At 45.3% G+C, this 72,089-nt stretch overlaps 3 non-coding genes across 3 annotated transcripts; 1 reads left to right on the forward strand and 2 right to left on the reverse strand.

The window, feature by feature from the left end:
* Positions 1–13,586: 13,586 nt before the first annotated feature.
* Positions 13,587–13,678, forward strand: TRNAY-GUA (transfer RNA tyrosine (anticodon GUA)). The gene is given in 2 exon segments: positions 13,587–13,623; positions 13,643–13,678. It is a non-coding gene; the product is annotated as a tRNA-Tyr (tRNA).
* An 8,150-nt stretch (positions 13,679–21,828) lies between these two features.
* TRNAA-AGC (transfer RNA alanine (anticodon AGC)) lies at positions 21,829–21,901 on the reverse strand. Its single transcript has one exon. It is a non-coding gene; the product is annotated as a tRNA-Ala (tRNA).
* A 4,250-nt stretch (positions 21,902–26,151) lies between these two features.
* TRNAY-GUA (transfer RNA tyrosine (anticodon GUA)) lies at positions 26,152–26,243 on the reverse strand. Its single transcript is given in 2 exon segments — positions 26,152–26,187; positions 26,207–26,243. It is a non-coding gene; the product is annotated as a tRNA-Tyr (tRNA).
* Between the last annotated feature and the right edge of the window lie 45,846 nt (positions 26,244–72,089).

Here is a 72,089-nt window from a genome sequence, read left to right on the forward strand (position 1 = left end):
CGTTCGACGCACAATTCAAATAACACAGTCCATACATTTGCTATGTTCAAAGTACCCATGTCCTGTGCGCATTCAAGCGGATGCTATGACGCACATAAACACATCAGGCTATCCACCACCTTCCCCTCTTCCCCCAGATCTGTTCCTGTCCCACGTTTCCGATTCGCAAGTTCTGCGCCAGCGAACACGCGCTCTCATTCCTCCGTGTTCGCACCCTCTCCCCCGTAGTATTACTCGGCAGGAGGCGATAACAGTGCGCCGGATCCGGGCAGGGATGGCTCTGACCCCATCTGTTCGACATCGATGGCGGGAAAGAGATCTACCAGTGACTGACAGGTGCCCTCACTGTGACACTCCACCTGACGTCTGCGATGTGCGTCACTTGTTGTGGACGTGTCCATCAAAAACTCACATTAGGACATGGATAATCATGAAGGTGGGCCTGCGGTGGAATTGCGATTCTAATTATCAGAAATGGACAATGGACAATCGCTACACTGCCAACCTTCTCGAATACATAAGCGCAACTGGACTTCACTCCTTCTTTTAACTTTCTATCTCCTGCCTCCCATTCCCCCTTTCTCAACTTATGCCTTGTGGCAAACTTTTCGAAAAAAAAAATTACGCAGAATGCCTGTGCAGATGGAAAAAAAGGTACACGTAATGTTTCTTACCCCAAATATTGCAACAGGGGTTTCTGAAGGTGCTGTTCGACTCTGTAAGTGCCATTTACTGCATAAAGTGAATATTTAGTACTTGGAGCAAATAACCTTGTTTCATTACTTAAAAAATAAAAATTTACTGCGCTCTCCTAAGCGGCTGCCACCAATATGCCACCGGTTTCGATCGCCTGTTTCGAATGGTTTATTTTTAACCCTTGGCTCAAACTATCGGGCACGGACTGGGTGATGCAGCTTGAATAAAACCCGCATGAGAATATAGTGCCCGCCGACGCTATAAGGCCGAGGCGCTGAGATCAGCGTTACCATGCAGCCCGTATCATAGGAAAACAAAAATGTACAGCACGTGCTCGGAGCGCAAGCACGGCACGGGTTGTTTAGAATGAGAAGCCAGCCACGCTGGTCATCTTGCCCTGGTGCTCCGCTGCGACCCTGCAAATTCGCAACAGTGGTGACTCCGACCTAAGAAATGACAGACCCCAGCAACCTACCGCCCTCAGGCGACCTTCCGCCTGACGCTACCTTGCGCCAACGGGATGTTGCAGCTCTCCAGCTTCGCCTACCAACATTCTGGCCCAAGTGTCCGCAGATCTGGTTGGCCCAAGTGGAAGCCATCTTCCATCGGCGCCACATCACCTCGGAAGCTTCTCGGTTTCGTCATTTACTTTCCAACCTGTCTCCTGAAGCGGCTCAAAGGGTGGCAGACATTATCGCTGGACCCTTGGGCCATGCCCCGTACCAGCGACTAAAGCAGCGCCTTCTGGACCGCACCACGGCGTCCGAAAGTGCGCGACTCCAGCAGTTGCTCACCTGGGAAGAGCTTGGAGACCGCCTCCCCTCCCAGCTACTCACAAGTATGCGGCAGCTCCTGGGCGAAAGAAACGCCGACTCGAATGGCGCCCTATTGAGGCAGCTCTTCCTTCAACGTTTGCCGCAGTCCACCCGCCTCATCTTGGCTGCTGCGGTGGATTTGACCCTTGTCCGCCTCGCACAGCTCTTTGATGGATGACGGGTGCATAATAAATATATCCAAAGTTTTCAAAAATACAGACGCCAATAAACCAGTGAAGGCAAATGAAGATTAAATTGAGTAGCATGGCTTCAACGTCCACTGAGAACGAGAAGACACTGTTGCGATCACCTTTGGAGAATAATTACTACCTTAGAATTGATTACAGGGAAATGATCAGAAGACAGAATGTATGCTTTATTGCACATCTATTATTAGATGCACACATGACCGCCAGCACCCAATCAATAGAGATGTCTTCTCTTTTTTATATTCCAGCTGGTTTTCGGACTGCATTACAAAAAGCTTTGAAATGTTGCGCATAAGTTTGCTTTTTTTTTGTTTTCGACAAACAATGCCGTTTATAGACTAACAAAATATTCATTAAGTCGTGCATAGCACCTATCGTTTGGAACGTGCTTATTCCGGAATTTATCATCTTATATTTATATCGTACCCTAGCAATCTTATATTTATTCCGCAAGATCTCATGAATATACACCATGCTTTTGTGGAGATGATTCACAGAGACACTCGTTGTAAGATCTCCGCAAATATATTTTACAATCCGCTGAGCCAGGCGGGAACGGGACAGCGAACCGCCGGAGTTTAGTCCTGCAGCCATGAAGAACAATCTACGCGCGCCTAGCCGGCATGCTGAGGTTGTCATCTTTTTCTGCATCTGGACCACGACGGTATTGTCACGTGGTGGTGACCAGAGTCGATGACACAAACGAAGACGCAGGCTTGATGGCAAGGAAATTAACTCTTTATTGGGCTGACTTGCGCCCGCAAAAGAACTAGGAAACTCGGCGGCGGCGATAGCAGCAAACGTGTTGTCGATCGTCGAACGAAGAATGCCCGTCACACTCGTCAACGCTCAATTTAAAGGCTGCACAGAACAATCTAGATAACGTCGCAAACAGCTACCAGCACGGGCTGGAACATTGTGGAAAGACACACGAGTGGCCGGAATCTTCGAGACAGATCTCGGTGCATCTTGCGCTACAACGAAACTGATAAAGGTGTGATTCGCGACATCGAGCATTAACAGACAAAGATTACGGAACTGATACGCGATCCAGAATCAGAGTGATAAGCCTGTATGCCGGCGGCTGTTGAAAAACAACAAATACAGTTTTGAAGGTTTCGCGGCATTACTCCCCCCTTAAAAAAAACATCGCCTCGATGCTCCAAAACAAAGCAACTCAGACATAAACACTGCAAAGTTTAAACACCACACATTCTTTAACGCGAGTGATATGGCTTCAGTCGTACAACATGTACAATTTCTGGGCGTGCGCGTTGTCGTTGTGATGCTGACATTCCGTCAGGAATGACTTCATAGTCCAGTGGTCCGACGCGGCGAATGATTTTGTACGGCCCAAAGTATCGACGCAACAACTTTTCACTTAATCCGCGACGGCGAACTGGTGTCCAAACCCACACTTGGTCATCTGGATTGTACTCTGCGTGGCGCCGCCGTAAATTGTATCGTCGGCTGCCGGTGCGCTGTTGGTCTTTAATACGCAGCCGTGCGAGTCGTCGGGCTTCCTCTGCACGCTGCAGGTAGGCGGTGGCGTCAAGGTTGTCCTCGTTGGTTACGTGCGGCAGCATTGCGTCGAGCGTTGTCGTGGGCTTCCTGCCGTACACAAGCTTAAACGGGGTCGCTCTGGTCGTCTCCTGGACAGCCGTGTTATACGCGAAGATCACGTACGGCAAGATGGCGTCCCAGGTCTTGTGTTAAGCGTCGACGTACACGGGGATTATGTCCGCGATCGTTTTATTCAGGCGCTCCGTAAGACCATTGGTCTGGGGATGGTACGCAGTTGTTTGTCGATGGCTTGTATGACTGTATTCCAAGATGGCTTGCGTCAACTCTGCCGTAAACGCCGTTCCCCTGTCCGTGATGAGCACTTCTGGGGCGCCATGTCGCAGGAGAATTTGTTCGACAAAAAATTTGGCGACTTATGCCGCGGTACTATTTGGTATGCTTTTGCTTCGGCGTAGCGGGTAAGGTAGTCAGTGGCCACGATGATCCACTTGTTACCCATAGACGAAGCTGGAAGGGGCCGAGGGGATCCATTCCAATTTGTTGAAAGGGCAGGTCTGGGGCGGAATCTGGTTTAGTAGTCCTGCTGGTCTGATAGGCGGCGTCTTGCGTCGTTGGCACTCACGACATGTCTTCACGTAGTGGGCAACTTCGGCAGGCAGTTGCGGCCAGTAATACTTCTCCTGGATTCGACGCAACGTGCGCGAAAATCCGAGATGGCCTGCTGTGGGCTCATCGCGCAACTCATGCAGAATTTCTACCGGAGGTTTTTAGGCACTACAAGAAGCTGCGCGGTATTGTTGGCTGCGAAGTTCTTCTTCACAAGGAGGCCATTGCTTAACGCGAACGATGATGAATGTCTCCTGAACACACCAGGAGGGGAAGTAGTCTTTCCTTCTAAGCAATCGGCTAGCGCTTTCAGCTAAGGGTCTGATCGCTGTTGTTCTGCGAAACTGCTGGTGCTTACCGGTCCTAAAAAGGCATCGTCGTCATCGCCTTTCGGTGGAGCGTCGACGGGAGCGCGTGATAAGCAGTCTGCGCCGGAATGCTTCTGGCCTGACTTATAGACTACAGTCAAGTCAAATTCTTGAAGTCGTAGGCTCCATCTGGCAAGGCGGCCGGAGGGATCTTTCAAATTAGCCAGCCAGCAGAGTACATGATGGTCGCTTACCACCTTGAATGGTCGGCCGTATAGGTATGGACGAAACTTAGAAGTGGCCCAGATGATCGCGAGGCACTCCTTCTCGGTCGTCGAGTAATTGACTTCGGCTTTTGTGAGGAACCTGCTCGCGTAGGCGATTACTTTCTCCTGTCCGGCATTCTTCTGGACGAGAACGGCTCTTAAGCCCCAACTGCTCGCGTCGGTGTGAATTTCGGTCTCGGCGCTTTCATCTAAGTGGCCAAGTACAGGAGGGCATTGCAGGTGCTCCCCATTTAAAAGGTACGTCAGTCCTTGTAAGCTGCGTCAATGGTTCGCCGATCCGCGAAAAGTTTCTGACAAACCGTCGATAATAAGCGCACAGCCCAAGGAATCGGCGCACAGCTTTCTTGTCGGCAGGCGGTGGGAATTGTGCGATTGCAGCTGTTTTCTCCGGGTCTGGGCGAATACCGTCCTTGCTAACGATGTGACCTAGGAACCGGAGTTCTTCGTAGGCGAAGTGACACTTCTCTGCTTTTAGCGTTAGTGCCGATGACTTGATAGCTTCCAGTACTGTCTGTAGTCGTTTTAGGTGGTCTTCAAAGTTTGAAGAGAAGACAACAACGTCGTCCAAATATACCAAACAAATTTGCCACTTCAAGCCTGCCAGAACTGTGTCCATTACTCGTTGAAATGTGGCCGGTGCGGAGCAGAGGCCAAATGGCATCACCTTGAACTCAAAAAGAGTGTCCGGTGTGATGAATGCTGTCTTCTAGCGATATCTCTCGTCGACCTCAATTTGCCAATATCCGCTCTTCAGGTCCATCGATTTGAAGTACCTTGCATTGCAGAGCCGGTCGAGAGTGTCGTCGATGCGGGAAAGCGGGTAGACATCCTTCTTAGTAATGCTATTCAAGCGGCGGTAATCAACGCAGAAGCGAAGTGTGCCGTCTTTCTTCTTCACCAAAACGACTGGTGCCGCCCAGGGGGTCTTCGATGGCTGGATTACGTCATCACGCAGCATTTCCTGAACTTGATCGCGTATGGCCTGGCGTTCTCGCGGCGATACACGATATGGGCTTTGGCGCAGAGGGCGGGCGTGTTCGTTCGTTATAATGCGGTGCTTGGCCAGTAGTGTTTGTCGTACCTTCGATGATGACGAGAAGCACTCCGCGTAGCTTCGAAGAAGACTGAGAATCTGGTCTTTCCTGCTGTGGGTCAATGCCGGGTTGATGTCAAATGTGGGCTGACGGAATAGGTCCGGTGCGTCTTCCAGCGTTTGGTCGTGGAGGGCGAACACGTCTTTGAGGTCCGCTAATTCGTCGAGAAATGCGATCGTCGTGCCCCTGTTGAGATGCCGGTATTCTTCGGAGAAGTTTGTTACCAGCACCTGAGCTTGACCTCTCCGAAATTTCGCGATGCCTCTTGCGATGCCGACACCTCGTTCTAAGAGCAATTGGATATTTCCTTCGATGATGCCTTCAGCGGTTTCGATGTTTGCGCTACCTACGCAGACTGCGATGCTTGATCGGGGCGGGACGGTCAATTCTTCATCGAGGACGTTTAGAGCGATGTGTGGCGTCGAAGTCGTCGTAGCAGGAATGGCTTTGTCTGCAGAGAGGTTGATGAGCTAGGATCGCAGGTCGATGATAGCCCTATGTTCATTTAGGAAATCCATGCCTAAAATCACGTCGCGGGAGCACTGCTGCAAGACCACAAAGCTGGTGGGGTAAGTACGCCCATTTACGGTTATTCTTGCAATGCATCGTCCCGATGGAGTAATCAGGTTGCCACCTGCGGTGCGAATCAGCGGGCCATCCCAAGCGGTGGTAACGTTTCTGAGCTGAGAGGCTTACGGTCCACTAATGACTGAATAGTCAGCTCCGGTGTCTACTAGGGCAATGACTCTGCGACCGACGATATCAACTTCAAGGTCACTTGTTCGCGTCCTCGCATTGCACGTGGGCCTTAGTATCCGATCTCGGCTCCGTCGTTTCTTCAGGTCATGGCCGGGGCATACTATTGTTACTTCGCTGGGCGGCGGTGTCTGCTTGCACTCAGGTCGTGTTGTCGTCGATGTCGTCGTGTGGAGCGGCGGTGAAATGGCTGCGCCGTCGTTAGTGGTCGTCGGCGGCGGAGGATGTTCGTCTTTTCGCCGTTGAATTCTGCCACACGTTCGAAAAGGTCCATCCAGTCTCCCGCATCTTCATCCGGTCGTCCATAGAAGCAGGGGGGCTCACTGGGCTGGACAAAAACAACCGGTGCTGTAGGCTGGGCCATTGTCAGCGTCGATGCCTTCCGAGATCGAATGGGGTCAGGCAGCAGACCGTGTTCGGGTTGTAGACCTTGGAGTCGACGGCTGGCTCGGTGACCTGTAGGTTGGTCTTCCAGGGCGACCGGAATAAGGCTGAGGTCTTCACTTGAAGGATCAAGGGCAGCACCTCCACCAGATGTCACGTGGTGGTGACCAGGGTCGATGACACGAATGAAGACGCAGGCTTGATGGCACGGAAATTAACTCTTTATTGGGCTGACTTGCGCCCGCAAAAGAACTAAGAAACTCGGCGGTGGCGATAGCAGCAAACGTGTTGGTCGATCGTCGAACGCAGAATGCCCGTCACACTCGTCAACGCTCAATTCAAAGGCTACACAGAACCTAGATAACGTCGCAAACAGCTACCAGCACGGGCAGGAACATTGTGGAAAGACACACGAGTGGCCGAAATCTTCGAGATAGATCTCGGTGCATCTTGCGCTACAACGAAACTGATAAAGGTGTGACTCGCGACATCGAGCATTAACAAACAAAGATTACGGAACTGATACGCGATCCAGAATCAGAGTGAGAAGCCTGTATGTCGGCGGCTGTTGAAAAACAACAAATACAGTTTTGAAGGTTTCGCGGCAGTATGTTACAGGGCCTCCTCCAGCGATGAAGCCATGAGCGAAGGGCAATGGCGAAAGGTTGATCCTGTGGGTGCGAATTGTACGCGGAGAGGACTGGCATGATTGGGAGGGGTTGCAGTGGCACAGTTGGCGATGACTTCTGAGTCAAGGTGGGCTGGATTAAGGCGATCAAATGATATCGGGTTATCCATGCCGTTCATGCGCAATAGAAAGTGCTTAGGAGTACGCCGGAGCACCTGGAACGGACCATCGTATGGTGGCCATAAGACTGGACGTGCGGCGTCACGGCGAACAAAGACGTGAGTGCAAAGCTGAAGGTCGGGGGGGGGGGGGGGGTACGTGCTGCGGCTAGAATATTGGCGCGGCCGTAGCGTAACGACAGTGCTCATAGCGCTAGGCAGACGTCAGGCGGAATCTGTGACTTCAGCATGTCTGGGTGGTGAGGCTCAAAGACCTTGCCACGGACCGGGAGAGTAGTGCCAAATTTTAACTCTGCTACACATGCAGAAGAGTAACTGCAAAGTGCGGTGCGGAGACCAAGCAGGACGAAGGGTAGGAGCTCTATTCATTGAAGGGAAAGCGGACGCTATAGGTGAAGCTCTCGAATGCCAGTGAAAACGCTCAATGATACCGTTGGAAATCGGGTGGTAAGAGGTCGCCTTAATGTGATTGCCACCGAGTAGCCGAGATAGGTTGGCAAATTATGTTGAGTCAAATTGACGACAACGATGAGTCGTAATGGTGGAAGCGATACGCTAGCGGCTTATCCAGAGTGTGATGAGTGCTCTTGCGATCAACTCCACTGTTATGTCCTGACGGTGCATGCTTCAGGCTATTTCGTGAACCTGTCAATGCAGGTTAACAGGTAGCAGTGGCTCCCGCAGGTTGGAAGAGACCGAAAATGTTGACGTGCAGATGGCTGAAGCGGGCGTCCGGCGACGGGAAGGGGTAGTCGCAGTGTGCGGGTGTATTTTACTCTTCTGACAGCTGAGGCACGTACGCCACCAGAGGCGAAGCCAGACGCAACGAGTCGTGACTAGGCTATGAGTTGCGCGGATGCCAGGATGGGTCAAAGAATGGAGGGTATCAAAGATGATCGAGGCACTTAGGGGCGAGGGCAAAGATCGAATAAGCGAAGTCCGGAGTCGCCAAATTTTATGGAGATGATTTACAAACACACTCGTTGACGGGTCTCCACACGTATATTTGACAGAATCCGCTGGGCCAGGCGAGAACGGGACAGCGGAAATTGTTTTTCAAAAACGACGTTTATTTAAGTATAATGCGGATTACATGGGAATTTGAGGTTTCTTCCTGTGTAATCCACTCTAATGCTATAACCCTGTTAACCGGGTTATATCATCAACCCTGTGCATGCCGTCGTAAGAGCATTCGGAATTGTGTGGTAGTCCGGGCCGCAGCGAATACTTTGGGATCTATATTTCAGTTCGGACTTTAAGTGTAACTAAGACGTACAGCAACAAGACTAAAACCTGGCCTGAGTTTTCCTGTTACTCAGCAAAACCTAAACATATGGCGCACTTTTATCTCCGTCATGTGCTAAATAGACTATCCCATTTTGTTGTTTTAGGATAGTTAACGATCGTATTTTTAACCGCTTCTTAACAGCTTCCACTTTCTTAAGATGGCTGATTTTGTACCAAATTAAAAATTTTGATTTTGATCTAAATGAAGAGAAGTCGGCAGACTTGTGCCGGTGAAGTCTAAAGGATTGCTGGAATTCTTCACAAATCTCCAGTAGTTTTTAGTTACGCATCATATCTTGTGGAGAAGACCCGATTACACCAGCTCAGTTTTGTAGCTCCTCAAGTAGCACGAAAAGATCTGCACGCAAGCTTTTATTTACCAATGTATCTCATTGATGTTGTCGTCATTAAGTTGCGTAATTTAAGGAAGGGTGTACAAATGTTTACGGTGACAAAGGTCATAAAATTTGTGCTTATCGTTTATTCGGCCTTACTTGATACAATTAGAACGTATTTGAAAGCCTGGGGTAGCCGCGCACCTCTTCTGAAATGTCAACATTTAATATATAAATCAGCATCTCTTCCCGCTTGCCTCGTATTCTTCCTTGAATTAGTCGCAAACGGGTAACGAAATAATGGCAATATACATGTACCTCTGAGCGCCGACCAGCCTGTTTTGCCTTGCGAGAGTCACTGCTTACCGAAAACTTTTTTACAGGAGCCTGGTTTGTTCGTTGCCGGCTTGAAGCGCAGCGAAAGCCTGAAAATACAGTGGAACGAGACTGTAAAAGTCGAATGTTGAACGCCTAATTCAGTTTGGGATTAGAACGCATAATAGCGTTTTTGAAATGTTACATATCTGCATTATGAGACACGCAGTTCACTGCGCAATAAGGAGAGAGTACAAATTGCTACAAGAGTTGACTGTACATGGTCTGCCTCAACGTTGTTCTTCACTTGCCTTGAAAATATTGCGCAAGAAATTTTTTTCAGTGCTAAATAACACTAAGCCGATGTTGGAACAAACATTGCAGTGAACAAACATATTGCATTCCACTGCGCACCGACAGTCATAGATCCATGTCTTTATCCAAAAATATGTGAAAGGAGATATTACTACGTGAGGCCACCGCATGTACGTCTTCCTCGCTATACACGTGATTAGCTCTCTTGAGAAATCATTAATTGCTCCGTAGCAGGGAATGAACATATAAGATTTAGTTGTCGAAACCACTTCCCTCAGACTAGAAAAGGTGACATCACCGAAATCTAAAAAGATTGACGCGTTAGATACCTTTAGCTACTTGTACTTTTTCTTGAGTAAGCACAATAAATTTTTTGTTGCCGTCATGCTATTTTCGTTTCGCAGGCAATATATGGCCGTGCTTGTATTTACCAAGTTCCATTTCCAAGGTATGCGAGTCAATTGCGCGTATTTAACAACTTCTTTCGCCTACTTGTCGAATACCAAGTAATGAACAAAAGGATAATGATCAGTTTTGATAACAATAAATATCAAAATGAAACAGAAAGTAATTCTGCCATTGACAACAGCGCTGCTGCATTTTGACCACAAAATATATTTGAAGAATCGGTATCATGAGGGTCAGAACTGCGTTTCTGGTTCGCCTAATAGAAATGTGTTTTTAACGTCGTGGTCGAAAAAAGCTTTATTATTAAACTGTGAGGAGTTGAAGGAATGCGGAGAGTAAAATGAATTTGTGACTGAAATTCATCGTCAGGACCGCTGCTGGCATTTATTTATTTCTTTAATTATTAAACCCTCACGGCCGGAGGCATTAGAAAGCGGAGTGGTTACCAGCGATAATAATAAAAATACAGAAACAAGAACGGTGAATGTTACAAAACTAATTCTGCTATTCATACAATTTTAGCTAATGCGTTGCGGAAATGTTAGTGATGTCGATGACTTAAGCAGGAAGGTGGTTCCATTCTAGTGAAGTACGAGGCACGAAATACTGAAATGCTGATAAAGTGTTAAATGTTTCAATTCCAATCTTGTGACGATGATCGGTGCGGTGCGATGCGTAGTGGTAAGGAGGAATGAGCGCGTTCCGTAGAGTGGAATAATAGTACTGTTTATGAAAAAGACTGAGACGAATAATTTTACAGCGGCACGCTAAGGGTTGTAATGAGAGGAAAGATTTCATGCTGGTTACGGCTTCCGCCATTCAAAAAGTTAGACAAAATAAAACGAGCGGCACTATTTTGGACCAATTCAAGCGAAGTAATCAATTTATCGTGATAGTTGTAGAGGGTAGCGTAGTCCCTAATCTGCCAGCAACCTCTAAATTGTTTATTCCCTTGGACTCATTTCAATGCAGCGATGTACTCCACGAAAAAAACCGGTCTTATCTTGCATCCCCATTGTCCTCTTACACCTAGCAGTTCAGAGTGGTGTACAGGGATGCTATTTTAATGAACGCCTTCAATGCCCGTCATCGTCGGGGGTGCAGCTCAGATGGTGGAGCGCTCGCTTAGCATGCGAGAGGTACAGGGATCAATACCCAGCACCTCCATTCAGCTTTTTAGTTTCAACTCGTTTAGGGAGCAACGCTTTACTCATCCTGAATAACTGCTAGGTAACTGATTTCGCCGGGCAAGGAAATTGCGCTGTTTTTGAACGATTGCGCGGCGTTATATCCGGCATCGAACCCTAATACAGTCCATCGTATGGATATTCAACTCACTCTAAATGGCAAACACGCACGCACGCACGCACGCACGCACGCACACACACACACACACACACACACACACACACACACACACACACACACACACACACACACACACACACACACACACACACACACACACACACACACACACACACACACACACACACACACACACACACACACACACACACACACACACACACACACACACACACACACACACGCGCACACACACACACACACACGCACACGCACACGCACACGCACACGCACACGCACACACGCACACACACACACGCACACACATTTTTCCCTTGACTCTTTCCATTCAATAAACCAATAAGTTGTGAGCAGCACCCATGTTTCGATCTGTGTTTCCTCCTTGGTGTGTGTTTTTGTTAAAATATATTATCGCAATCATTCAAGCAGTGCGCACAAGTTCCTAGATATGAAACTTTGAATTTCCCAACGCTGAGTATGAAAACAATCGTAGGTATGGCCTTTATCGATGACACCTGAAGACAGTACGCAGGATTTCATGATAAAACAATGTTTCTTCCTGGAAGGCCGACAACGTTTATCAGTGCACGGAAATAAAGTCACTCGAGTATTTGTAATACCGAAAAAAATATAACTAAAGGACGAACGTTCGTGAAGGAGCCAAAGTAGGCTTTCCAACGTTTCGAGAAGAGGTCTGAAGAACGCAGATACAAAAGGTTACCGATCGTGTCAGGTGGGCTGCCTGATATAAAATGAAATTAAGTTGATTACGAGAAAAAGAATTGATGGCGCTACAGTTTTAATGAGTAGTGAGAGAGAAAAGGAAATTTGTGACTTCACTAATTAAAACTTAGCACTAATGAAAGTGCGAGCCAAATAATATATTTGGAAACGTATTATGTATTATTTTTTGAAGCAGCGATATTAATCTGTTATCTAGGTCGTTATTAATTGCTCATGAAACTTCTTTTCCTGCAATATTTTTGTTTCCGTATTTGGCTTCTGGAAGCGCGGTGCGTATTTAAAATATTGGATTGGCCAGCATGTTTTAGCGCTGGAAGAAAAATTTTATATGCGATTGATGGAAAAATGTGGGCCTACAGTTGGAACATGCGGCAATGTAATATTAGTAAATGAGAAAAGATCCATAAGATAAAATAAAAGCACAATATTTTTCAGCTGGCAGCAAGAGATTATTTGGAAAGGTTTATGAATGGTACTTATGCGCAGTTATTGTGCAGTGTGAATGACTACAAAACGTCCTTAACGGCAATTCTTGGCGCTCGCACAGAACTAAAGTAGAAGTTGAAGGGACTAAATTTTGAAATGCAATAGCCACCATTAAAATCAATGCACTCCTCTACTTAAACGTACACTTCGCGACAAGTTTTGAAAACGCGCACTATATTCCAAGGGCTGAATGCAAGGTGATAGGCTGCCACAATATGCGTATGCTGTCTCTGAAAGTCTTGTGATGACAGCTTTGCTAAGCGTGAATCAACAATGCGGTGGGGTTTTTGTCTTATTTATGCAGATTTCTCACAAAATATTTGTTGTCAACGAGACAACGTTTCGCGTAGCACTGAGCACCATGTCCCATATATGCATGTACATTGTCATTCGTGCGTTCATAGAAAGAGTACGCTGCGAAACATAGCGTTTTGGAGTGCATTTGCTATTAAGGTAATTTGTTTTATGTTGAACAGCAAATTTTTGCGGCAAATCACTGAAGTCTTGAAAACATTCGGGGTTGAAACAGAAGACCTCAGGAACATAAATGAAGCACTTCTATCAAGATTCTCGTTAAGTACATAAAATATGTCCGGATATGAAAACTTCAGCAGAAAGTCGAGATAATTTTTTTTATGCTTAAGCAGCGTGTTCAAAAATGTCTGATGCTGACCTTATAAACCATTAATGACGTTCTCAGTGATTGTCGTGATCGGCGAGACAAGTTACTGCCCAAAGACTCGATTGCGTCATTGATGAATGAGGTTGGCCGAAAACTTGTTTTTGAAGGGGAGGCAGTTGACTCGCCCTGAATGCACCGATATAGGTCATAGCGCGTGTATCCAGGCTCCAGTCGACGCACTCTGCACTCAACGTTCGTTCCGTCGATAGCTCAGTTGGTAGAGCGGTGGACTGTAGAGGTGTCTCACATACGGTAATCCATAGGTCGCTGGTTCGAATCCGGCTCGACGGATTATTTTTTTCTTTCGCATATATTTGACAAAGCAGTAAGGAAAATATTGCTGGATGCAGTTGTTCAACTCTCGTTAGTTGATGAGGTGCTAATTATTTGTTCGCGGGCTTTTTGTTCCTCTTCATAAAAATTTTGGTTACAATTGGATGAGATCGTAGTCTCAAATCCCAACTCCCACTGTTTCGTAACAGATTATAGCCTGGGTTTTGTAGGACTAATAATTTGAAGTTTTGGTCATTTACTGGAACATGGGGGATAATTCCTGTTCTTTTGAGGGAGTGAGTTGCCGGAGCTAACAAAGAGGGTTCTACTCAAGCTGAGGACAATGCAGAGGGCTAGGAAAAGAAAAAGGTAAGGGTAACATTAAGAGATAGGAAACGTGTAGAGTACGTCAGAGAATTAAGTCAAGTCACTGACATTATAGTGGAAATTAAGAAAAAGAAATGGGCATGGGCAGTACATGTAGTGCGAAGAGAGGATAACCGGTGGTCGCTTAGGGTAACAAACTGGATTCCAAGGGAAAGAAAGCGTAGAAGATGGTAGCAGGAAAGTAAGTGGGTGGATGAAGTTAACCAGTTCGAAGGGGTCAAGTGGATGCAACTAGCACAGGACCGGGCTAATTGGAGGAATATGGCAGAGGCCTTCGCCCTGCAGTGGGTACATTCAGGGTAATCATGATGATGACGATACCTTTGGTAGTAGCGCCTTGGTAAGATAGCTCACTTATTATGACGATATAGATAAAATACAAGAGCATCCATATTGAATTACAACGGTGGCAGTTTCCACCATGCTTTTTATTTTTTACTCGATACTCCATTGGTCCCGTGCCTTAGAACAGCGAGCGTCGGCGTTGTAGTTGTATCGCGCAAATACGCATATAATGTCTTATCAAAACTGTGGCGCAACCTTTCACTATGCAGCGTTCATAACAGTGTTATATGATTTCATTACCATTTAGCGTTCATTTACAGGTCACAATAGAGACTAGCTTGCGAAAGGGATTCGACGAGAGGACATATGTACCCCTGATTGGATGCCTGTAACTGTGGTTGTAGTTGTCTGTCAAAACGTAAGAGACACATTCGCCTTGCTTTGTGCAAAAAGTGACAAATACAAAGCATAAAATTCAACGACTTAAAAGGCACTTTCAATGGCACTATCGCCTCTACCTTCGCGGGAATCTGCAAGGTCCCCTAATGTTTCCTTATATTTTCTTAATACAGCTTCTTAATGTTACTCTCAACGGGGACGTTCTGTCTTTTGAACACATTTTCAGGCGCAACAAAGATGAACCATAGAAGCATGCAGTTCGCTAGGTTAACTGTTTTCCTTGATCATTTTTCATGATAACAGCTTACTTTCAGCCTTCTTTATATTCATCAAATGAAGACTTCAAAATTCCGCTATGTACTAATCTCGGGAAAATGACGTCATTTCAAACGACACAAGCGAAACGTTTGTAGGTAGAATAATGTATGTGCAATACGCCCCGTAGTTCGTTTATATTGTAAGATGTTTTACAGACACTGCCATTATTCTAAGTTCAATTTACTTATCCTCTTCCCAGGTTTCGCTCTCGTGAACGTTGAAGAATTTGTGTCCTGCGTATCTATCTTCCATAGAAAATTTGGAAACAATACGAGTGTCAGTATATGTTATTTGGCGTGTCGTTGCTTCCGGCTCCCATTGGTTTTGAAGGAATGTATTCATATAGTTTGAAATGACCTAAAACAATTGGCGATTTTATATATGATTTCTTTCACCGAGACACTGGCTCGGTCTTTCCTGGAACCACCAGGAACAGTAGAGCGGTCTTGCAGAATATGGAAGTACAGAATATCAAACGATGCTAATATGCAGTGTTGCTCCTTATGTAACAGAAATCCTGGAAAGATGTTTGAACTGTTTCCAATTTTTAGCACGAATTTCTCTCTTTCCAATTATGTCTCATCGCATACACTTTGCTGTTGCGCTATTTTCTTTAATTTCAGGTTACCTCATGAAAAATTCTAAATTGGCACTGAAAACATTTTTCATTCGAACTATAAAGTAAACAATGGAATATTTATCTCTGAAAAATAAATTCGTGTTGGCCGAAATTCAAGTTTATATTTTCTCGCGTACATTTTGCGATTGGCGTAGCTTGTTTCGGATTAGGCGTTTTGAATTCCAAAGCAAAATCGGTTATGAGAGACGCAATAGTGGACGGTTTGTGCGCCCCTACCTCATCTTATGCATATTTCTGGATCCTGGAAGACTTTTATGAAATATATATATATATATATATATAGTTTTCCGGAGTAAGAAAAGAGATTCATACAACCGCGTTGGCACTGCGGTACTATTTACTTGGAGGATCAGTGAGCCCAATGTTTCTTGTATTCTGGGGTTCTTTGTTTACAAAACTTTAATATCCCAGCAGTCATTGCGGCGTCGATGGAGTCTCGATGTCGAGCTGTGGTGTTGCGCTCTCAGGCACAAGCCCTTGCTCGCCGGCTAAGAGCGTAACCTGTCTAACGTAAGACTCCGGTCTCGCTCTCTTTCCTAGGGAGATAAGTGCGGCACGTGCCGTTTCAAATTTGGCGTCTTGGAGCCAAACGAAGGTATTGGCTTATCTCATCCAAACAATATTCGTCCGAGCCGGCAACAGCCATCTCGGTTAAATAAACGTTTCTTGAATGAAGGTTTTTCATGTTTTGTATATGTCCATTTCTATCGTTCCCTGCGATGTAAATACTAATTTTAACAGTTTAATGTTGAGCATAGTGAAGAGGTTTAAGAAATGCGCACTAGTGGGACAATTAATTCTCCTAGACGTAAAGCAGGACGTGAGTAAAATTCACGAGAAAAACGTAGACATGCACGACATTTCACAGCATCATCATCATCATCATCAGCCTGACTATACTCACTGCAGAGCGAAGGCCTCTCCCATATTTCTCCAATTAACCCGGTCCTGTGCTAGCTGCGTCCACTTGAACCCTGTGAACTTCTTAACCTCATCCCCCACCAAACTTTCTCCCGCCCACTGCTACTCTTTTCTTCCCTTGGAATCCAGTTTGTTACCCTAAGCGACCATCGGTTATCCTCTCTTCGCACTACATGTCCTGCCCATGCCCATTTCTTCTTCTAAATTTCCACTAGAATGTCGGTAACTTGAGTTATTCTTCTGACCCACTCTGCACGTTTCTACCTTTTAACGTTATCCCTACCATTTTTCTTTCAATATAGCCCTCTGCGTTGTCCTGAACTTAAGTAGAATCCTCTTTGTTAGCCTCCACGTTTCAGTACCATAGGTAAGTACAGGTAAGATGCAATTGTTGTATACTTTCCTCTTTAGCGATACTGGTAAGCTGCTAGTCATAATCTGGGAGTGCTTGCGAAATGCGCTCTATCCCAGTCTTATTCTCTTTGTTATTTCTCTTTCATGGTCCAGATCTGCGGTTACTACCTCTCCTAAGTAGACATATTCGCCTACTACTTCCAGTGCTTCGCTACCTAACGTAAACTGCTGTTTAATCCCTAGGCTATTGAACATTACCTTAGTCTTCTTCACATTGGCTTTCAGCCTACCTTTCTACTTTTTCCTGTCAAGGTCATCAATCGTTCCTTGAAATTTATCCTCTGAGTTACTTAGCAAAGCAATGTCATCAGCAAATCGCAGATTACTGAGGTATTCTCCATCTACTCTTATCCCTAACTGCTCCCATTCCGAATCTCTGAATCCTTCTTCTAAGCAAGCTGTGAATAGTACTGGGAAGATCGTGTCTCCTTGCCCAACACCTTTTTTATAAGAATTTTGTTCCTTCCTTTACGCAGATCTATGTTTGCTCTGCACCCTCTATATATATCTTCCAGCACTTTCACGCATGGCTCGTCTACACCCTAATTTCGCAATGCCTCCATGACCGCCGAGGTTTCTACTGTGTCAAATGCTTTTTCGTAATCAATTATTGCTATTGACATGGGCTGGTTATATCCGAGCATTGTTCTATCACTTGGTTGATGGTATGAATATGATCGATAGTAGAGTATCCTTTCCGAAAACCTGCTTGATAGTTTGCTTGGTGGAAGCCTAAAGTTGTCCTGATTCTATTAGCGATTACTTTGGTAAATACCTTATGTAACAGACAGTAAACTGATTCCTTTGTAATTTTTCAAGTACTTAGATCCCCTTTCTTATGAGTTAAGATAATGTTTGCGTTCTTCCATGGTTCCGGTACCGTCGATGACACCAGGCACTGCGTATACAGGTTGGCCAGTTTTTCTAGCACGATATCCCCTCCCGTCCTGTAACAAATCTCTAGTTACCTGATCTTCTCTAGCTGCTTTCTCCCTTTTAATAGTTTCTAATGCTTTTTTAACTTCGTCCTTCGTCACTGACGGAACGTCTGACTGCATTACCCTAGGGCCAGTCTCATTATTGTCGTGACTTCTTGGCTACTGTAGAGATGAGTATAGAACTCCTCGGCTATTTTGACTATTTTGTCCATATTCATGATGAGATTGCCCGCCTTGTGCTTTAACGCAATCATCTGATTTTTGACAAAGCCGAATTTGTTCTTCATTGCTTAATGGCTTGCCCCGTTCTTTATAGCATGCTCAATTTTCTCTATGCTATACTTTCTTATATCGGCCATTTTGCCCTTATTGATTAGCTTTTATATCTCTGCCAATTCTATCCGGTCTGTTGGATTGGAAACTTTTCTACTTTGGCGTTTCTTAATCAACGGTTCACAGCGCTGCGCTCTTCTTAAGAAAATTTCTTTAAGCAGCTGTCACTGATGCACACATTCACTTTTGAGACAGAAAGTCTAGAGGATAAAACTTGTAGGGTTGTAGAAAACCTTGATACATAATAAAATTACTGCGACCAATAGCTTGAAGCACCGCATGTGTTGCCACGGCTATTCAGAGGAGTAGAGCTGCTGGGTCCTGCTTCCTGTAATTCTAGCATGCTAAGAGAGTGCTCTACTATCTGAGCGGCGATTCCAACAAGAGAAAGTCTGCAATTCGTCTCTAAAAAAAAACCGTTCATTCGGCCGTGAACGACGAATTGCGAGGAGAGAGATGAAAATCTGGGATGGAATAGCAACGAAGTATACGGCGGCATCTTATCAAGAATAAACAGGTCACGGCAAATGTCCGTTACGTTTCGCCTTTTGGTCGTTTGCGGAATGGGGCTTTTCCGAATACAGCCTGAGTTCCGCCATACTTTCTCAGGACGCTCTGCCACAATATGTGATGGCTCGTAAATTCATTTGCCCCTCTAAGAAATATATTTCACTCAAATTTTGAACACTACTTCAAATGAATAAAGAGGTTACAAAAACGGTGGAATATTCTCAACCAAGCCCGGTTATGCACATTGAACAGCGTAAATGGATAAATTGCGAGTATGTAAACAAAGAAACATTTATTTTCCGCAGTTCGAAGGACAACATATCACTTGGCTAGATTCTTTTGAGCAGTCTTCTAGGAGAGCGCTCAATAACAAGGCCGTCAGAGCAAAGCAAAACATTATTTATTAAGGTATTCGCTTATATATATTTTGTTTTACCAATCCTCACCTTTTGCAGTTCAAGGTGCACAGAAGGGGGATAGTCCTCAGCTTGAAGCCATGCGCAGAGAGCGAAGCTGCGCTCACCCTGCTTCTATATAGAGAACCATATTGTCATAAATGATATATAATGCATCAGAGACATTGACGCCAAACATGCATAGTAATATAAATACTCAGATTCTACATTACAGAACAAAAGCCGCACTTTCCAGTTCACGAGTGTGACTTCCAACGGAATGTTTGAAAAGTATTTATTTAAAGAATGGAAGTAACGCATTAACACTTTTTTTTTGCAGCCGAGAACCTAAGGGCGGTGCTTCGTCCATGATACTAGCAGCAATGAATATAAAAAAAAATATTAACTCTACACCGTAAATATTATATGTATAATAATATCAAAAATTCATAATAATGATTAAAGGTGGCAGATAGGCCTTACGCTTATGAAATCAAGTTCCCCATATGCAGCGTTACAGAATATATTCTTTGATATGCGACTGAAGTATTTTTAGAGTTGGAGAGAGGAAACTTTGACATTGCAGGGTTTTTTTAGCAGTATCCTTTTCTATTATTTTAAGGCTCTATAAATTCCTTACGGTTTTCTGCTTTCCCTGAGTGTTACCAAGGACTGCGTAAAGTATTGAGCGCTGTAATTTTATTCCCATGTAACGCAGCGCGTTTTTCGGAAGGTTGTAAAACATTTGCCTTAACATTGCGAGCTTCGCTAAAAACAATATATATATATATATACATATATATATATATATATATATATATATATATATATATATATATATATATATATATATATATATAACTTACATGCATTTATTAGAGAAATCACGGTGTGGAAGAAATAAACAAATTAAAGGCGCATGATTGCCAGGTTCTTAAATATTGACGTTGAAATAAACAACAACCGGGGACGCATACTGGGCCTGCAATGTGTAAGCATAATTTAAGACGGCACTATTTTGAGCGGTTAATACTACCAGACACTTAAAATTATTAAATACATATTCAGGTGAAAGCTTTTATTGCCTCATTGTTGTCGTCAGCAGAAGTGTCACGTTTTTGCGGCGCCTTTTATTGGTCGAGAAGGGATGACGTCATGCAGGTCTCGACCAATCACAGAGCACCACCGCAGCATGCGCGAATGCGTGCCTCATATGACCATATGCCAATCAATAATGAATTGCTATTGATTGACAAATGAAATAAAGAAATTTTTAAGATTTCAACAAACACTAATTATTGACCAATAATTTATTAATTACTATTTAGCGAAGGCTGCGTAATTAATTATTGAACTACTAATTCTGTTGAAATAAATATTAACTGAATAATGACTGGCTAAATATTAATTACTATTTAGTGACAGTTGCGTGGTTCATTAATTAAATACTAAATAATGCCACGCACCCGGTAAAATCAACCACAAAACAGTAAATGTAGAACAACTGCGTAGATACAAGAAGCGCGATCTCGTCAATAATGAGCTGATGTCATCTCCCCGAAATGCTTGCGCCTGAGGAGAGGCGAAAATTTGACGCAGCACTCAGGCTTCCGCCTTTCGTCACTTTAGTCGCCAAAGCGTATTTGAATTTTTTTTCCCTTAAAGACAATGTGAAAGTCTTTAGTGCAGTAGATTGACTGCACTATCACGAGCAGGAGCAAAACACCCATGCTCTGCGTGCCGAACGATGCAGAATTGTATGTGGGCTCCTTATGCTGATGCCGCCAAGGCGGCGAGATATATGCAGTGGTTTAGTCAAAAATGCTTTTAAGGGGCTGACACGTTAATCTTCGAGCAAGAAGTGCTTTGTCAGATGGTGTCCGCCTGCTGCTAGGCATGGGTCGACACTCGGTATAAGAATCTTTCAAATTATTAATTTCTCACAAAGAATATATCAGATGTTCTAGTGCTCTTCGTTAGAAAAAAAGTAAATGGTGAAATCAGTTTATTGACAAGCAATACAGACACAGAAAAATTAAGTTGGCGGGGGTCACCCTCCAGGGATCTTCTTTTGTCATGAATGTTTTCGAGGATGATGAAAGGCTCACTAAGATGAATTAAATCCAAAGGTGGGGGTAGGGGGGGACTTAAACACAAGAAAGCCCGATGCTCAATTCCTCCTGACAAAAGGGGCTTGTGACAAGCCTTGGCTGTATATTTTAATGAAACGAAGAAGTGAGTGCAAGTAACAGACGAAGGGCAAAAGGGAGGACAGATAGGATCCTCACGAGCATACGCCTCGCATTCTGTATGAACCTGGTTTGATTCTTGGTGCCGCTAGGGACCCACCGGGTTGCAATGTGCACAAGATTTCCCTCGGGCTGGAGCTCGGCTCTTCTGAGGTGAAATGCTTGGGAAAAGGGCCACAGACCAAGACGTAGCGTTAGTGAATGACCTATGTGTCGTCCCTTTGGACATCGTTCTTTTTTGCGCGGAGTTCTTCATATCAAGCAACACACGGCAGAATTCATAACCCGAACTATATATTATAAATAAGAGCGGCAATCAACACACCCAAATCCATGCACTTTAATCCTGAAATAGCGCTAACAAAAATAAAAGACATATTGGAGGTGCTGGGTATCGATCCCAGTACCTCTCGCATGCTAAGCGAGCGCTCTACCATCTGAGCTACACCCCCACAAAGACAGCGTTTAAAAGCGACCATCTAGAGAGCAGCCCCGATAGCACTAGGAACTGCTAAGCATAAGAGGATTGTGGTGATGCAAGATAGGACCGCTCGCTACAGGAGTACGCTGCCGCATTACAATGAGCCCGAGGAATCGAACAACTGAGAGGTACCTGGAACATTAAGTACTCAGAGCTAGCCTCTTTATCAATGCCAACTGCGTTTCCCGCTTTGTCACGTCATTTGCTTCTTCTGTCCGCTTTTAAGATAAAGCTTGCCAGGCAAACTTTATTGATTATGACTTTAAAAATATATTTGTTTAGACGAATCATAAAAAGAGCTTTAAAACCGATTATAATGCTTCGTCAAATGACTTTTATTCTCTGCGAGATTAAGCGGCTATGGTCGGCATGTATACAGTAACACACTCATTTTCTATTTTGTTCCGATCATATAGCTTATCATTATCTTTGAGTTCAATAGTTGGCATCAGTAACTGGGAAAAAGTAAGTTCACAGATAGAAATATTTGAAACGCACGGTTGAAAATAAACTAGATCAATGCAAACACGGCCATATTTTGTCCACGATATGAAACGAGCACGGCGACAAGTAGTTTCTTATGGCTACTTGAAGAAAAATGCAGAAATGGAGGAATCTATGCAACACATACCTCTTGTTAGGTTTCGAAGACTTCAGCCCTGCTACCCTGTGGGAAGTGGCTTAGAGCACTACATATTATGTGCACATTTTCTGCTACCGAGCAATAAATACTTTCTCAAGTGAGCTACTTACATTGAGAGCGAGAAAGACGTATGTATTTTGGAAATTGTAGATGTTAAGAAATTTTCAATCATAGTTATGTCACTGAAAGTATCTAAGACGGATCATATAACTGTTAGCAGCACAAAATTGTCAAGCACTAAAAAGTAATTTATTGTTTTCACTTAGTTTAGATTTCAAAGTCAAACAACAACATCGCCGCTGGATAGCACGTCAAAGCACTTTGTTCATTTATTGTTCATTTATTCTTGTGACGGGATTTCAAGCAAGCCGGCGATGGAGCTCTATTGAAGATCAAAGACTTTGTTGCATCTTTGGGCGCCTATGTAAGGGTCAACTTGTCTCAACTGAAAAGGGCGACTGAAATTTAACAGGAAGGTGACAGCCCACAGCTCCTTAAAGCCAGTAGCGAGATACATCAACTTTGAGTAGTGCGAACTGTAAGTAGGGCAAACTGTGTGAACATGCCAATATTTTGATTGTCTGTTCCTCTTATGCACTGTGTCCTAAACGAGGTTCGGAGAGCAAAAGAAAATGTAGTGTATCTTGCCGGATTTCAAACAGCCACCGACGGATTTTCATTTCCTCAATACTCCTACTAAGGCCTACCGCTCGACTAAATGAACTGTCGACGAAGCAACGGAGCGCAGCACCCACGCTTGTCTGGACTGTGGAAGCATGCGTTGTGTCTTGAATCATTACATTGCTGGCATGTCCGGTGCCCCTTCTTAGAAAACTGCTTCTTCTAAAGCGTAACGTTATTCCATCGCTTACACAAGTGAATTTGTGCTCGGTAGTTTCTCTTTATCATGGCGATCGTAGCCAGAAATTCTACTTCTAGTGTAGACATCCTCTTCGGCAGAAGTTCGAGGCCACCTTTAAAGACCAAATGATCTCAAAATTTTGAACCTTTCTCCGAATATGTTTTTCCACGCACGGGGCACAAGTTTCGAGGAATGCCAATAAAATACTTAAAGCATCTGTTTGAAAGTTCGTAATTACCGCTGAAACATTTATTTCTCTTTTGTAAAAAAATTCTTAAAACTTTCGAATAAAATTTGTGCTGAGAAACTCAACTGAGCCTGACGCGGCTATTTTCTCCTTTCTCGAAAATTATTTGGATAACGAGGGACACGGGTTTATGACAGGCTGTTTGCCGTTGTCCTCAAGTGCATACAATTCGAAATTTGTCGCTAGGCAGTTGCCAACAGGAAACATATCCCGTCTGCCTTGTGGGTAGGATTTGTACCCTTGGGGTAGGTTTGCAGAGATCGAGTATATAAATAACATGACAAGCGCTGAATGCTGAATCCTAGACATGTAAAACGTTCCTATACGTGCCAGTCGTGCCTTGCCGGACGCGATCACATTCGAATACTAAAGCGCCAAGCCTAAACAAACCCTATGTAAAGCGCGCTTTTTCAAACACAAAAAGAGAGCAATCGACGTTTCGTTGTGTCTAGTTTTAAAAATTATGAGAAAGATATTGCATACTGCCGAGCATTCAGCGTCTCTTAGACCCCCGGAAAGAAAGGAAAGAGTGATAATAGATGTTGTCCATGGATCCAATTAAAAGGGGAATCAAAGAAAATGCGTCTCGCATCGCAATAATGCAAACTTTCCTGTCTGTTTTGCGATATCAGCAAACGGCTTACGTTGTTTGTGGAGCTGAAGCTAAGTGAGGCGCATGCAGTGGAAGGCTAACACTACACAAATGAAAAATGCACGGGCACCTTGCAATTCGCTTGCTTCAATAGGGCTTCTCTGCCCGACTTCGGACCCTGGCTTCCCGGCTCTCTTTGTCAGCGCTATGAGCACTGAGCCAATGCGGCGTTTGTCCTCAAACGCTTAAAGTGCGCATCTGCTTTAAATTATTGCACTGCCCTATACTATAGCTGCCTCAATATCCAATGAGGCATCATAAGATGGTATATGTCCCAATACGGTTTATTTTATTCTTACGAAAAGTATTAGGCAGTGCCAAACTGCTGCGTGTATAAAACTGTAATTGCAGTGCTGCCGACGTTAGGAATGGCACCACGCCAAATCAAATGCTTCAACAGACTCCGACATTACGGGATACACCAAACAAACTGAACAAGAGTGGAGGGGAAACTTCCGTTCTCTAGTCAAGGCCTTGACAGAAGTTCGAGCGCAAGATGATTTCTCCTACTCTTGAAGCTGAAACATCAGCTTTAGTCAAAAACACAACATAAAAGAAAGCAGCTTCTGTTCCACACAAGAGCAAGCTGCAGCCAATGACTTGCTCGATTGTTTTAAAGTCATGGACAAATTGATTTAGTCTGCTGCATTGAAAACGTAGGTTATTAGTGGTAGGAAAGGCTTATTATCTCGTTTAGGAGAATTGCGCCTATTAATTCAAAAATTGTATTAGACCACAGTTCCTGTGGCTTTCTCTGGAAACTGGTAAAGTTTTGTTTTCAAGGATTTAATTTTTGCGTTCTGTCATCTGCCACGACAATTGCTTCAGTTTGACACGACAAATATGTGCTTTGTTTATCAGCCGAGAATTTTATCACGCATGCAACACATATTGCAGATAAGCAATAGCACAAAATAGCATGGCTGCAGCCATAGAATGTCGGAGGAATCCGAAACGAGAAAGTAAGAAAAAGGCGGTAAGGAGCGGTAGGAAGAATAATTCATCCGAGCGGGAACAAATCTGCACAATTCGAACGCTCAGTATTTCGAATATTTGTTTTTCCGCATCGCTCACTGCTTGCTATTCTTCAGCGCTTTAGCATACAGAGGTTCAGACTGAACGTTAGCAAATATCTGCTTCAAATTCTGTGATAAAATCTGCGTTGTTCCCAGGTAATGGCCGATTATATTAGCCGAAAGAGGAAGTAAAGTTTTAGTGTCAAGAAACGATTTCTTTATAAAGAAGGTTTGCTCCATACCGCTAAAATAAACCCCAGACAAACAGAAAGGGAAATCGGTTGATGCATCCTAGGACGAAGTTCACGCGTGGTATGTGGAGACGTCAGACGGCATTCTTAACTCAAAAAAATACTTACGCACAGGAGAGAAAAGGAAGGACACGTGGGCGTGTGTATTTTTTGCGCTAATAATACCGTGTGAAACTGAAAACCATCTAGCCTGTCTACAAGTTCTTGTAAACTATGTGGAGGCCTCTACGGCACTGCAAATGCTTTTTTAAGGCAAATAAAAAAGCGAATAGAACAATGAGTAAGGAAACATAAAATAAATTTGCTGATGTTCCCAGGTCCTCGCCCTCGCTTGCTTCACTGTGTACACCCAAATACTATATACTTTTATGAAAAAGCGATAAATGCTAATGTTTAGACACACTGCTGACGTCTCAAAATGAATTCAACTGCGAAAGCGAGGTATCTTCGAAAATGCATAGTGCTTCTAAGTAAAATAAATTATTGGCTACTGTAATGCAGCAGACCGCTTATGCGCATGTAAATGGTTTAAAAAAGGTAAAAAAACTAATCCGTCGAGCCGGATTCGAACCAGCGACCTATGGATTACCGTATGTGAGACACCTCTACAGTCCACCGCTCTACCAACTGAGCTATCGACGGAACGGAAGCAGTGGGCGAGCCGGCTTGTGTTAACGCCGTCACTGAGCATAATGACCTACATTATCGGATCGCGTGCGTCGCTATATCCATTCCTCGCAAACTGGTTTTGCCGTGGCGTTTCCTATTCCTCTCATTGATTCGAGCGTACGCAAACGGGTAATTGTTCTTCTTTCTACCAAGCTACGCAATACGTCCGAGTGGTGCACACTGCCAAGAATAGCTCTGGATTGCTGATAACACGCTTACCTTTTACAGCGATGTTAATGACACTGATCCTGCCTTGGAAAGCCTAGCGAAATCTTGCTTTTAAAGTGGTATGCTATGCCACTTACTGAGAGCTTAAAGTAGTCCTAATTGGCTGCTATACAGTCGGAGTTCTTTGAAAAAGTTTATTTTTTTTAATTATTTGCCTACAGTTTTTAGCAAGGAATGCTGAAAAATTAGAAAGTGAAAGACGCTTTCAGAAATATCTTTAAAATCAGGTATTTACACTAGAGGATTACCACTAACACCGCGGGTCCCGCTGTCACGTACGTCTGCCCTGCCCATTATCACAAATAAAACAGTCGTTGTTGGCCGCTTGACCGAACGTAGAGAGAGAAGGAAGACGCTTATGTAACTGCTGCATGTCATGGAGGCAAACAAGTGTAGCAAAAAAGGCCGAATTCAGATGTTGCTCATTACTCTAATTGATGCCTAGGTTTTCTTCAGAAATGAAATTGGCAGTTGCAAGAAAATCTGCAGATATTCCGTACATACATTTACCGCAGTCCCTATAGAGAATTCTTAATTCTTTTCAGCAGGCGCCATTGTTAGATTGTCAGCAGACAACTGCAACGTATACTATATGAAAACAGAATTAATAATTATGGAGCAGAGCGGCAGCCTGAAATTACTGTAGGAAGCAAGGAATGACGGCTGCTGTAAACAACTATGCCTTCCAGAAGATGCAGAAACCATTTTTGCAACCAGCGCTTTTCTTTTTGATGCGCAGTAGAGATAAACACTTGCGAGGGAAACTACATCAGTTTAAAGAGCCTCTCTTGTTGTAGGCCGTTATTCTGCGCTAACAAAGTCATATCTGTACTAAATGCGTCCCCGCTATTCGGCTTGTTTTGCGCTTTTTCTCAGTGTCAGGGTGACAGTATCTACTGATAAACGTCATTATCTCCTTTATGGAGACGCCACTGCCCCCTTTAATATTTGCTTTTCAAGCTTCAAGAAGAAGGCCGATATCTCGCTGTCTGGATTATAACAGGTCCCAACGGAACATATGGATCCGAAGCATGGACGCAGCCTGCACGCTTACACCGGTGGTTCAGTGAGCCCCAGCACTCCTTCTGGATTCGTGGTGATCCCAGCAATAACACTTTACTAAGAATTAAGACTTTACGCAAGACTTGGTCGACCGGTGCGGCCATACCGCTTTTCATGCCGCCAATAAGTATAATCTTCATCACCAAAGGCTTATTTTAACTGAATTATTGGCAGCACTTCAGGCCTCTCCAAATTGCCTTAGTTGTCGCTCCCACGAGCAACTGTAGGCATCATTCCGCCGCAAATAAAGGACAAAATATTATTGATCACTGGCTACCTGGAAACTGCGGCATCAATAGCAATAATAGGTTGGATGATGGAGCGAGAACAGACAGCCAGGAGGGCGTTTGTGTGTCCATTGCATTTTCAAGAGCAGACGCCGAGAGTAAACATCGAAGGCTTGCTCAGGAGATCACGATTATCTCGGGGAATTCAGGCCTCTTTTTAAGTAGGGTATATAGGGCATACTGCTGGGCTAGTTGGCGGTGGTTATCAAACATTATGGTGTCGAAGCGCTGGCAGACAAGGACAAAGGACTAGGGACACACACAACTGCATCTTTTTAACCCGATTTCTCCTATCCCTGAACCGTGAACAAACGCCGAATTTTCACCCGGTCTACCACGACGTGAACAAACTTCTCTTGGTGTTTTTTCACAAACAATTATTCTTTTGTTATCGGCATGGGTCTCTGAGTGTGACATCCATGGTAGCCCAGAAACAATTTTGCGAATTCTTTATGCGTGCCCCGAATACAATGCAGGAAGGCGATCATAAAGCCATGCGCTAGGAAACTTAAGCCTATGCCTGCTAACACATCGACAGTAACGACCATCCTTGACGGGGGTTGACAGGCCTTCCTCTTCCTCTGGTTCCTGAGAGCATCAGGCTCGCACAGCAGTGTGTGCCTTTACGGTGCCTGCTTGGTCTAGTGATGTATTTTTCCCCTTTACTCAATTTTATACCTCTTATAATCCTTCGTCCCTTTGCACTCAGTGCAGGGCAGCAAATATAATTCTTTTGCGGTTAACTTAACCGCCTTTCCTTCTCTTTCTCTTCGTCTTCCGTCAGCGCCAAGCCATCAAGTCATCACCAAGGCGTATAATAAATGCTGTTGCTAAGATATGTAGGGCGCGATTTGTAGTATCTGCCGCTCTTGCTAAAATTACCTTGGGAAGCTACTTTGCTTTTGTGAAGGGCACATATTTGACTTTAATTTATGCATTCATGAGAAAGTTGCTTTGGCGTATTTATTCGCATTTTTAAAATAGAGAACATTTATGTCACTCTGAGGGAAACAATTAGGTACCAGAGAATGGCTGAAATGATTGATCAAATTTTCTAGAGATCATATGTAAAACGTAGGCTGATTTTAGATACCACACTTTTTGGGCAGGTTTGATTGGTTTTAGAAGGTTAAGGTCCCAAAGCGACTCAAGGTATGAGGGACGCCGTAGTGGAGGACTCCGAAACCACCTGAGGTTCTTTAACGTGCACTGAAATTGCACAGCACATGGTCGCTTTGCGTTTCACCTCCATTGAAAAGCGGCCGCCGTTGCCTGGATTAGACCCCACATCTTTGGGCGCAGTAGCACAGTGGCTAAACCACAGCAGCACCACGGCGGGGCATTTTTGAACAGATTTGATGAAAAGTAGGAAATATAGAAATCACTTGTTCGAAAGCGGAATTTAGGGAAGAAAATCGACAGCGATAAGTAAATAACAGAAGCAAATCACTTAACTAAAGACGTAATTGCAGTACGTTCTTTGAATTAAATATCATTGAAGCCTAAAGATCAATCGACCGGATTCTCCTGCTCTTTCAACCTACTCGCCAGATATGGGGCTTGTGCAGCCGCCGATAATTATTCTATAGCTACAGAATTTCGTGGATGATATCGCTAACTGCCGATATGGCCTCTAGCGTGACACACGCTGTGCAGATTCTGACTTTTGTCCAACGTAATAAAGCTCTCTAGACTATTATGCGTAGAACCAAGAGGAGACTGTCTACTAACGTCGAGTCCGCACTCGCCACACTCAGCTCTTTCAATGGACAGTGTGCCAATCAACATGGCCTGTCACTTTATGTCATGGTGTAGCACATTCTATCGGCCAAGAAAAGCCGGCGGCGGTGTCTGAAGTTGTGAGCAGAAGAAACAAGCCGGGAGGTGGTAGGCCGTAGATGGCGGTTGACATGGCCAATCACTGACTGCACGTAGGGTTGGCTAACGTTACTTTTGGCAGGAGCAGACAACTCAGTCACATGAGAGAGTGACGTCATAGTCAGCCTACCAGGACTCTTGCATTCACGTTACTTCTATGCCTCGCACGCACGTTGATACGGCTTGGTTAAAGCGGGGATTTATATGTGAGATGGTAGCTAGCCTACGTTCTCGCGTTAAGGCAGTAGTAAGGTTCCCTAAAAAAATTTTGGATAGACATTGCGGCTTGACATCGATGGTTCTTGAGTGCTAAAGCAATTTATTATGAAGTCAATCACAAATAATGGAGGTATGCCAGATGCTTTGCACTTTCATTTTAGGGTGAAAATTCCTACAGGTGGGCGTTATGAGGTGACGTGGCGAGGTAGTCTATTCGCTCACGTCATACCCTTGAAGGCGGAGCTTAAGTGCCCCCTTAATTTTTAGATAGACGATGCGACCATATTTTGATGTTTTTTTTTCAGTGCGAGGGCAATGTTTTACGGAGTAAATCACAGAAATGTACAGGAAGAATGTCTGAAGCCTCGCACTTTGATCTTTGGGGATACTTCTCACAAGTGGAAGTTGTGAGGTGACATGGCCGGGTAGCAATAAAGATGGCGGTTTCGGTGACGTCAAGTGTCTGCATGTCGCAGTCGTGTGTAAGATGGAATCCCCTTTGGTCGAAGGGACGCATTTCTGAGAAGAGGGCTGTCGACCATAAAAAAGATTTTTGACGCGGGCGTTCCAGCTTCCACAACTGGCAGTTTGCTCGCAATGAACCCAGGCCAGAAGGTTCGTCTTTTGACGCATGTCACAAAATTGTGATGTCCAATAAGCCCAATTCACTGAGAAGAAAAGGCCACAACAGCTGGTTCATGTAAACTTCCAGTTCTCGAAAGCAAAATTCCAAATGGTCGCCTATGCCATTCATTGCTCTATTACAATGCCGTAAACATAAGCCAAATAGCACGTTTTAGAAGCACTTCAAAAACATACGTTCCTAACGTGCAAAACAAAGCACTCGCAATAATGCCTTGGCAGGGCCCGCAGTTTGGAACGAGGAAAGAAGCGTCTAAGACATGCAGATACGCCGCATCATGGCTTCATTTCAAACTTCTTGTAATACAGACACCTTTCTTCAAATACAGCGATGAATATGTTAACGCCATATAGGCGAGTTCTCTATGCCGATTACTGTAGTGTGCTTAGAAACGAGTCCTTACATGCGATTTCATTGTGAAGAATGGCTCTGTTGTGGGAGGCAAAAAGTCAATGTTATTAAAATGTAGTCCGCTGGCGGACGCTATTTTTCCAAGATGCCATCGCTCATAGCTGAACTTGGTGGCACTGCCAACGCTGGCTTTACCAACGCGAATAGAGGGTGGAATTGGATTCTAGCCTTCAACCGCCCTTGAGTCTGAATTAGCTACGCATCCGTAAGGTAACAAAGCGATTTTATGCGGCTTAGTTAACCAGGTACTTACATTCATACTGCTACTTACAACTTAGGTAGCGTATATTCTGATCAACGTCTAAAGTATGCCTCTGGCATTGGTAGTTAGCCCGTGACATCCCTGGTCATTGACAGGTGGCCTGTTTTTAATGTGTATGAATTCACTATAGTCACTGACATATATTTGACATGTATGTGACATCAGCACTGACGCATGTGTTCCAATGTTCAAAGGTGTAAATTTTAATTATGAGAGGAACGAATTTGGTCTGCTGAAATCAATAGGGAGGTTGGTCCATCGTGACACATTCCGGAGGCTGAGACACGCCAGGCCAAGCGACATAAAAAAAGGGGGCTCAAAAGGCAAGGTGAACGTGCATGGTCGGCGTATATACGCCGACCATCTAGCCAGATATCTGCCCAGATATATTGCATCGAATAAGTGCTGTCGCACATTACAGTATCTGTAAACATGTTAAATGCCTATCTGTAGCCCCACCGGGGTGGTGCAGTGGTAAGACGCCCGGGTTCGAACCCGACCACGGCGGCTACGTTTCGATGGAGGCGAAACGAAGTGGCGTACGTGTGCTGTGCGATGTCAGCGCACGTTAAAGTTTTCCCCGTAGCCCTAAACTACGGCTCCCCTTTCTCTCTATCCACTTTCACTCCCATCCTCATCCCTTCTCTTACGGCGTGGTTCAGGTGTCCACAGAGCAAGGGTGACATATACAGCTACGCAGCTACGCTACCAACTCGGCTACGCAAGTTGGTAGCGATTTGGTAGCGAGCGCATCATCTGTGTTAACGTCTCGGTTTAATTCTCTTGTGTGTGTATTGTTTTTTGTGTATAACCATGCAGCGCGGGAGGTGGTCGGGGGCATTCATACGACTTGGTTAGAGCGAGGCTTCATATTTCGCATGGTTTCACATGCACATTTTTCCGAATCGGGTATTCAGTGTTGTAGAAAAAAATGCCTGGTATATAATTTTTATTTCAACTGAACTGGTAAATAAATCCGGCGGCTGTCAGACTGCTCTAGAAACAAGCGCCGTTGTAATTTGTTTTGAAGGAACCGGTTTTCGTCAAAGCCATATTGACTCAAAGCCACCTCGGTGACATCAACGGTGGTACCATAACCGCGGTTCTCAAATGCAGGAAACGCATTTACCTGACAGCTTATGAAGTAGTAATTCGCAGTTATCGTCACGATCACTAAGTTGCGCATTATAAGCCCTTCTGCGCATCTCCAGTGCTTTCTGCATTTAATAAGCGAGATATTATCACTACGAAGCGCCAGTTAGGCCCGTTTTGAAATGTTTATTATTTTCAGGCACATTATCTCTGGCGAACCTTATATTATCAGGAAAAGTGTTGTGAAAATGCTCTTCCAAGTATTCTCTCTGTACTGAAAATCGGCTATAATAAGAGTGCTAAAGTGCATGCAGCGATAAAATGCATATAGCCTATTACCGTTTCTTACCGATGGTTCAATGAATCACAACGTAATGAGCGGAGATCAATTTCAACAATATTTTGTTATGCAGGCTCAAGGGTTTACAGCATGACAGGTGAGCGCGCACTTGTGGGCCGATAAACACGGACAAAGTTTAGCACGAATCTATTAGGACGTGTAGCTTCCACATGTATTTTATGGCTGCGCCAATTTCAATCGCTACGCTCAATTTCTATTATATCGCTGGTTTCTAAGTCTGGGAAAACAAAATTTAATGTTTGAACACTTTTCAGGCAGTAGCGTAGAAAACCAATTGGCAACGTCGATTTCGGAATTTGGGAGCGTTAAAACTCGCGGAACTGGCGTCCTCAAGGAAGTTTTCTGGCAATATTGTTCCGCTAAGTTCCTTTGCCGCAATTTTAGAAGGCTCAACTATTAATTTGTTAAATTTGCGTTGTATGAACCGTGAGGTATTGTACTGGCTCTAAAAGCATCAGTAATGGTGAAAAATGTGTATTTTGTACGATTTATTAGCCGCACCATGCCATTCGAGAATATAAATGTGATAGATTTTTTCACTTTCGCCATATTTTTCGAATCATGGTTGTGTGCTTAATGGGAAAAAAATGAATAATTACCCAAGGACCATGCCCGCAATGCTTTCAAAAATTAAAACACAGTCGTGTCGTTACGTATAGTGGCAAATTCGTACAAATGACCTTATGCGATTACAAAGCAGTGAAAGAATGCATTTTGACGGAAACAGGCATACTAGTTATTCATTATTATCACCATAATTATGCCAGCCACTTGTAGTAGACTCCTTCGCATCACTTTACGCTCGGCACTTTAGTTTTATTTTATACATGTTTGTGCACTTCCTGTAGATGATCCCGGATTAGATTGGCAGCATTTCTAAATAAATAAATACGAGGCCTGATTCGGACGAGACGAAGGCGCTTAATATAATGTATCAATTCCTTTGTTATTACAGCATTGTGCTACAGTGGTTACCTGCTCACTGCGGCATCGCGGGCAACGACCTCGCAGACGCCGCTGCAAAAGAACTAAAAGATTCCACGAGGACAATTTCAATACCATTCTCACGAAGAGATGCAGCAAGACTTGTAGCAACTGAATCATGGCGATTGCAACGCTCTCCGTTGTGTGACCCGAACCATCAATATCGACCTCTACACCGAATAGATCCCACTTGCGTCTTTCGAATTCCTCACAATTTGAACAGGTGGCATCGAAACTGTCTACACAGAATCCGCTTAAATGTGTCATACACAAACTACTTCCTACATAAAATAGGCATAGCGAGCAGGCCTCTGTGCTCTACATGTGATGTGTGTGAAAATTTTGAACATTTGGTAACCTCCTGTCAACGGTTCGCTGCACATCGCAGGACACTGCGCAATAATTTAAGCTTACCTAAAGAAACAACCTTGCGCCTTGAACATGTCCTGGGTTCTTGGTGCGACGGATCGTCTGCTGCGCGAGCTACCAAGGCCTTACTAACTTTTCTGAAGGACACAGGGTTGATCAATACCCTTTAAAACTCATCTGTGTGCTTATGTGCGTGTGAAAGTGTGCGACACCGATTCTCTTTTTTTCTCAATTATGTCCCCTTCCCCTCCCACACTCTGTCACCCTCATCCCTCAACCCTCATCAGGAGTAGCATGCTAGGCTTACCACCAGGCAGACATCTCCTGTTGCCATTAAAATATATCTCTCTCTCTCTCCTTTGTTATTACTGGTAGGTGCTGTTTATCGATCCTGCACTTAGTAATGTTGGTGACTCTTCCCAGTCGTCCCACAGTCGTCGTTTCCTCCTGAGGTAATCCATAGTGGGAAACGTTGGCGACCTCGGGAGGAAACGACGACTGGGGGACGACTGGGAAGAGTCACCAACACACTCCGGACTGTCCTGAACAGATAAGATACTGGCCGCATCAACGCGAACCACGTACGCTTTCTGGAACGTGTGATAAAGATTACACAGTACCAACGTGCGAGCAAGTATAACCGTTGGGACTCGACTATGCAGCTGGCGAATGTAGTTTTGTTTTTTGCGGGCACTGTGCTCTGGTGGTTCGAGAACCCGAAGATTCTTTTACCACTTGGGACACTTTCATGGAGGAACAGAAAGTTATTTGGGAGCTCTTTTTCATGCAAGAAAAAGGCAGAACAGACACTCAAAGAGGGCAGGTTATGTTGAGGATGACTCTCGTTCGAATTCGGCCATGGTTTGAGGAGGGCTTCTGACGAGGCCAGCCAAACAAGTATTATTTGAAGCCACAAAAAATTTACTTTCATTTCCTCAGTCATTTCAGAGTGTGCGAGGCCAAATAGGCCCTTCATTTGTTGTAAGTAAGCGAGGACTAGTTCATTAGAGAGCTGGATCCTTGACTCATGGAGTGACTGGGTTCTTTCCGTTCTGACGGAACTTGCAAAATCACTCAATAGCTCTCTCTTGAAAGTGGCCGAGTCCTTCAAAAGAGCCTCGCGATTCTTAAGCCAGGGCCCGCTTGCACAAAACAATCTTAAGACTGTCTTAGCTAAGTCCAGACTTAACTGGAGTCTTAGGAATAGGCCACTAGCATGGCGGCTTAAGACTGGAGTAAAGTCTGGGCTTCAGTCCTGACTTGAATAAGTCGCTTGTATGATTACGACTCTAGTGCTGTCTTGGTTAAGACACAAGGACGCCAGGTGTCTAAGTAGATAAATTAGGGAAATACAGGGAAGCGCTGGCACTGTCCCTGCTGTAAGATGTACACATTCCGTCAATTTTGCGTTGTGTAAAATCCGTGCCATTGCTTTTTGCGGCTTAAGATTGTGTTACGAGGAAAAATGCCCCAAGTGGTTGCTGAGGCCGTTCTGGGAAGCCACTCTGGTGAACATGAACCCGAAGCGTTCGACGTTCGGAACACGAGCCGTCTTAAATAAGCTTGGTCTTTCTAAAGACACCATTTAAGTCTGGACTTAGCTCGGACTTTATCGTGCAAGCCGGCCCAGATTCGGGCGGATCACTGAAGAGCAAAGTACACTTGCCTGAGCTTCGTCTCGTCCTTCCAGGCACTGTAGTACATTGACACGCGGTCGAAAAGGTTGAACCAGTCTTCCGCACCCTCATCCGGTTGTCATTGGAAGTAAGGGGTCTCACGGGGCTGAACAAAAAGCAAAGCTGGTTTCTGTTCGACGGGTGCCACCTTCGCAGGTGCGACATGATGTAGAGATTCAGCGCCTACACCAAATGTCACGAAATGGTGGCAGTGCAGTTGGCGAGAAAAGAGTAGGCTGGAAATTCACAGGAATAAACACTTTATTGGGCTGACGTGCGCTCGCAAATGAACTAAGCAATCAGCGGCGGTGATAAAAGGAAGCCAGCTCGCCAGTAGTCGATCTGAGAATGCCCGTACAACCCGGCAACGCGCAATTTAAAGACGGCAAGGGAAACATCGAGATAAAGTCTCGAGCGGTGACTTGCACAACCTGGAACATTGCAGAAACACGCGAATGGCCGGAATCTTCGAGGCACATCTCGGCGCACCTGATAAAACTGATACAACTGCATCTCGCGACGACGAGCATGAACAAGTAAATTTAGAATTGATCCCCGTTCCAGAATCAGATTGATGCGGCTTCATGCCGGCAGCTGTCGTAAAAAAAAAACAACAAAGATTTGAATCGCGCTCTGCAATCTGATGGAGCATGTAGTCTTGCGTAGCTCACATTGAACACAAATGCAGTGCACTAATTGAATGACTTAGTTCATTATCCTAATTTATTTATTGTGATTACGAATTGAAATTTAGGCTATAACGGTTGTCATATAGAGTTTAAATCGATTCGAAGAAGAAAATGCATGATCAGATGGTGCACTATGAAAACTTTTCGCATAGTGCACCGTTTTAAAACGTTTTTCTGGACAAGCAACAGTAAAGAATCAGTAGCACTTAAGGCCTACATATTCACAGTAGGTAAGGAGACGTAAGTGCCCCCAGTAGTTTCTTCTATCTATTACCACACATATATGCATGGATTAAGCGGCACAATGAACCAGAACAAAACAGGAAGAATGACCCGCAAAAGGTACAAATGACTTTTTGTGAATTCTAAGCATCCAAAGGATGCACTCTTTTCATTCTAGATCCAGCGATGCAATGATTATGCACCTCCCAATGCATGTGCGATATTCATGATCTGGATAATTTCTCAAACCATGTGGAGAGCTGTTTCTTGCCCGCCTTCACGCTGTGTCTGGCAGCTAAATGAACACTTAGCTCTTTCAACGATTATGAATACCCATTACAAAGAGACGGGATATAGAATACCGCTTCAGCGGCAACGCTTCGGCTGAAGCAAAATGAAACAAAAAATAATTAAAATTCTTGTGTTGTGCGCTAACAGTTCACCTTAAACAGTCCAAGAGCGGTGGTCTAAATTTGCCTTGAACCCTCTACTACTATGTCCTTCCTAGGCTATGGGCTGATTCGGAAAGTTAGACCCCACAATTCGAAAATTTCTAATATATTTTGGCTGGGTACAGAGTACAAAATCTGAACATCCCATGATCAAAGATCATGGCTAAATTAAAAGAGCGCGAAAGGGCAGCTGATCCAACCCTTATGTGTAATGATACTTGCACACACACACAATTCCAGCCTCTAAACCGACAAGCACTTGTTCGCGTAACCCCGCCGGGGTGGTGCAGTGGTAAGACGCCCGACTACTGTGCCGGAGTACCCGGGTTCGAACCCGACCTCGGTGGCTGCGTTTCGATGGAGGCGAAACGGAGTGGCGTCCGTGTGCTGTGCGATGTCAGTGCACGTTAAAGAACCCCAGGTGGTCGAAATTTCCGGAGTCCTCCCCTACGGCGTCTCTCATAGCCTTAGTCGCTTTGGGACGTTAAACCCCACAAACCAACCAACTTGTTCGCGTGCGAGAAAGCAAGCGTAAACGCTCACGCGGAAATGCACACACGCATACAAGCACGTACTACCCCAATCATTTACGTGTGCGTCCACACAGATGTGCTCACCGGCGTAAGAAGTTGGCGTCTATGTTCCCTTGTTTATTCAAGAAAAGTTAATCACGCTAAAACAGCAATTGGTTTGCACAAAATTCAATAGCTAATAAATGTTTATTATGAAAGGTAGGGTAGGGGAATACATCCTGACCATCGATCGGATTATCCTCCGTCTTCCTACTATTTCTTTGTTGCAAAGCAGTGACATCGCCCCGAGGTAGGCTGTTTTCAAATTTTAGGCCCCTCGCAGTAAGTGTCTTCTAAAACCATCTTTTCCCCTCGTACTTCGCATTTCAGTTGCGAAATCATTATGCAGAATGAGATAACGAAGCCTTTGTAAACTTAGGCACGCTCCGGTAGACTTTTAGCGGAACTTGTTGAGTGTAAATTCAATCTATGCTTTTGTTCTAAAACACTATCATTACAACGCAACTATGCTTGTAAGCGCACGTAAACACTGCGTCTAGGACTATGGCAACCATTGCCATTCTAACATGCTGCAGAGATCTCTGCTGTTGTTGATGATGCTTTGTATGAAGGGCAGCTTCTGTGCTAGCTGTCGTTTTATTGTATTTCTCATTTTAGGTTTTGTCAAAAAAGCTTCTGCAAAAGAAGTGTACCTTGCCATTTGTTTTTCGCGATCAAAAACGTACCGGGAAATATTTTCCCCAATTTTGACAGTGGCCTCCGGCGATAAGCAAGACTATCCTTATGACAAGGCAGCTGCATGCAGTGGGAGCGCGAATGGCGGCAGTCGTAGCAGATGATGCTATTTTGTTCACCCTTAGAAAAGGATGCTCGCTTCGGGGCGCTCTGCTTGCAGCGAATAAAGGCGGCGTAGAGCCGATTCCTGCAATAGTCATGATGCGGTCCCAATGAAGAAAAGAATGCTTTACCGTTATAACACAATCATACTTTATTTGCAAAAAATGAAGAAACTGTGTCGATTAAAACGTAACCTCTCTGGTGTTGTCTAGCATTCCTCACATCTCAAAAATTGCCGGTCCACAGCTTCATATAAGAACACACGGTAAAAGTGAATTCACGTAATATATAACATGTGAGTGAATCCAGTGATAAAAAGCGTTTTTTTTTTTTACATTGCACAACAGGTTACTCAACTGTAGAAGGCGCGAGATCTTCCCGTATTTCAAATAACGTGTATTTGTTCAGATGGGAACAAGAATGGATGCCTCTGTAACGTACTCCTAGCATGCCTATCGAAACTACCCTCATAGCTCTGATATCAATTAATTCACCTCAATATTATGAGTACAGAAGTCGCTAGATACCAAAATGCAGATGACCGATAAACATTTATGTTACGTAGACCTGGGCCCGCTTGCACAAACGATCTTAAGACTGTCTTAGCTAAGTCCAGACTTAACTGGAGTCTTAAGGATAGGCCGCTAGCATGGCTACTTAAGACTGGAGCCAAGACTGGGCTTTAGTCTTGACTTGAATAAGTCGCTTGTACGATTACGACTCTAGGCCGTCTTAGTTAAGACACAAGGACGCCCGGTACCTAAGTCGAGAAATTAGAACATACAGAGATGCGCTGGCCCTGTCCTCGCGGTAACATGTAAACATTCAGTCACTCTTGCACTGTGTAAAATCCGTACCATTGCTTTTTGCGGCTTAAGATTGTGTTACGAGGAAAAATACCCCAAGTGGTTGCTGAGGGCGTTCAGGGAAGCCCCTCTGGTGATCCACGAGCCGAACCGAAGCGTGCGGCTTGTTTAAGTCTGGACCGTTTAAGTCTGGACTTAGCTCCAACTTTATCGTGCAAGCCGGCCCTGGTCGGGCTTCGAGAATGCTGCAATGATTCCGTTTCCAATAACGGATAGAGCTTCTACAGGTTTTTGCGCCTTGCCAATATAATATATTAGCATACACATGACATTCTACATGAGCAAGAAAGAAACAATTGATATAATGTATTTTTGTTCTTATATGTGACGGAGTTGTGCAACAGAGAAGGCCGCTTCTTGTTCTTGTCTCATGCGGGAAATTCGACGCTTGCACGTGGGAAAAAAGATTTCGATGTAGTTTGGCGGACAGTTTTCCAAGAAAATTTTGAGACACTCCTCAGGCACTGAGCTGTGGATTTTGCTACTTGTCCGGAGAAGGCGGCAACCTATATGAAAAGATAATTTAATTTAGCACTTGAATGCACAACACTAATCTGATTATGAAATACGAAGTATTACGCATCTTACACAATATATTGGAATTTAAATTCTTCCTTTTCACTACAGGGGTCTTGCGCCTTCCGCTCAAAATAAACAGCTTTTAGTTTATAATCGTGGGCCCATTAATTGTGTTAATGCTCTTTTTGAGTGATGTATGGGTTAGTTGAACTTAGGCAAAAGAAGTTACTCTCTATTTAAATATATTCTCCCTACAACTTTGACACTAACATTTGTTTTTTTCATCATTGGATATACGAAGATGCTTTAATTGGGGGACGCTGTCTTTGGTAGAGCATGACGTGGAACGAGCCATGAAATCGGCCGCCGGAAGAGGACGAAAAAAAAAAAATGTATGCATAAATACGACCTTTCATAATGCGTAATTTGGTTGCCGTTCCTTAACGCCTTTTCACTGACCGAAAGAAAGGGCGAAGGAAACTTGCAGATTCGGGGGAGGGGGCATAGAAAAATAGAGTACAGGGCGTTTGTTGGTTATGGCCTCGATGAGTCCCGCGCTCTTCCAGGCAACCTGCTGTTGTCGTTTACGAAATAATAAATAGTGCATACCACAGGGGGATCGATCAAGAATTGGTATGCAGAGAGAGTTTTAGATGTGTGTTCACATATGTAAAGAGAAAATGATCGGAGGTATAGCCGGAAGGCAACGAAAATGTGAAGTAAATGAAATAAAAAGAAAAATTAACGCACACGAGAGATTGGCAGTGAGTTCGCAGTCGGAAAGAACTGCAGAAAATGTTCTGATGTTACGACAGAATTTCTGTGCGGTTTTTGACGGGAAACCTGTTGTGACAACAGTACATTCTGTAGTAGCATCAGACATTTCTGTAGTTATAAGAGAAAAGGGCTACAGAACTACAGACAACAGAAATATATTACAGAAATATACTACAGAACTACAGAAAAATCTGACGGTTACGACAGAACTACAGCTTTTTTCGACTGGGTATTGTAGAACAACCAATACTAGACCATTATAGCAAGCCAAATGATTCGATTCCATTAAGAAATTTTGCATAGCGGTAAAAGCAGACCTACGACTGTGGTCAAGGATGGTGGCGCCAAATGATAATAAGAGCCGTCTCGGGTGTCCGGTGGACGAGCGGCGCACAACTTGTGGCTCCTCTTTCTCAACTAAGAAATGCTCTTCGGCTCGTGACTATCTTGTGGGTCGTGACTTTCTTTCACTCGGTGAAACTAGCAATGGCACCGGCAGCAAGTCGGCTTAAACCCCGAATGGGCGGGTAAAAGTAGTGCTTTAATGATAATTAAAACGTTGTATTGAAAGAAAGAACGTCACTGAACGATGATTTCTTCTCTGCACTCCTTGGACGCAAACCGTACTGGAGTTCTCTGGCCTCCGTTTGTGCCCTCATCCGGTCTATCAGCCTCAGCAAATGCGTTTCTTGAGCGGCTAGCAGATTTCACTAAAGAAGGGCCTGATGGGAAAGAATTATGTTTACTGCGTGAAGATTAACGGAGACCCCCAGGTACTGGTTTCGGTCAGCTTTGAAGACTTGGAAGGTAATATGTAGAAACGGTGTTAAGAGAGTGGTGCACGAATAAGGGTTACATAAAGGAATTACTTTGAAGATGTCCCCAACAAAATCCTGTTCTTCTTTCTGGGAGTGGTATCTTTGGCGTACACATGAGTGCGTTTATAACCATTCAAACCCACATAAATATTGTCGGCCTCAAGTGCGGACGAAGAGGTGGATAAGTGGGCAGTAGTTTTTGGAATCGAACAAAGAATAAAGTGCCTCTATGCCATCAAAGAAGTCACACATAGGATTTGGACGACATCAATGATGCCATTTAACATGTCTTGTTAGCTTACAGAAAGCCCTTACAAATGCATATTCTTGGTTGAAGCGTCTTTCGTAGGTACTACTGCCACTGGCGCTCAGCTCACTGTGATTGTTTTAAAGCTCAGAGTGAAGATGATAGTTGGCCAAGCTAATAAGAATAAATAATTTACCTCCTGTATACTCCCAATATACTCTTTAAATGTACTAGTTACCCCAAAATAAAACGTAGCATGTGCCTGTGAAAAATGGGCTCTCCAGCGTTATGGCAGCTGATGAGACGAACACCAAGGGTTAAGCTCAACATCCGGGTGATCCACACCGCCCAAGCTATAATCATGCATATCCACCTGCAGGGGGCGCCGTGAAACAAAATTTTGTTCATTCGCGTGTCCCGTTTTATTTTGGGAGAACTGGTACCCTTGGTATAGTTAGTGCTGCTGTTTTGAAACAATCGGCAGCTAACCTGGAACTTTATAATCACACGTCAATTAAAAGACGGACAATTACATTTAGACGATCTGTTTGCATTTGATCGCGTGTGTCAGGCAAAACAGCCAGCATATTTTCGCCAAGCCACACAGGCACCGATGGTTAAGATGTTCAGAATACCTACGTAGATAACACGAGTGAGTAGGGTTCTTTAGTGCTTTATATTGGTTGCAAGCTACTGTCATCTAGCGCAAGCAGCAGAACAAGTGGTCATGCCTATGTGAAAACACAGTGAGCTTTTCTTCGAGGCTGCCTTCCACACATTTTGCAAAAGTGCCAGTTATCGAGTGATAGTTGAATATGTTGGGGTATTTCGCTTCAAACGATCATGTTCACTATTGAGTGACCAACTTGTGTGCTGTCACGTCGTACCGACGACAGAGGCTTCGCTACGCGACGATCTTAGTACTCTATACTAATTGAACACTAAAAAAGATGCAAAATTAAATGATGCAGACAAAGAAAAATAATTTCATAAACGAATTCTTACACGTAGGGAAAACAATGTTTTGAATGACACTTCAAACTGAGCAACAAAAACATCAAACATTGTAATTAACTCATCTAAGCAGTGCGGTTGTTGGTGCCAATGGGAATGTTGAACCGGGGAAAAAACAATGCCATTCAAGTCTTTAAAATGTCGAAGAGCTAATTTTAAAGCTTTGCAGATTGGAATAAATCTATCGACTTTTCTCTCTGAGGAAACTGAAGCTAGGTAAAAAGAAAACCAGAAAGCCTGATGCCTATACGCCTGCTGTTGAAGTGTTGCATTCACTGCGGTGCACAATTTAAAGCAACAATTCTAGTGTTACAATAATGCACTTCACAGCTTGCTATCAAGAAATGTGCCGCCTTTGCTAACTGCGGCGTCTATTTCTGAAGGCGACGTATATTAAGTTGAAGTGCTTTAATCCTACTACACCAAAATGGAGCAAAAGACTCTTTAGGCTTGTTTGCGTTGTTACTCATCATTCGCGGCTGAATGCACCGTTATTTTTATCTCCCCTATAATCAATATCATTATCAATAACTGCATTGTCATTGTCGTCGCTACCATCGTTCTCACGCTAGACAAGCAAGATTACGACCTGTTTATTACAAGCCCGGTGTGGAGTAGTGGTTTGCCCGCTCGGATGAGGATCGGATGGACAGTTTTCCAATTCGCAGTAGAAGTCGTTTTTTTCTGTGCTGTCAGTATGGCCGTTGCAGATACACACTTCCAGTCAAAAACGAAATGTGGTGCTACACTATATGGGTGGTGCATGGTCTTCGCTTATAGCCATACTTTGACCTCTGGCTCATTGAACGCGAAATGTGAGCCGTCGATCACCTTGGCCCGAGTGGGGGTAGGGAAGGTGTTGCTACAAAACATTGTTCTTGACTCGGCACAGTTGAACAAAAAGATAAGATTGGGCGCAATAAAAACTGAGAAACCTCAACACCAGACATCGCTTCACCTCCTTGCGAGTCGATTACGCGCATTATGGTTAAATGCAGAAGACAGCGGATATCTTCGCGACGCAGGCCCTTAAAGGCTAGTTTTTCGTATCTTAAAATTAAAAATCTTATATTGCAGAGTCATCTCCACCGGCTTCAATTTTCCAATTCTCATTAACAACTGGACTGCTTTATTAAAAATGCACAACTAATAGATCTTCAGTTGTGTAATTAGAAGGGCCGTGCAGAAAATGATCGTCCCGACGGTGCGAATTATATCCTGCAAATATACGTCTTTTTGAATTGGTTAATTTTAATATTTATTTAGGCATAGGCGTAAACTCCAGGCAGGGTTCAGTGAAAAAGTAATTTAGAGTTATCTCAGCGCTTTTGAGAAATCTACTCACCGGCAGCACTAATTTGCAATCCAGTCTTTAGATAGGGTAGGTACGATGTTATTTAAAACGCGCTCGATAGTTAGACCTAGAATAATATGGCGGGAACTTGACCTAAGTAAGTACATAGTGTAGTGCACACAGACATCAGTAATGACAACCTGAGCTCAGTGATTGTTGAACGTTAAGACTGCTCGCATTAGTGCACAGAGGGGCACAAAAAAAGGGACATGCCCAGAAGTCCAGAATGCCATAAACGTTTTTGGAAATGCTTCCTAAACGTATTTCCCTATTTAATTTAGCATCGCAGTAGCCACCACTGTATTGAAAAGATCTTTCTTCAGGCGGCATTCAGTATGTTGCTATGGTTATCAAAATATCACACACCTAACTTCTGTGTGGAAGTCTGGCACATTTTATGTCGTCACAGAAGAATTTTCAGAAGCACAATATTTTAATGGAACGAACCCTTTGAAACTTTTGCACTAGGTTAACATTTACCCTACCTCGTGACACAGTTGCCTCACAAATATTTCTTATAGCATGTAATTTGGCGTGCGTATAAGATCCGAAAAAAATGTTGTGAGTGCGAGAGAAAGTTAGGAAGAAAATTAGATCTACGTAACGGATGCTAGTGGTAATATGTCTAACAGTTTTTTGCAGTACCTGACAATATACCGCACTTGGTTCGCAGGTTTTTTTACAAAAAGAGCAATTTTTTGGAGCAGATGTTATTCATGCTGGGAGCTGAGAAAAAAAAAATAAAAGCGAACGTTTGTCACGCATTCTATGCCGAAGAAAAGTCTTGTATTCCGATTTGGAGCGAAAATAAAGTGTCCGAGAATTACGAACCTGCGTTGAAAGGTCAGTGCCCAATTAAAAGTGCTTTAACGAATGAATTCGGCCATTATATGGGCTTTGCAAAAAAGGGATCCTACTAACCACTCTGTGATCCAGATCCGAAACTTATAGCTTCTTGTCTTCGTAAACTTGCCTTAAATATTCATTTCCTCGCCTTGCACGCTTCGACCTCCGTTCCAGGAATTTTGCTACTGTGCAAGACGTCTTCGCGAAAACGCGCCTCTACGTCACTGTCTCCAGCTCTCCCATCTATACTGCCGCGTTTTTCTTGATATCTGTTGAGATAGCATTTGGCTTCAAATCGAACGATTGCGGCCGGGCTTACCGAACAAAGACGCTGAGAAATTTGGAAGGTTTTAGCGTTGCCGAGTCACTTGCAGTAGCTGAGAGGTTACTAATCTGAAGGTTTTGTGCTGCCTGTGGACTGCATGAAATGACTGAGTTGGCAGGGGCGTCTGGCGAGTGATGTGGCTAAGTACCGATTAGCCTCGTGCATGCGTAGTGCAAGCTGATATTGACAGACATATTGAAATGGCTGTTTCTCAGCGTAACCACCTTGAGCAAGGCGATAAGTCTGCTCATTGATCTATAGATTCAGAGCACACGTAAGACTTCTGTAAGCCAAAAGTCAAACACAGGTTCACAATTTTATGTTGTGTTTCGGATATTGCAGTATTTAGTATTGTGCGATAACAACAGCTGGTATGAGGCTGTCGCCTCATACCCCAACAGAAGTATCTTTCTGCTATTTATAGCCTGGTATTAAGGACATGAAAAAATCTGCTGTTAGGGATCCGATCTGCAAGACAAGCGAAGAGTGGCACTGCTAAAAAAAATGAAAGGAGAGTCACAACTGTACTTGAAACTTTCATTTCTAGCCAAGGGAACTAGATGATCGATAACTCTGAGAATCATGGTAACAACGGACAAATAAAGTTGTTCAGCAAGGTGTTGATGGCAATCGCAGGGTGTAGACATCGCTTAAAGTTGTAATATAAGATTCGATTGACACGCATTTTTGAAATAAAATACTTCCAACCTGCAGAACCTGATTGCAATTAGGATAAACGGTTAAATGCTATAAGAAACCGACAGTGAGATTCCACAAAATATCAGAAACCTTTGAGACTCAAATGCGTGTGTAATCAATTTAGGGCGCGACGGAAACTTTTTATTTGGCAAAGAAAAATTAAGGGTCTTGTTGTCAGCGGAGACTTCAAGAGATAAACACTGTAACATATTAGAAAGAAAAATAACTAACTCGAATATACGAAAAGGAAAAGGTTATTAAAAGGGAATAACATGAGCGAGCTTAGTCTGAAGGAATAACGTGAGCGAGTTCTCCCATGTGCACTTCTCGGTGACGATTATTCGCAAGGGCAGCTAGCGTTATGTGTCTTCGCTGTGAACATTATTTCCAAGCTTATCCTAGCTGTATCTGTGGTTGTAACAAGTCTGTAAAGGCAGAAGAGTTTACTAACCAGTTTGACCTTTGAGTTTACTCTAGAAAGAAAAACCTTCCTGTCACAAAGAACGAAAACAGACTTTACAGTCTCACCAGCATTTTGCCAAAAATATCTTTAAAATATGCAGGAGCTGAGAAGGGGGCAAGTGGCTCATAACTTATCATTCTCTGCTTTGCAGTGTTTAGAGGGGGAAATTGTGAAAATGTTGACTAAAATTTTAGTGAAACCTTGGGTAAACAGTACAGGTCAGAGCCTGAATGCGCAAACGGCTCGGCTGGCTCAGACGTTATCCTGAGTAACCGACCGTTCCTGTAGCAAGTTACGTATTGAGAAAGCTCCAAGGAGGAATGAGGATGGTTCTGTTCTACAAAAAGGAAACAGGGTCGCTTCGGTGTCTTACCTGCAAGCTAAGTTTCACTGGATAAAGAATATAGTTCAATGGAGAGTGTTTCACGTTGTGTTTTCTGTGCCCAGCAAGCTTTTCTAGTTGTGCCTCAAAATTAACGGCCCTGTTTTGTACAAGCAAAAAATGCAGACCATAAACAATTTACAGTTTGTCACATGAAGATCTTTGTTTGGGCGTGTGGACATTTCCTTTCAGTTGCTACAAGACATAAACGAGGCGAACCAAGCCTTGCCTGAACTAACGACTAATACAGAATGCCATTATAGTTTACAACATTATAATCTGCAACCAGGGGATGCACTGTTAAAAGTGCCCCTCCTATTTCTGCGAGTCTTTGTTTCATCAGTGATATGCTACCGCAAGAAGCGCTCATTAAATCCCTCGTGAATTCATAGTAGGCAGAACATCTTGGAGCTAAAGGACTCGTTTAGCGCTCTCTTCTTAGCTCTAACAAACCGTAAGATATTTTATTTGAGCCGGTTGCGCGTTAGTGTAAAATACGGATTATAATTTTATGTTCAGTGTTTAAAGTTTTAGATTTGCAATTCCGGCGGTTAGTTTTTATTTCACGCTTTAGTTGCATATTTTTAAATGCGCATTGATAAATACATTGCCAACACCCCTTTTGGCCCCGTTTGGAATTTTTGGTTTGAGTTGTTACCTGATAACGCTGGTTGTCTCAATGTTTCATTTTTTGTTATGTTAAGCATATGTGATTTAACCGTTTTGCTGCCTCTTTACAATTTAGCTTATGCGGAACTGCAACCTTGCTATCTTGTTAGCGTTTATCAGCATTATGATGTCTTGTACCGCGTAGTAAACCCAGTAGCTGTTTCTGCTGTCTTTAATGCACACGCCCTTCATCTCTGCAATAAATAGAATCTAACTTTATTAAGCGCTGTGGTGTGCAGCTTACCCTTATTCAGTTCCCCAATGTGTAGCTCTTTTTCCACTTTATGAGCAATCCGACCACACGCTCGGATACTTGAAATAAATATCCAGTGCATCTGATTAGACATCAATTTTCGATTATTCCGTTCACTAAGTTCACCTGCAGCTTGTCTTATTCACTATCCAAGAGCCTTAGCTGTTTAATTACGTCCTTAAACGAGCTAATCAACTTGGTACCCTTGCTTGACCAGCATTTTAATTGCTGGCGACATCACACAGCCTGTCGACCAGTGAGTGCACGGTAATGTCACCAGCCCAATACCTCCTTCTATAGACATTTTCTTGACTTCTTGCTCACAAATGTAACGCCGACACAGCGTCAGGAACTCAGCCCACATCTTTAAGATGACGCGGCTCCACGTTGATTGTTTAGGAATCTTGTAGAAGTTTACTAGCCGCGCCTGGAGGCGCGTAGCTTTTGCACGCACTTGACGTCACCCTCTCCACCTCTCTCGGAAGCTGCGGCGACCACCCTTTGGAGAGACTTCTGGAATTCTCCAGAAGTTTCCGCCGCACATCACCACAGATGATCCACGTCTCGGCAGAAGTGGGAGAGGACAGGTGTACTACAAACAATACGTGTATGTACAGTCACCCTTGTGTAGAGAACTCGATCGGCGCACTTCCCTGCATAAAAAGTGGCCCTCTTCCCAGTTTGAGCTTTTGGAGAGGGAGGCAATGCTTGTGTGGAATTAAATCAGCACATTGCTTCAAAGAAGGGGAGCGCAAGCACTTTGTCCGAAAGCCGTGGGTTGTTTTCTAATTTTTAATTTTTATTTCTGGGTGAGCTCTGCCAGGGAGCTCCACACAAGGCTAACGCAGACTGTAAGCGCTTGCTTTGGCGCTTTGTAACAGACAGGCGCGGCGTGCCCTACAAACCAAAGTGTAGTTGCTTAGGCCATCAGATATGGTCTTTTTAACACAATTAAGCAAAGCTCGCCTACTCTGAGGTGTTTACGGCAAGTCTTCGCACAAACTTCCACATATGTTTGCCTGAGGGGTACTTAGTCCAGTTATTGGTCGAGCCTAGAAAGCATGTTATTCTACTTAGCCCCAGCCGTTTTCTTCCAAGAGTAAAATAGCTTGGTGTCTCGCGAGAATGGACGTGAGCGAAGTAGGGAGGGGGATTGTAATGACAGAAATGGAATTGCGCACGACAGATGTCTCTGATATAGGCCCCTGGTATGAATAATTAGAATGGTAGGGCACGAGTCATGTGTCAGAAAACGACGACATCCGCTGTTTTCTCCTGCTAACAGAGACAGTAATTATATACCCTGTAAAAAAAAGCATATATATATATATATATATATATATATATATATATATATATATATATATATATATATATATATATATATATATATGTGGTGAAGGAATGAATCCCGTCCGCACGGTCAGTGGGTGTCGATGGCTGAAAATGGAGCCGGAAGGCTGTTTGGACCGAAACAATAAAAATGTCACAAAGCAAGTGTTGTAGCACTTGTTTCGTCGCTTTTTTTTTCTTGCGTAGATTTGCAGCTATCATGCTTAATATATTTATGGGGTGGGGCTCAAACCGTTCAGCATTCCCTATTTCGAGCAACTGACATTTATATACTTGAATCTCGTCATGCTTCCGAAGAAAAAATGCTGTACTATGTTTTCTTCAAATTTCTTTACCACAGTTCATACATACATATTCTGTATTTTCGATGAGGATGGAATATATCATACTTTTATGTCGCAAACACGTACTCGCTGTTTAATGATTCTCGGCGAAATGTAAAAATTTGATGCCATTGAGGTTCGGGGTGCCATAATAACCTTGACGGTATAAATATTTTTAGCATTCATTTATGGGTTAAAGAAAATTGATTTTCCAAATGCTGTATTTTCCGCTAATGCATGGTGGTATTAACCGTACAAAACGAGTTTTAAAACTCCCAGATGTTAAATACGTTGCTACAGTTGGCTGGATATATGGATGTGGTTAGAAAGCTAATGTGTTAATAGAATGATTGCATGTTTCAGCGTAAAGACACTTTGAATATTAGGCAGAAATTAGGGAAGCATGTAATGAGTGCAGTGCGTCATCTAGTGATGTTAGCCGTTGAAAATATGTAATATCATGCCGTGAGTAATGCGAGCAGGAAATGATTTTCTGCTGTCTTGTATAATGTGTGTGCGATCGACGCATCGTTCTTCTCATTTGTACGGTCGTCGCTACCGATCAACTCAGCCTTCGACGCCTCAACTAACAAGAAAGCCGTGAGAATTCTTTTTTTTGCCACAGACTGTTGTTTGATCGAACATTTTTTTGCCTTTGTTTAACCTTACTCTGACTTTGTATTTTACGCCATGTATTTGATGTGACTTTTCCTCATACTTATTTTATCTGGAATACTTGCTTTATTATTTTTATAATCTTTTTATCGAAGCGTTTTGTTCAATGTCGGATTTTCCTCTTGTCATTTACTGAGCCGTCCTTTATCACAGTCATGTTGTGGCGTTTTATTTTTTTATTGTACTCTAATGTTATGCAGCGTAATTTGAACTACTATCTACAAATATTCAATTGTTTGTAAAGCCAACAATGCAAACAGGAGGGCCAGTTGGTTGATTTTACTGGGGAATACTGCGCTACTTGATAGACAGAGACAAGTGAAAGACGACACACGAATGGAGCGCGAACTTGCAACTGTTTATTTTTATCGAGAAAACACGTACATATATACATATAGCAATCTCGTCAAATCACAAACACACCGTTCATGCGTGTGATCACGCACGTTATCACTTCGACCACAACTCCGCATCTGCACAGCTATCATATCTAGCTCCTCTTTTGTGAGAGCCACAGATGATGTACTAACACACGTATCTTTTTCTGCTGACTCAATTAAGAAGGCTTCTACGATTTCTCTTTCAATTCTTTCCTTTTGTTTGTCTACAATTTCAGTCCTGTGGAATAATGGTTTGCAGCCAGTTTCGCATCGCAAGCAATGTTGCGCAAGATTTCCAGGCTGGCTGATTTTCTCACAGTCAGTCATTTTCTCACAGTCAAAATCAGCCACCCTGGAAATCTTGCGCAACATTGCTTGCGATGCGAAACTGGCTGCAAACCATTATTCCACAGGACTGAAATTGTAGACAAACAAAAGGAAAGAATTGAAAGAGAAATCGTAGAAGCCTTCTTAATTGAGTCAGCAGAAAAAGATACGTGTGTTAGTACATCATCTGTGGCTCTCACAAAAGAGGAGCTAGATATGATAGCTGTGCAGATGCGAAGTTGTGGTCGAAGTGATAATGTGCGTGATCACACGCATGAACGATGTGTTTGTGATTTGACGAGATTGCTATATGTATATATGTATGTGTTTTCTCGATAAAAATAAACAGTTGTAAGTTCGCGCTTCATTCGTGTGTCGTCTTTCACTTGTCTCTGTCTATCAAGTAGCGCAGTATTCCCCAGCCTGTTTGTAAAGGACACTGACTTTTTTGAACATATTCCTCAATCACACACTGACACACGCACTTCACGGGTTGACCGGCCTCACTTTAAATGTGTTCTCAAATCTCATAGAGGGACGACGAGTAACCGTAAAGAGGATACCGCGCCTCTGTTGACCGTAAAGGCGGTGGCTTGTGACAAAGGATTATGTTAAATTTTAGGATGTTCTCAAAAACACAATGCTTCAGCAGGGCGACACTGACCTGCAAGTCTAGAACCAAGAAAGTTTCAACCAATTAGTGGGTTACTTGAGGCAAGGATGCGGAAGTTTATTTCGTTCCTTAATTACTTATTTATATGGAGGTTTATGGTATATAAGCAACTGTGGCCATGATGCGCCAAACACAAATATCATTTTACTTCATTGAACAGGTTAACTTAAGTGGTCTAATGCAGAAATGTTCGCACTTTGATAACTAATGAGACAAACATAAAACAAGAATTTTGAGATATTCTTCAAAGACATTCCCATTCCAGAGTCGCACTTCATTAAATTCCTTGCTTCTTGAACTCGGTCTATTCGTAGTGTACATTTTAATCCTAATGTATGTTCTGATGTTGAGAAGAGAGACCTAATGGCGAAAAGCTACTTCGATGCTTTGGGCAATGTTCTCGTAAAACTCCTTACTGATTCGATAATATATTTTCGAAACCATTAAATTATCTCCTTCAGTTTGAGCATAATTTGGCCATTATCATTAGGGCCATTCTTAGTACACATCTATTGGCATTGCACAGAATTAGACTAAAGCAGTAGAAACTGAAAATATTGGATGTATTATGAGCCTATTGAGCAGCATCATCAGAGAAGACGTTGCCAACAATGCTACTATAGCCTGGCAGCCACTGATAGATGACGTCTGGATAATCTTGCATTGTGGTGGTGATGTCGTACCGCCGCTACAAATCACTGACGGTTGCAATGGCTCAGGGAGACTTGGAGACATTGTCGGCCCGATAAGCTTTTACAGAATACAGCCCATGTTCGAGGTGTCTGTTTAGAAATGGAATTTATAGGCTATAGAATCATCTTCGAATGCTTGGCCGAAACGTTACTAGAAAGCCATGGTCCACCCCTGGAGGCTGGCCGTCACGTTCTCATCACTTCGAGCCTTAACTTCAACAGCAAACACCAAATTGCGTCACCCTCTTTGTTGCTACGCTTTTGTGCGTCCTGTGGCTGGAAGTGGCGCTTACTAACAAACAACTACTCCAATCTCATCGCAATGGCAGACTCTCCAATGTGTGATCTATGGGGGGGCGCATACTTTTTGACAGCCATCGGTTTGAGTGAAAACGACTGCTGCACTTCGAGGTATGGACGACTGTCCTCTTAAAAAAAAAATATTCTAGGACCTGGGACAAAAAATTCCCTTGAAAAGAAAGCAGTGCATGCACTCTTGTAGTTTTAAAATAATCGGGGTTAAGTTCGCGATTGTAAACTTTATATTATTGTGCGCCCTCTTTATTATAAGCGTGCGCCCTCGGTCTTTTAATTTTTGTCGACTATGGAAACGTAAAAATCTCATTTCATTAGTGCTCTTTCTTGCACGGTTTTTCCTTTGCTCCCTTCTCGAAGTGCAGGGTAGCCTACTGGGCATAGACTAGTTTACCTCTCTGTGTTTCTTTTTTGTTTCTCTCCCTCTATACTGAATTAAGAAATATACCACAGACGTGATTGTACAATGAGTCAGAGGTTCGCTATAGAATCCTGAGTAACTCTATAGAGGCATTTCTGCACCTTGATTAGAACTCATATCGTGGACAAATACTTTTCACAGATGGCTTCGTAGCAAGTGACATCTAGACTATTATTTCATTGCAGAAATATTGAATTGGAAAAGCTTACCTCTACTTCCTACAGCACTACCTTTGAAAACGAAGATGAAGCACCCACTTTGAATGTCAGCATACATGACTTTAAAAGGAATATACGGGCTCTCTAAAATATAGATCAAGAAAGGCAAGTACTCAAATATCACTGTATTCAATGAAAATAAATATTTTTTCTAGGCCCTTACGGGGCTAGAAAAAATGTATTTCAATGCATAATATGGCTAATGTACTTACCAAGATAGGGTTTATACTTAAGAACGTTAGGATGATGATGGAGCGCACTTATTTCCGTCGTCATTGTGGTTGTGAAGGTGACGCTAATTATGAAATAAAAGCAGAGGTCTTATCAAATTTTATTGCATATCCTAGGAAAGAAATGGGGACTTCAGTACTCACATTAACTCCCGAGAATTCCGAGCCGCGTAAAAAATCCTATAACGAAATTCGTTTTCTCGTACATTCAGCAACTTTAACAAAGCCTGGCAACGAGTACGAGGGAGAAGATTCCCGCTCTGCCATTTAACATATAGTGTCTCTTTTACGGCCGTTACCTGAAACACAGGTTTCGTAATTATTAGTTGGAGATGAGCACGTTTATGCAGCATGTGGGTAAAAGATTATTTGCAAAATTTCAACCTCGACTTAATTGCTTACTATTTTAGATGCAGCGTTTGTGCTGGTGCCGGCAAGTTTCCATTTCTTGTTTGAAGTGTCACGGCCACGTTCTCGCCAAGTACTTTATGCTCGCTATATTAGACATTTATATGTTTGAAATGCAGCTTAACGTTATGCTGAGGAAAACAACTGCGTTTCACATTGAGTAAATACCGGGGATGTCAAGAAGTGTCGCATGAGACCACAGCACTGCAGCTTAGTTCTCGCGTTTTATTTTTATCTGATGAGCTTCAATGTTTGCTAAAAAAAATGGAGTTTGCACCACTTTCCTAGAAACATTTGGACGATAAGCAATGCCATTGGACATATTTTCCTTTGCTCTCAATGGCTGAGTGAGTATAAGAGCGTTTCAGCGCTTCATTTGTATTGTTAAATAATGGATGCAAATTCTATGCAGAGCTATAATTTCTTTCTGCGGTCCTTTTCCATAGCAGCTGTCTGGAAATGTCTTTTGCGTATCACTATAAGCAGAAAAACGCACTTTACGTTGTAGAAACGGAATTGGGCAGCATTTTTTTCGTTCGAACATGTGCAATGCAAGCCGCAAGGATATCAGAAAAAAATTGAGGTGAAGCAATCCTACAAATGAAGTTCGATTAAGCCTGGTCATCGGATATTTGCGTCAGCATATACGTCTGCACTTCGGCCTCAAATCACACCTTTATTGTCACACAATAAAATACTATGTGTATGACAATAAAAAATGCATGCAAATGCGAGCAGGATGTTTGTGTTAACAGAGAAAAAAAAAACAAAAAGTTACTATTTCTGGCATCAAAGTTATAGTGACATCGCTGTAGTGTAAGAATTACTGGAAAATCTAAAATGAAGTGAGGAGGGAAGGCAGCGATGCGATGCGACGTTTAGACCTTTACATCTGCAGCGAGTTGTGGTGATTGAGGTGATACTTCGCAAACCTAAATACCTCTGCAGGACTAGAAACCTCCACCAAAATCATGGTGGTTCAGCTAACATCAATCTGCTTAGTACCTTCACCAGGCTAAAGAACGTTGTCGTTGTCACTATATCAACTTACTGTAAGAACTCTAAAGCACATGTAACATTTCCGGAACCTTCCCCCATGACGTCTATAATAACCTGAGTCACTTTGGGACGTTAAACTACATAAAGAAAAGCAAGAAAATATTGATCGTAAAATTTCTCATTTCCATTGCCATGCACAAACTTACTCGGACGGCAGAAAGTGCTCTACTGACCTACCCTAAATTTAGTCAGCTTGGTTACCACAACTTTTTAAAATTAATCATTGCCACTGGCAATCTGTATGCGGTAACCTACATGAAAATGGTCTCAGTAACGTAGCATAGTATTTGGTGTGCGAGATTTGCACCTGCAGGATAGGCTTGACCCAGTACGTAATTTTATACCGGCGTCGCTCAACGAATGTGTAGAGGACATTACTCAGAAGAATTGATGTGTAGGTTCTAAGGTACCTCCAATTGCCCACTGAAAGGTATCGTACGTCCAAAAACTTCGTTCACTACAAACCGCCCTCTTATCTCGTGATTAAAAAAATGGCCATAAAGAACACATTTTTGCGACGAGGCTTCAGCATTTATACTCCTAATTTACAGTTTTGACGAGGCAGTAAACGTGTGAAACGAAGTGACGCACCTTCGTGTTATTGTTGCTCGATATATCGGCCCACTTCTACCGCAGAAGATTCTAACAGACGGGTCTAAGAAATAGTTTACAATGACCTTGTAGTTTACAATGATGCTGCTGGAGCACGAAATTATTTTAACAACAAAATAAATTACGACATGTGTGGAAATTGTAAAGACAGTTGCAGAAAGGAATAAACTCTACAACCCTACAGTGATTCCTTCAGCAAAAACACAACATTGCCCTCATCAATTCAATAGTACTGCAATTTTAGTATATTAGGACAGAGCATAATAATGACTGTAACAAGAGAGCAAAAAAATGAGTTGTGGTAGAGATGGAGTCACAATGCTGTAGGCGGGAAGGAAAACGAACAGTCGTCAGTAGCGCAGCCCGTGATGCTACGAACAACAGTACAGGTACGCCACATGTATATTGCATGAAATTAGTAATGAGAAATCTAGGAACATAATCTCAGGCTTCGTGGGCCAGCAAAGTAATTGCTAACTATAATTTGTCATAAAAGTCATTGAGGAAAATAACTTATGCTGCCAATTCCAACGCGCTATGAATGTAGATTTCTGTCGCCCTCGCGTCGGATAAACACTTGTGGCAGAAAAAACTCTTCTCTTGATGGCACGTGAAGCTACATGGGTGGCATTTTCAAAGAGCTCAGAATACATCACATCACAATATGCGATACGAAACTGGGAATACTGAAAAAAATCCGTTTTACGCAATGCAACAACAACAAAAAAAATTACAAGTCATTTTGGCGACTAAAGGGATGAAAGGCAAAGCCTGAGTGCCGCATTCTGCTACGCATTTGTTTCGAATGTGGCGGTGAATGATGCTTAGAGCAAAGAGTGGGCCGAAACTAATGAGACTCGGTTGTAGAGCGGACGCTGTGCGGACGTGTTCCGCATGAGCTCCCGCCTTGAGACCGATTTTCGGCGGAACGCGCTGTGCCTTGGACTTGCTTTTTGTGGACTCGTCTGCAGGCAGTTGCCCTGTACCTGTGGACACCATATTTTGGCAAGTGTTCCCCCCTTTTAGGGGTTTTTTCACGATTTGTACTCGACCACGGCGCGGCAAATCAGGCCTAATCATTAGGCCGAGCCGACGCCAGCGGCACCGGGCTCCGGGGCTGTGACTTGTGGTTGTGGGCCTTTGCGAGGCTGAATACAATGGAGTACTCCGTTGAGGGAGAATCTATATCGCCCGAAGAGTTCGAGGCGGGAGAATGGACCTGGGTTTTGAAGGCGCAAGATCGATTCAAGAAGTCTGTGTACGGGGATCACTCCGAGAGTAGGCCTACCGAGAAACAGGCGGGCAGCGACGGGCGCCAGACGCACGGAGCAGCCCAAGTCAAGCGGGGGAAAGCGCCGGTGTGGAAGAAACGGGGACCGTTTCTGAAGATGCCAGCCAAGGATTTCAAGGTTGTGTGCCGGCCCAAGAATTGGGACTTGAGTATAGTGACGCCGAGGGAGCTCGGATGTGCCTTGAGAGCGGCAGCAGAGCTGACGAACGCGACTGCGGTGGAAGAAGACCTGGTGCGGGTCAATGAGACAAACAACACGATGACGGTGAGCACGCCGTGTATGAATCGTAGTGGGGCATATGCGAATGTAAAGACGCTCAAGCTGGGCGGTCGTGACCTTGAGGTTTCGGCGTACGTGGCGGCGCCGGAGAACTCTGTGCGCGGAGTAATTTACAATGCGTACAACGGATGCCCATTGGCAGAAGTTCGCGCAGGATTCTTGAAGAAGAACGAAGACATGGACATTTTGGATGCCAGACCTTTGGGCAAGTCAAAGGCGATTCAGATCACTTTCGGCGGGAAGCGCGTTCCCCGGCAAGTTATTTATTGGAACTGTCTGTACGCTGTGATCCCGTATAGAGAGTTAGTCGAGACCTGCTATAACTGCAGACGAGTGGGACATCGGGCGGACGTTTGCTATCGTCCGAAGACTAATTTGTGTCGCCGTTGCGGGAAGGAACATCCTGCACCACCGGACGGAGAGTCGCTGACCTGCACGCCGGACTGCATCGTGTGCCATGGGGCGCACAGCACGGGAAGCCGCAACTGCAAGTTTCGTCTAGCCCGTCAGCAGCCGACGGGTCTGCAGCACAGCAACGAGGACAAGAGCCAAACTGGCAAGGAAGAGCGGCGTTCGCAGCACAGCAACAAGGACAAGAGCCAAACTGGCAAGGAGGAGCGGCGTTCGAGGCCCAGGAAGCGGTCATCTAGCGGTGCGAGAGGCGATAGCAAGAGAAGGGACCGGTCAGCTTCCTTCCCGTCACTGCCCGGACCCGAGCCTGGCAAAGGAGGAGGGCAAGGTTCCGGTCATGGAAGAAGTCCCAGTGCCACAAGGAAAAAGGTGAGCTGGCCAAACGCGGGCTCCCAAAATGAGACTGCTCGAGAGAAGGAGCTACAAAGGCAGGTGTTGCAGCAAGCCGAAACTATCAAAAAGATGGAAGCTAGGATGGCAGAGATGGAACGCGCGCTTAAAACCGGCAGAGTAGAAAGGGTACAGACGCCGCTGGCCCAGGCCCCACAAAAAGCGGCGCAGGCGAACGCTTCTAGCGTGGACGCCCCACAGAAAGCGGCGCAGGCGAACGCTTCTAGCGTGGACGATAACTGTACAGCTATGGAAGTGGAGAATCGGGGGACGGTCAAAAGGCCGCCGCCGGCAGATGAGGGAGCTCATGCGAAGAGAATAGCAGAAACTTCGGCGGCGGACACGCCGCAGCCAGTAGTTAAAGTCACTAGTCTTAGGAGGGACATGCTTACCCTTGCAGAGAGAGTAGGAAAACTGGAAGAAAGACAGGATAGGTTGGAAGGTCGGGTCGACAAGATCGAAGCCAGACTAGGCAAGATTGAGGAGCGTCTTGACGCCTTCACCAATGACTTAAGGGGTTTCCAGACCCAAGTAATGGGTATGTTTAAACACCTAAATGCTATGCTAGAGGCTAGATTGCCTCCCGTAGTCGGCCAGGAGCCGATGTTAGTGAACCTAGTGCCTCACCATGGCCCCTCGCCAGCAAATTGAGGTTTGGCAGTGGAACTGCAGGGGCTTCCGTCGCAAGCGGGGGAACCTGCAGTTGCACATACAAAATCTAGATAGTAAGCCGGACATTATAGCTTTGCAGGAGGCTAGCGGCTCGGTTAAATTACCGGGATTTAAGACATTTACACCACCAGAAATTGATCGAGGGGGCGTATCGAGCGTCTTTACGGCCATGCTAGTCCATCGTAACACCACAGTGATTCAGCATACCATAGATAGCAGCAGGGAGGACTACGTCCTGCTGGAGATTTTACCCAAAAGAAAAGGCGATAAGAGTCTCTTTGCTCTTAATGTATACTCTTCTCCAAAAGATAAGGGGGTGGGCTTGCCAGACCTCCTGATAAAGACGCAACGGCTAGCGGCTAGGTCTCAACTCATCGTGGTGGGGGATTTCAATGCGCCTCATCCGGAGTGGGGCTACATCCGAGCCAGCCCGAAGGGAAATAAACTTTGGCAGGTTGCCCAGGACCTGCGATGGACGATCTTGAACAACCCGCTAGATCATACAAGGATAGGCAACAGCGTGAGCATAGACACCTCTCCAGACCTCACATTTGTGAATGGTATCAGGGATGCAAAGTGGGTAAACACGGGACAGCCACTGGGAAGTGATCACTATATCCTTTCAACGATATTTAGTGCTGCTAAGCACAAAGACAAGGTGAAAGGAACTCGAGTGACGGACTGGGACCGATTTCGGGAAGTCAGGAATGATACAGTGACCGGGGAAATCGAGGACTTAGGAGCCTGGGTTGAGGCACTCAAGCAGGCCGTGAAGAGTACCACAAAAGAGGTTCCAGCGGAGGAGGAGGGCTCTACGGCTGATTCCAGATTGCTACACATGTGGGAAGCACATGCGAGTCTCCTTCGGAGGTGGAAGAAACAAAGGCATAATGGTGTGCTCCGTAGAAAGATGGCCAAGTTAGAACGAGAAATCGAAACGTACACATTGGAGTTGCAGTGCAAACAGTGGGGGCAGATTTGTGACCGGATGAATGGGCAATTCGGATGCAAAAAAACATGGCAGTTGTTGAGGCACCTTTTAGACCCGACGGCAACCAAATCTGCGCAGAAGGGGCAAATGGCTAGGTTAGTGCATCGGTATCAAGGCACGACTGGGGAGTTTATACATGAACTCCGAAGACGTTACATAAACACAGAGGCGGGCGGTTGCTTGCCGGATTACTCGGGAGAGGAAAACCTTGAATTAGATGCAGACTTTACGGTGGCGGAGGTGGAGTTTGCAATGAGTCAGCTTCGTACCACGTCCGCAGCGGGTCCGGACGGGGTTACTAATAAGATGCTGAGGAACCTGGATTTCAAGTCAGTAGGGGCACTCACGAATTTGATGAATAAATTTTGGGTGGCCGGGGAGATTCCGCCAGAGTGGAAGCATGCTAGGATTACATTTATTCCTAAAGCAGGGAAGAAGCTCTGCATTGAGAATCTGCGTCCCATCTCGCTAACGTCGTGTTTAGCCAAATTGATGGAGCATGTGGTCCTGAACAGGCTTCAGGGTTATGTAGAGGACAAGGAGTTGATACCTGAAACAATGATTGGTTTCAGGGCTAATTTATCAACGCAGGACGTCATGATACAACTAAAAAAAGACGTTGTTGATCCTGGGTACGGCACGGGCACCAAGGCTATCTTGGGGCTCGACCTAACTAAGGCCTTTGACAATGTTACCCATGAGGCAATATTGAGGAACCTATCGGACATAAGACCGGGGGGTAGAACCTTCCGGTACATCAGATCGTTTCTGGAGGGTAGGACTGCGGAGATTATAGTCGGAGAAATGAAATCGGATCCCTTCCCATTGGGGGGCAGAGGGACACCGCAAGGGTCGGTATTATCGCCGTTCCTATTTAATCTCGCATTGATCAAGATACCACCCAGGCTGCAAGGGATATCGGGACTTAAACATACATTTTATGCGGATGACATTACTCTTTGGGTAACAAGAGGCAGTGACGCACATTTGCAAGAAACTCTACAGCACGCGGTGGATATTGTTGAGGAGCTAGCAGGGGAAGCAGGACTCTCGTGCTCTCAGCCCAAGTCCGAGCTTTTTGTGCTGAGGGACAAGCCAAGAGGGATACATGCGAGACACTATGTGCCGCCACCGCCTTTAGAGGTCAAAGTGGGGGGCGTACCGGTCGCTGAGGTTCAAACGATCAGGATCCTGGGTATGTATCTGCAGACTAACAGGAAAAATAGCGAGTCCTTGAAAAGGCTTAAAAATACGGTCAATGCTACCGTGAGGTTAATCAGGAGAATCGCTAATCGTAAGAGAGGTGTTAAGGAAAAGGACTTGTGTAAGCTGGTGCAGGCGTTTGTGCTCAGTAGAATAGTGTATGCGACGCCTTATTTGAAGTTGGACGCGACGGAAAAAGGCAAGGTGGAGGCTATGATTAGGCAGGCATATAAAGCGGCCCTTGGGTTGCCTCACAATGCGTCTACCGAAAGGCTGCTGGGATTAGGGGTGCACAACACCCTAGAAGAACTACGGGAGGCGCACTTGGTGATGCAGCTCGGTAGGCTTTCAAAAACAAAAGCAGGAAGGGACATATTGGAAAGGATCGGCATTGGAGTTGATGCTCCAGCTGGTGACACTAAAATTCAGATTAGGCGGGAAATGCACAAGGGCTTGTACATAAAACCTTTGCCCAAGAACATGCATCCAATACATCACGAGGACCGCAGGAAGGCAAGAGCCAAAGCTTTACATGTTAAGTACGGGAAGTACGACGGGGCAGTCTATGTAGATGTCGCCGAGTATAGGGACAAGGACGCATTTGCAATTGCGGTGGTGGACGGGCGGGGACGCTTGATCGCCTCCGGATCAGTCAAAACCCGCTCCCCAGAAACTGCAGAGGAAGCGGCGATAGCACTAGCTATTACTAGTAGTAATGCTGACTTGATCTTCAGCGATTCCAAAACAGCCATCCGAAATTTGGCGAGGGGCAGAATATCTGTCACAGCGGCGCGATTGCTGAATCGGGCCACGGGGCGAGGGACTACGGAGGCGGAAATTGTCTGGGTACCAGCACACTCTGGGAATCCTGGGAACGAGACGGCTCACATGAATGCTCGAGGTTTCGTCAGCCGAGTAGGTGAGCCGGACGTTCCGGGAAGGTCCACGAGAGATGGGCTGGTATCCTTTCATGACATTACTAATCATTTCAAACTTGAGCGGAGGATTTACCCACCCCCGGACAAGCAATTGGTGAAGGCGCAGGAATGCGTCTGGCGACGATTGCAGACTAGATGTTTCTTAAACCCATACGTGTTGAGCAAAATCTACCCGGACATTCAGCCGGAGTGCAAATGGTGTCAGGAATTGGCAACCTATGACCACATATTATGGAGCTGTAGCATAGCACCGCCACCGGCGGATATTATGCGTGATCCTTCCCTCGAGCAGTGGGAGGCCGTGTTGGCCAGCTCAGACCCGGTCGTCCAGACCAGGGCCGTGGAGTGGGCCACCCAGGTCGCCGTCAGCCATGGGTTGATGGCCATCTAACACGGAACCATCCATACATGCTCTCTGACGAAAATAAAGTTTTTCCATCCATCCATAGAGCAAAGAGTGATCAGACGCCTGATGGGGTCAGCTTCGTATATGCATGAATCGCCTTATGACGTCATGATCTGTTGTGACGTTATATCTCGGGCCCCTTGTCGAAAACAACCAGCATTTCATTGAACGTATCAAAGTTCACCGGCGTTATATGATTGATTGATTTATAGGAAGGGAAAGGCGCGGTAACTGTCTCACTTGTTTTCTGTGGATACCTCAACCGCACCGTAAGGGAACGGAGGAAGGTGGGAGCGAAAGTGGAAAGAGAGAAAAAATTACCGACGATGACGTTGTTTCCTAATGCGAAATTTGAGCGCAGCAAATAAGCTGTTTCACCTTTTCGATAGATTGAGGCAAAGAAATCGAGCAACACATGTATGCGCTATCACAGAATTTTTTTTTTCACAGGTATTCCTTTAATAAAGACTCCCTTCTCGGCGGCGGCGATGAACTTCTGCTTCAGCCTCGCTTACACCTGGTTGCTCTCGAAGGTGGCGATGAGCCTTCGCTTCGGCGGTGCGAACGGAAGGGTCTTCTCGACGGCGGCGATGAGTTTCTGCTTCAGCCTCGCTTACTGCTCTGGATTCTGGTGGCGACGGCGGTGGCCCTCTGCTCTGGCAGCTCGTTTAGCAGCAGCAGCAGCAGCAGCAGCAGCAGCAGCAGCAGCAGCAGCAGCAGCAGCAGCAGCAGCAGCAGCAGCAGCAGCAGCAGCAGCAGCAGCAGCAGCAGCAGCAGCAGCAGCAGCAGCAGCAGCAGCAGCAGCAGCAGCAGCAGCAGCAGCAGCAGCAGCAGCAGCAGCAGCAGCAGCAGCAGCAGCAGCAGCAGCAGCAGCAGCAGCAGCAGCAGCAGCAGCAGCAGCAGCAGCAGCAGCAGCAGCAGCAGCAGCAGCAGCAGCAGCAGCAGCAGCAGCAGCAGCAGCAGCAGCAGCAGCAGCAGCAGCAGCAGCAGCAGCAGCAGCAGCAGCAGCAGCAGCAGCAGCAGCAGCAGCAGCAGCAGCAGCAGCAGCAGCAGCAGCAGCAGCAGCAGCAGCAGCAGCAGCAGCAGCAGCAGCAGCAGCAGCAGCAGCAGCAGCAGCAGCAGCAGCAGCAGCAGCAGCAGCAGCAGCAGCAGCAGCAGCAGCAGCAGCAGCAGCAGCAGCAGCAGCAGCAGCAGCAGCAGCAGCAGCAGCAGCAGCAGCAGCAGCAGCAGCAGCAGCAGCAGCAGCAGCAGCAGCAGCAGCAGCAGCAGCAGCAGCAGCAGCAGCAGCAGCAGCAGCAGCAGCAGCAGCAGCAGCAGCAGCAGCAGCAGCAGCAGCAGCAGCAGCAGCAGCAGCAGCAGCAGCAGCAGCAGCAGCAGCAGCAGCAGCAGCAGCAGCAGCAGCAGCAGCAGCAGCAGCAGCAGCAGCAGCAGCAGCAGCAGCAGCAGCAGCAGCAGCAGCAGCAGCAGCAGCAGCAGCAGCAGCAGCAGCAGCAGCAGCAGCAGCAGCAGCAGCAGCAGCAGCAGCAGCAGCAGCAGCAGCAGCAGCAGCAGCAGCAGCAGCAGCAGCAGCAGCAGCAGCAGCAGCAGCAGCAGCAGCAGCAGCAGCAGCAGCAGCAGCAGCAGCAGCAGCAGCAGCAGCAGCAGCAGCAGCAGCAGCAGCAGCAGCAGCAGCAGCAGCAGCAGCAGCAGCAGCAGCAGCAGCAGCAGCAGCAGCAGCAGCAGCAGCAGCAGCAGCAGCAGCAGCAGCAGCAGCAGCAGCAGCAGCAGCAGCAGCAGCAGCAGCAGCAGCAGCAGCAGCAGCAGCAGCAGCAGCAGCAGCAGCAGCAGCAGCAGCAGCAGCAGCAGCAGCAGCAGCAGCAGCAGCAGCAGCAGCAGCAGCAGCAGCAGCAGCAGCAGCAGCAGCAGCAGCAGCAGCAGCAGCAGCAGCAGCAGCAGCAGCAGCAGCAGCAGCAGCAGCAGCAGCAGCAGCAGCAGCAGCAGCAGCAGCAGCAGCAGCAGCAGCAGCAGCAGCAGCAGCAGCAGCAGCAGCAGCAGCAGCAGCAGCAGCAGCAGCAGCAGCAGCAGCAGCAGCAGCAGCAGCAGCAGCAGCAGCAGCAGCAGCAGCAGCAGCAGCAGCAGCAGCAGCAGCAGCAGCAGCAGCAGCAGCAGCAGCAGCAGCAGCAGCAGCAGCAGCAGCAGCAGCAGCAGCAGCAGCAGCAGCAGCAGCAGCAGCAGCAGCAGCAGCAGCAGCAGCAGCAGCAGCAGCAGCAGCAGCAGCAGCAGCAGCAGCAGCAAGCAGCAGCAGCAAGCAGCAGCAGCAAGCAGCAGCAGCAGCAGCAAGCAGCAGCAGCAAGCAGCAGCAGCAAGCAGCAGCAGCAAGCAGCAGCAGCAAGCAGCAGCAGCAAGCAGCAGCAGCAAGCAGCAGCAAGCAGCAGCAAGCAGCAGCAAGCAGCAAGCAGCAGCAAGCAGCAGCAAGCAGCAGCAAGCAGCAAGCAGCAAGCAGCAGCAAGCAGCAGCAAGCAGCAGCAAGCAGCAAGCAGCAAGCAGCAAGCAGCAGCAAGCAGCAAGCAGCAGCAAGCAGCAAGCAGCAAGCAGCAAGCAGCAAGCAGCAGCAAGCAGCAAGCAGCAAGCAGCAAGCAGCAGCAAGCAGCAGCAAGCAGCAGCAAGCAGCAGCAAGCAGCAGCAAGCAGCAAGCAGCAAGCAGCAAGCAGCAAGCAGCAAGCAGCAAGCAGCAGCAAGCAGCAAGCAGCAAGCAGCAAGCAGCAAGCAGCAAGCAGCAAGCAGCAAGCAGCAGCAAGCAGCAGCAGCAGCAGCAGCAGCAGCAGCAGCCGGAGGACTTCCACCGGTCGTCTCGCTCATGGCTCAGAAAGAACTGGCAGATAATTTCGCAGTGGCGAACGGCAGCGGCAATTTCGGCTCGGGCGGTGCACATATACAGATCCGCCGCCACCGATCTGGCTCTCTGATTGCCACCGCACAGGGGTTGCATTGGAGGAGGAGCGAAGAAAGGAATTAAGTTCGAGCCGGCGCTTTGACAACCGGAGACTCGCAGGAAGAGGGGGGCGGCGTGTACACTCAGCGGCAAACGATGGGGGCAGAAGAGCGCGCAGCAAGCGGACAACGCGATAAAGGGAGGAGGGAAGAGATAGCAGCGACTGACTGATGCTGCAGCCGATAGTGAGTCAACCCCAGCTGCGGAGTTGGTTTCAGGGACAACGCCGCCTATGCCGACGCAAACAATATGATACCCCCGCTTCCGCAGCGCCAAGAACTAGGTCTAGCCGTGGGAAGGTGGTCACGTATTCGTCGACGTGCCGGGGCCTACGTGAAATAACCGGCGCGTCGGCAACTGAAGAGCACCCTATCCGCCACATAGGAACAGGGGGGGGGGACCCTCCCCTCCTCTTTCTGCATGGCGGCGACGGTGTTCTATGCAGTCACGTTATCTTGACTCTCTAGCGGCGTCAGCGGCATCCAGCGGTATCAGTCGGTCGCTGCTAGCGCTGGGGGGATGAAAGGGGGGCGGAGCTGGTTACGAGACCGACGACGACGCCTACGCGAAACCCAGGAACGGACGCCAAAGAGCTGCGCTCTAAAAGGAGACGTAGTGGATGGCTACGGAGTAATTTCGACCACCTGGGGATATTTAACGTGCACTGACATCTCACAGCACACGGACTCCCCTTCGTTTCGCCTCCATCGAAACGCAGCCGCCGAGGTCGGGTTCGAACCCGGGCACTCCAGCACAGTAGTCGGGCGTCTTACCACTGCACCACCCTGGCGGGGTTCACCGGCGTTCTATAATTTGCCTAAAGGAAATGAAAGGCGCAGTATCTGTCACTCGCGGAATCCCTCTATTATTCACGCTGTAAACAAGGGAATTATGAAAAGCGTTTCATGATCCGGGGCTGCAGAACCTCCCGAATGGCACTCAAGGGTAGAGCTTTTGTTGTCGCTGCAGGAGTTTTAAAGCGACGAGGCCAGTCTAACGCTGGCTGTTCATGACATTCATTCATGTAAATTGTTTTCCTGTATTTTTTCATGTTTTGATGGGATTTTCGTTTTGTGTCATGTCATGTGCCGAAGCGAGGTAATAAAGAAAAAAAATCCGGGGCGTGGCGCAGTGGTAAAGCGCTGGGCTGCGGATTCAAAGGAGGGAGGTTTGATTCTCGAGTGGAAGAAAAGGTTTAATAAATTATTTCGAATTCTCGCTCTCGAAACGCAGACACACTTGCCGACACGACTGCTAACGACAGTATGGGGCACTAAAGGCTTTCGCCTTAATACTTTTCCATCTCAGCTTGTTGCTCGACTAAAATACACCTGCGCTTATTTTCTGCACCGCTATTATAGTATGCGAAGCAGATACCCTCAGAAATTATTGCACAGTATGATTTAGAGCTCATCGCCCTAAAACACACAATGTACGTTTCCAACCTATCCAGCTTCTCGAAGAAACTACATTGGTAGACGTTTGCTGCATTATTTAGCAGTAACGGAGGAAAACATCTAAACAAGCTTTTTTGTTTATCATGAATCGAATCAGCATTTACGCTTTTCCATGCTAGCTTCCATTTAGGATAGGATGCGCTTGTAGATATTTACTTCGTTATTGTTCTATCTCCTCCACATGATCTTCTAATGAGTGGGGTTAAATGCTCAGACAAATTTAAAGAAAATATATACGTTTACCTCCCAGCCTTTCTCTCACGGAAAATACAATTGTAGATATTTCCTGTATTAATATTATTATGATTATAGTATTCGTGTACGACCCAAATTGCGCAAAACAATTTTTTATCATTGCAGCGTTTTGTCCTCGTCCACCTATACACTCAATTTTCTTTTCTGGCTATATGTACGTATGTATGTTTCCTTCATTTGTATAGCAATAAATTCAAAGCTTCTCAACAAGTATTTGGCATAAATGTGCTATAGTGCTAATCAACGAACAAGTGCAATAATCGTGCATCTGAGAGGTGACCGCCTTAGAGGTTTATCGCAACATATCTTAATATTGCAGTAATTAAAAAGCTGTGTCATCGATATTGGCCTGCATGCTGAGTTTTGGAATGCGTTCAGGCCGGTAATTTGGTTTCCATGTTGACACCACTATAAAAAAAAAGAACATAAACGCTATTGAGTTGTTGGAGTTTGGCCTTAATGGAATATGAATCACCCATCACTCATTCCCTAAGTCAGAAGTAAACATTTCCTCGTCAAAGCAGCATGAGAAACAGATCAATGGGACAACTAGTAAAGAAACGACATATTTACTCACCTGATTAGCGCGGTGGTGCCGGGAATGTGCAATGTTCTCCTCATAAGGGTAGGCAGAAACATAAAGTGCTGGAGCCAAAAGGAATATGATCAGAAACATAATGTTCATGGCTACGCTAGCTTCTAAATGCACAGTGGACGGCTACTTTGTAGATGCGGTAACCTGTTCTGATATGTATGTCGAAGCTGCCCAATTCGATCATCTCTCGGACTGACAACATCAAAACACGTCCTTTTACTTTAACATCTTACAGTATTGCCATCATAATGATACGCTGAATCTTCTTGCCAAACCTGCAGATGAATTTACAAGCCTCCATGCGTGTCATCGTGACATTTCTCATCTCATAATTTCATGGAATACATGATACAATCCGTGAGAAATATGGGCAGGTGGCAGTCTTTCGTCAAGCATACATATGAAGCTAGCAAAGCAACTCTCCAGATAATTTTTCTAGCACGCTGTTTCCCTGCTACAAAGCGGCGGGATTTCACCTTGAAGTTTACATTTCCCAACTGGAAGCAAGAGCATGGTCATTCTAGCTGCACAAGATTGTAGATTCAATAACGATGCCGAAAATGCGCCTTTTTCGCGTCTCAGTGGGATGTTCGCTTGTAATTGCATATTTATACGGTTGATACCCTAATACCGTATGTACTGAACAGGAGCATGCAAGGCACTTTGCATGAAAAGTATTGAACGTCTCCACAAGAAGGACCGCACCCACAAATTGTTGAGGTGTCAGGTTAATCCGCGGCTTATATTCTTTTCCTTAATTTCCAGCCATCTGTCTTATATGGCACACTAAGCATTGTAATAAGTACTGCATATCATGTCGCAACAACCAGTCATTACTATTGGCTGTAGCACTTCCGCTGACAGGCATTCGCCCCAGCGATTGTGCGACTGGAAGATGTTAGGCAACATTTTATTCTGAGCAGCAGTTTACGTTTCCGCAGAAGAACATACCTGCACAACGTGTACGGCCAATTTAGAATGAAATGACAGTTTTGAGATTGACACATCAAGGAATCTGATTTGTTATACAGGATGGATCGCAACAAATTGGAGGGAGTAACATAGGTCTGAAATAAACACACAAGAATACAGAATATAATTTATTAAATAATAGCAATATACAATGAACAATTATTATACTGAACGCAGCAAACATTTCAAAATACCATGAAAACCACCGAGAGTATAGCATAATCACCGTGTTAGAAATTAAGGACGTGTTGTAAATATTATCAGTGAGTTTTATATCACCCGATTTGCCCAGAATTGCTCTCAGAATTGCCACGGGCCCTACGAAAACGACGACCACATCGGAAATCGATAACCGCCTGTCCCCTGACGTACCTTTACTGTTGGATGGACACGTGTTAAGTGCATTGGTGTACACTAGAGCACAGGTCTGTATTTCGAGCGGCAAACTGCTAACGTGTCTTCGAAAGGTTACGACTCCATGGTCCGGCGCACCAATTCGCACCGCTGGTGGATAGGTAATCACCCTTACAGGAAAGTGCACGGCTAGGGTGCAAATATACGCCACGTTGTTTGTTAGATGCCTTGTGCTCCGGGAGTGTAAGCGCGACTTGATACTTTGTGTGGATTTTCTGCGGGAGAATGGCGCTGTTTAATGACCTTTGTCGGCGCACGCCATTACGTGTTCAACAGAGAACGCGATTCGGAACTCGGGCATTCCGCAACCTTGTTCGGCGCTGAGGATTTCCTCGGACAACGTTTCAATTCTTCCCGAGGCCAGTGTTTGTGTGCGTGTCGCCCCTGAATGTTCACGTAATGGGATAGTGTTCGCTGAGGGAAATTATTCACTTTTGTTTACACAAGGTATCTGCGCAGCGCGAGCTCCTTCTTCTTTCTCTGCCAGCTGGGAAGCCAGGTGGCAATATAAGGCCCCTATCCCACCGTGTCTCACTTATTGCTCAGCATGAGCAGGCTAAGAAAAGAGTTCAAGCCGAATAGAGAACAAAGCAGTGAGCTACTGAAGAAACATACCTATAGATGTTACAAAAGTAGCAAGCACATTGGGCGAAGGTGAAGAGCGAAATAGCGATATTTTATATGAAACCATCGGCAAGAACCCGGCATAAATACTGTGAGTGTAGTGTGCGAACTCTCCTTCGTTCGTTTGTATAACCCACCATCATTATCGATCGCCGATGTTCAGAGCATCTCGCTCTGTGTGCCAGGCTGTCCTGGAAGAACAGACGTTGTGGAAGTGATAACTTACAGTTAGCGGATGTGCGATCCGTATCCTCAACTTCTCGCGTTAGACATACCTACCGTCCTCCCTGGAGCTCCGTTCTGGCCTTCTCTTGCGTCAACGGTCATCTGTTATGGATGAGGGCAACGGCGCTCGCTCACCGCCAGCATCTCCAGCTGCTGCTGCGGCTCCCCTTATTGGACCATAACAAGGCGCCAACGTGATCCCCAGATTTTTGCCGGCCTTCACCGCGAAAGTATCGACGGCTAGCACAGCTACAACAGTTCCAGGGTGTTTACCCGCAGGAATGGCCCTCAAAAACTGCTGAACGTCATCGCTTATTTGGCCAAGGTCGTGAAAACCTGGTTCCTCAATCATGAGGACGACATTGGTGACTGGACGACATTCACGGACCAGCTCAAGAAAATTTTCGGCACTCCTTCTGGTCGTTCAGAATTGGTCAAGAAAAAAACTCACCGCTTGTCTCCAGCAGCCAGGCTAGTCTTATACATTGTACATTGAGGACTTTCTGACCCGTTGCCGCCGTGCCAACGCTGCTATGCCCGAGTCGGAGCGTGTTCGCGCCATCCTTAAAGGCATAAGCACTGCCGCCTTCCACGCCGCACTGAATCCATCCTATAGGTATGCCTGACATTACATCGACCTCACAACGTCTCGACGAGCTTCAGTCGTGCCACCTCATGCAAGGTCCGAGATGGCAGCGCACTCACAGATGGGAGCTTGCGTTTCCCTGATACGCGACTAGCTTTATGGACACCCTACCCTAACCCCTGGATGTCTGACTCTTCCGCCAGCTACCGCGAATTTGCTCGCCATCATAAAAGATTAACTGGCCACTTTCAATTGCGCTTTGGCATCTGTTGCGCCTCCCATTGTAGTCGGTCGCCCACCTATGCCGAGACTGCTTTACAGACTCTTCCCACTTGTCCAGCACCTGTGTGCGGTCACGGCACTGCCATGGCACCATATTCTCCAGTGCCCCATCATGATTCAGCCTGGTGTCCCTCCCGCCCTTTGTGCAACTATTGTTAGATACGTGGCCACATTTGTCGTTTCTGTCGCCGTCGCCAGTAAGATAAGCAGAAGGGTTATGTCCCCTTAGAAAGTGCCCGCGCGCGCCAGACTGACGATTCAACTTTGCCCTGCTCAGGACTTTCCTCGGCGTTATTCCCCGCCTCTGGATTCCCCCAATGCTTTCCGGCCCTAACGTCCTTCTCGACGTCGATCAGCTTCGTCTTTTCGCTGCCACCACCGCTTAGTCAGGCCTTAAATTCTCCGCACCTAGAGCGGAAACGTAACCGAAGCAGGTTTTAGAGGCAAAGCTGCTTTGATTACGAACTCTGAAATTGGTCCCGGGTGATCGTCAAGTATGTTAAGAGTAATTATTGAAATTATTGAAAACCTAATCAATAAGCGCAAGGTGGCCGATATAAGGAAGTATAACATGGAGAAAATTGAGCATGCTGTAAACAACAGGGTAAAGCGGTAAAGAAGAAATTGGGCATAGGCAAAAGCCAGATGTATGCGATAAGGGACAAGGCCGGCAACTTCATCACGAATATGGAGAAGGTAGTCAAAGTAGCCGAGGAGTTCTATACAGATCTCTACAGTAGCCAAAGTAGTCAGGACTGTAATGAGAATGGCTTTAGGGAAAAACAGTCAGACATTCCACGACTGACGAAGGACGAGGCCAAGAAAGCATTAGAAACTATAAAAAGGGGAAAATCAGCTGGTGAAGATCAGATAACTACAGATTTGTTGAAGGACGGGGGGATATTGTGCAAAAACTGGCCACCCTGTACACGTAGTGCCTGGTGTCATCGACGGTACCGGAACCATGGAAGAATGCAAATGTTATCCTCATTCATAAGGAAGGGGGCTCTAAGGACCTTAAAAATTACAGACCAATCAGCTTACTGTCTGTTACGTATAAGGTATTTACTAAGGTAATCGCTAATAGAATCAGGACCACCTTACATTGCAATCAATCAAAGAATCAAGCATTTTTTCGGAAATGGTACCCTACTATCGATCATATTCATACCATCAACCAGGTGATAGAAAAATGCTCAGAATATAACAAGCCCTTATACATAGCATTCATTGATTGCCAAAAAGCATTTCACTTGGTTGAAACCCCGGCGGTGATGCAGAAATTGCGAAATCAGGGGGTAGACGAGCCGTACGTGAAAGTGCTGGAATATATATATAGTGGCTGCACAGCAACCATACTTCTGCATAAAGAGAGTAACAAAATTCCCATAAAGAACGGAGTTAGGCAAGGAGACACAATCACCCCAGTATTATTCACAGTTTGCTTAGAGGAAGTATTCAGACTTGGAATGGGAGCAGTTAGGGATAAGGGATAATGGAGAATACCTCCGTAATCTGCCATTTGCTGATGACATTGCCTTGCTAAGCAACTAGGGGGATGAACTGCAAATAATGATTGATGACCTACAGAGGAAAAGTAGAAAGGTAGGCTTGAAAATCAATATGCAGAAGACTAAGGTAATGTTCAACAGCCTCGGAAAGGAACCGCAGATTGCATTAGGTAGCGAAGAACTGCAAGTAGTAGGGGAATATGTCTATTTAGAACAGGTAGT

This window comes from Amblyomma maculatum, chromosome 11, assembly GCF_055883805.1.
Source record: "Amblyomma maculatum isolate TAMU_Amacu chromosome 11, ASM5588380v1, whole genome shotgun sequence".
NCBI classification, from domain to species: Eukaryota; Metazoa; Arthropoda; class Arachnida; order Ixodida; family Ixodidae; genus Amblyomma; species Amblyomma maculatum.